This window comes from Telmatherina bonti (genome assembly GCF_933228915.1).
Source record: "Telmatherina bonti genome assembly, chromosome: 7".
Taxonomy (NCBI): Eukaryota; Metazoa; Chordata; class Actinopteri; order Atheriniformes; family Telmatherinidae; genus Telmatherina; species Telmatherina bonti.
The window spans coordinates 31,992,399-32,064,487 of NC_136625.1; the positions used below are offsets into that span (position 1 = coordinate 31,992,399).

The following is a 72,089-nucleotide window of genomic DNA, read 5'->3' on the forward strand; positions in this document are numbered from 1 at the left end:
TGTAGAAGTTGAAGGTCAATTGATGAGCGAGTTGTGAGGATCGATGTCGTCAACACGTGCGGCGTCTGGGGTTTATTTTCCCAAGGCCACGCATTGTCAGAGCATCGATGATCACAAGCATAAGCGCGGCCTAAATGATTCAGATCGATCTATGACATACACACACACGCACACGCTAAGGCCATGAGGGCTGTGGAGGGAGAGTTTCAACAGCTACACTAATAAATTTAGTACAACACACTGCAACCTCTGGCTTGCTGTAAGCAAATGGGAGTCACATTAAAAGTGCAGTGAAAACTACTGAACAAAGGCTCCGGGACGCCTGCAATAAACATCTGAATTATATACACTCACAAACACTTTATTACATGTGTGTTACATGTTCAGTTTCTTGTCAACACAAAACATCTAATCGGCCAATCAAAGGACAGCATCTCAGTGCATTTGGTCATGTAGACGTGGTGAAGACGACTTGCTGAGGTTCAAACTGAGCATCAGAATGACGAAGAAAGAGGGTTTCATTTGTGTGTACCAGCTGGGCTGGTTGGAGAGCTTCAGAAGCTGCTGCTCTACTGGGATTTTCACACAGAGAACCATCTCTAGGGTTTCCAGAGAATAGTCTGAAGAGGAGGAAACATCCAGCGAGCAGCACTTGTCTGGACCAAAACGCCTTGGTGAGGTTAGAGGTGAATGGGCAGACTGGTTGGAGATGATAGAAAGTCAAATAAGCACTGGTTACGAGAAAGGCATGAAGAACATGTTCAACCCTGAAGCAGATTGGCTACATCGTTTTGCAGATGTCAGCTTGCTGTAGATTTTGTCCTCAGAGAATGTGAGGAAACTGAATAAATGGAGGATAAATAAAGAAAAGTCTGTAAAGTAGATGAGCAGCATCTGAAAGGAAAATGTTCTTAAGAGAAAGGAAACGCGGAAAAGATCCAGCAGTGACCTGAAACAGGACCTGACAGATGTAGATGGCCCTTTAATTGATCCATCGACTTTATACCAAATTTTCAGCTGGTGGATGTTTGGGAATCATCTTGTTTATGCACCGTGTAACATTATCTGAGCAGGCACCGTCTGTTCCAGATGAAGGTAAGAGGTGGAGACCCAAACTTTCCAAATACTGTGCAGAAGTCCTGAGCCAACCCTCCTTTCACCTGCTTTGCTTCCTCGCAGCCAGACTTGTTTGTAGTGGTTGCACAAGACCAGTTTCAAAGCAACTTGTGGGTTATTCGAACATATAAATGTTGGTAAAGCTTGTGGCAAACACGCCATATTTTAAAAGTAATCCCAAATCTTATAGTAAGATTCAGCAGAAAAAGTACAGAAATGTGTTTGTTGGATTATTTCTTTCTTGTAACGAAGCTTTGTTGCTTTAATACTCATACTGCTGGAAAGAATGTTTATTTCACTTTCAAATGGAGACACATTTGCAAGGAAGATGAATATGTGGGATGAGCAGCAGAGTTGAGATGTGGGTTGTATGTGAGAAAAATTCACCACATCTTCACTGCCCGTGCCAATCAGGTCCAATCAGGTCCATTAACTCTTATTTTCTGCCACTTATGGTAAAAGAGAAGCTGCTCCTCATCGCCATGCTGCTGCCGCCTATAGCTGTTACCATGTTGGTGCAGCAACCAGCATGGCATTCCCAACCGATACATGCTCAGAGCCGACACCAGCTGATCGCTGTAGCATGGTCCAGGTCCACAGGTGCAGGGGAACCAGAGGCTTAAAGCAAGACAGTAGCAGATTAAACAGATTATTATTGGCAGCAAAGATTTGGTGAGTTTATCATGGATTCAACACACATTCTCAACTCTGCTGCTCATCCCACAAATGCATTTTCCATACAAACACGGGTCCATTTTAATGTGGAACAAACAGGTTTCCCAACAGTATGAGTATTATAGCCAAGAGGCACCACTACAGGACAGAAGTAAGTCTAACACACATTTCCTTAATTATTATGCAAAGTCTTACCATTTTATGCCAGTTTAAGCTCTTTATGTTAGTCACCAAGTTTAAGAGACAAGATATCTTTGCAACAAGCGACGGACATTTTTATGTTTTCATGACTCAACTAAGGACTAGACTGCAGGGGAAAAAAAAACAGCAACTGGCTAAATGAAAATTCATGCTTAAAATCACTTTTAGATAGAGGTCCCCAGCTTTCCATGAATCCCTGCTCCAACACACCTGGCTCAAACTTCATTGGCTGTTGGATCCATTTAAAGCAGGGGCGTCAAAGTCAAAACATACAAAAGGCCAACATTTGCCTTCAGTTACCCCGTCTCTGATCAGGCTCTCGTTTGAAAATACTTGTTTTTTCTCTGGGGACACGAGCTCACAAACATTCATCACACACTTTTTCACTAACACTCCCTTCATTGCAGGCTTATTATGCCACCTCTGATGTAGTAGCTTATAGTTGCTATGGTTACTGTCAATAGACAAGAGGTCCTGTCCTGATGGATGCACCAAACCACCACCGGAGCATTCTGGGGTTTGTAATATTGGCAGTATCTTATCAGCGGGCCAGCTATTTGGTATTGCCTCGAGGGCCAAATGTAATTATACTATGGACCAAAATTGGCCCCGCAGGCCAGAGTTTGACACCAGGTGCGTTGGAACAGGGATACTTGGAAAACCTGCGGGACGGCGGCCGTCGAGGACTTTAGGCAGTCATGTTTTAGGAGACTGCAGGTCTGGCTCTGACGAAGCAACGTGGAAAAAAAACGAACTCTGCATGTTTTCCTTGTTCAGTTTGGGTCTCGCCATCTCCTCCACCACTCCGCTGCTGCTCAGACCCCGTTACACAGCCGTAAGTTCATCCTCGCATTTATACCAGGCATTGTTCATTTCTCCGCTGCAGATCCAGTCTTTCATACATGTATAAAAAAATAACAAAGAAGAAACAAATTTATGGTGTTTTTAAAAAGAAAAAAACAAACTAAACTAACTTAGAGACACTTTATTTTTTTAATACCAGAAGAAACATATTTTGCATGCAGTTTTTTTTTTACTTGGAGACAGCATGTTACCCTTTTTAAGTGCATGATGGGGAAATTGTGCAATTTTCAGCAATTTCACCTTCATCTGAGCTGCATTTAAAGCCTTCCCCAGGTCCAACTGATGCTTCGCCTGTGACATGTTTACGAAGATTTAAGGCGATGGTCGTGTCTTGTGTGCTCTCTGCTGATTATCTTCCTCTCGCCTTCATTTGTCCAACCTGTAAGAAAAAGACGCGGCTGCTCTTTGAGTGTAGAGCAGCTCCAGAAGCATCCATTTACCCTCCAGTCTGTGAAAAGACGGCGCCATTACAGCTTTGGGAAAACTATTCATTTCTCCCCAAGAAGCATTTTGCAAAAAAGAGTTCAAATGAAATATTTCCTTTTTTGATATAAGGGGAGAAAAACATTTCAGTAAGTTCAGGACTCGGAGTTTAATAATAATAATAATAATAAAAACAAAGTTGTAAAAAATAATTAATTCTTTAATAAAAAATACATTTATAAATTCGGCAGCATGAACTTCATTTCCATCAACGCCAGGAGGAGAGAAACAATGAAAACCAACTTTACAGGAGGCATTTATAACAAACACAAATGTCTGGGGAGCAAATACATTAAAAAAAAAGAGGGAGACGGGAAGTTGGAGGAGAAACAGCAAAAGATGAATGAGAAGAAAAAAAAAGCTCCTGCTGAGACACATCTGACAAATAAAATCAACACAGAACTGAACATCACGAGAGGAAAATGTTGCTTTGGGCTGAACAGAGCGCCGCGAGCTTGACGTCGGTCTGAAAACTACAGCAGCTTGGTGTTAAGAGGAAGACGCCGCTTCTTCCTCAGTGCTTAACGTGTCTCTACGAAACATTTAATACTGGAAAGCGTTTCTCTTTGCAGTTCGATGGAAGAGAAGATGTGGATGATTTCCTGTCTGGATGGAACGCCTGCAGAATTTCTGCACGGCATCTGAAAGATGTCTTCCACAATCAGTCCAGTGCATTTCTGTGTCGGGGTACACATGTGGCGCATACAAGATCCATCTGAAGATACCATTTGGCATGAAGACCCCCCCACAACGAGACTCCTGTGGATACCGGCTGTAAGTCAAGACTACGTGGAATGCCTCTTATTTCTAGTCTTGTTTTGCCGCGATTGTGTGAAATAAAAATCTATCCTGTCCACGTTGACGGCGACAGTCCGGGGTCGTGTCCGGCCGTGAGGTTGCGCGCCCCCACCGGTGTTAGATTACCCCCCCACCCCGAAGACGCTGACCGGAACATCGCAGCTGTAGTCTTAAGTGATGAATATGGAGTAAATTTCCCGACGCTGCCGTTAAATCCTGCAGGAAACGGTGATGCAAAGGACGTCGGTGAGGCCGAAGTGCTTCGAGCAGGGGTGTCCAGAGTCCGTCCTCGGGGGCCGCTGTCCTGCAGGTTTGTCCATGTATCCCTGCTTCAACATACCTGACTCAAATGAAATGGATCTAACATCCTATGAACTTCAGCACAATGACTCATTCAGTTGAGTCAGGTGACTTTGAGCAGGGATACATTGAAAACCTGCAGGATTGTGGAGCTGAACACACCTGGCTTTATGGGAACCAGTACAGGAAGTGTGTATCTGAGCTTTAGGGATTTGTGTGTGTGTATGTTTACAGGGAAAAAGAGGGGAAATACAGTGACCTAAGAGAGGCAGTCTCATCTTCTCAAGGATTGACTTCAAAATATATTAAATCATATTTTCATATCAACACAAACGTGCATGCTTCCTTATGAAAAGCATAATAATTAAACAGCCTTTTACTGAACAACGTTGTGGGTCTTTTAAAGGACAAAATGTTCCTTAACAGCCAGATTTTCAGCAGCAGACAAACGTCAGACCCCTCCCCCTAACGATTCACATCCTATCCTGCATCATATCCGCCTCAGCAGCTGGTTACATGTGGTTTTCTTGTGCTTGGACGTGTCAGAGGTTCCATACCTAAAATATTTTCCTGTAAATGAGGATACAGCTGCCAACAGTCGACACTGACCTTTGGTGAAGTCGCTGAAAGAGTTTTTCTCTTTATAAGCTATTTTTATTCGACAAGGCGAGGAGCGTTTCAGAAAGTGCTTCTGTGTTTTTGTGCGACTCATCTCGCTTTCGCCTCTCCAGATTCGCTTTCAAACTTGCTTTTTAGTGGCCTTGACGAAAGAAAGAGGTGGAAAAAAAAGGGAAAAGGTGAGTTGATCTCGCTGCAGTTGGCCAGCGGTGTAAATTGCAGGAGTGAAGATCTGATGGAGTCTGCCGCACCCCTGTTGGGACGTGTTAGGGTGACTCATTTTCAGGCTGATCCGTCGTTTTGTCCTCGATGGCGGGGTACAATTTCTCCAAGTGCAACAATCTCATAACCTTTACATATAAGTCCAACTATGACCCAAAGTCTTGTTTTTTGTTCTTTTCTCTTCTTTTTGGGACACAGTAAAGTTTATTTACTTGTGCTGGAGTCTTCCCGGTTCGGATAAAAGTCTTCCGATCGGAAGCGAGGAGCGAAACATCACGCAGAAAGAGTCGACAGGGGAGTCGCCGCCTGATGAGGTTTTACTGAGGATGAAGCTCCAATCGAAGCTCAGCAGCTCTGGATCACTGTCACCGTCTGCAAATATAAAGAAGCTTTAGGTTAGACTGAGTAAATTATGAGGTGGAATATCGAGTTCTCCTGATTTACCTTTAACGACTTTCACATCGTCCTCCACATTTCTACTTTTGAGCTGAGATGCAGATAAAGGACTAGCAGTTTCTTTGAAATTCATTTTTGTTCATGCTTAATCTGTTTAACACTTTGCATGTTGTTGTCTCATTGTGTACTGTGGTGGAGGGGGGGGGGGGATGAAAGAGATTCACTGTGGGATTTTGTTGTTGCATTAGATAGAAGAGGGCAACAAACAAGTGGGAGGTTCCCTCATTTAACGCTGCACAAAACAAAGCAAAACAAACCCTCCCCCCCAAAAAGAAAATCTTCAGGATGGATTTGTAAATATGTCTAAAGACTCACATGTGTCTCACTTTGATCAACAAGACTAAATACAGAATATTTACAATGTAAATAAACCGTCTTCATTCATCTTCCAGGCAGTGACTGTTTGAACTGTCATTAACTCTGTAAACCAGCTTGTCTTTATGTGTAGAAATCATCCAAACAGAACCTGTTCTCTACAGGTGCTTCATGTTGCTGTAACAGTTTCTGCTTCAGGTCATTAAAGCTCCGCAGCTACCTGAAGACGGCCAGACACACCATGAGAAACCTGCTGCTTCTGATATCAGAGCAGTCCTCGTCTGCAGTTTTGCCTCACATGTAGACAGCACCAGGCAGTGACAGAATAACGTAGAGATGCACCGGTACCAATACAGGCATTCCCATGCCAGCCGAGAGATATAATCCCTCCAGCGTGTCCTGGGTCTTCCCCGGGGTCTCCTCCCAGAGGAACGTGCTTGGAAGAACTCACCAGGGAGGTCCAGGAGGCATCCTAACCAGATGCCCGAGCCACCTCAACTGGCTCCTCTTGATGCGGAGAAGCAGCGGCTCTACTCTGATCCCCTCCCGGATGACTGAACTCCTCACCCTATCTCTAAGGGAGAGCCCGGCCACCCTGCGGAGGAAACTCATTTCAGCCGCCTGTATACGAGATCTCGTTCTTTCGGTCACGATCCACAGCTCATGACCATAGGTGAGGGTAGGAACGTAGGTCGACTGGAAAATTGAGAACTTCGCCTTCTGGCTCAGCCCTTTCTTCACCACGACAGACCGGCGCAGAGTCCGCATTACTGCAGACGCCGCAACAATCCGTCTGCCAATCTCACGCTCCATCCTTCCCTCACTCGTCAACAAGACCCCGAGATATTTAAAACTACTTGAGGCAGGACCTCACTCCCGACCACTCCCGAGGGTGGATTGCCCTCTCGGCTCAACATCAAGCGTGTGTATTCGTACTTGGTACTGATAAAAGTGTACCGATACCACACTAGTCAAGTCAGCGCAGATGTGTTTGATGACATGCTCTGGACGCGTTTTAAAAGAAATAAATGCCTTGAATGTTAAAATGTGACATTTTTTGTTACACTAAAAGTAAGATCTTTGTTTCAAAACCACACATTTATAGTTGTATTTAGGTAAAATGTGCCAAATCAAAATAACTTGTAATTGTTAGATCTGTAATGTTATTATATTTGTATTGGTGATATAACTTCAGAAATGATGGGTCATTTATTACAACCTAATGAAATCTTACACAGTTATAACAGCAATAATAACCATAGTCACAGTAATGTTCACATAAACAGATTTGGTATCTGCAAAATACCGGTATCGGCAGATATTGAAATTTCAGATATCGGTATTGGAACTCCCAAAAAGTGGATCGGTGCATTCCTAGAAAAACCTCTTTCAATGATGTGGCTGTGACTTGTGACGGGAACTGCGGCTCTTTTCCAGAGATTCAGATCATTTGGATCGGCTTAACAAAGACTTGAAACTTTTGGCTCCCAACTTGTCTTGTTTTTCTATTTTAGTCAGATTTAGCTCATTGTTGAACAGTGATTAGTGTGTTTACAAAGAGCAGGGCTGTTCAATTCGGTCCCATGAGGGCCACGATTCTGCAGGTGTACAATGTGTCCCTGCTCCAACACACTTGACTCATTAAATGGATCCAAGAGACAATAAAGCTACAACTAATCATTTGAGACAGGTGTGTTGAAAAGCTGCAGGACTGCAGCCCTCATGGGACTGAACAGCTGGCATAGATTCAGAGTAATCACACTGAATATGGTCTTTCTCTAAATACAACTTTTTAAAAACCAAACTAATCCCAACCCTGGACCAAAAACCACCATGAGTCACCACCACAACCACTCATCTCCCACAGCTAATCCAGACATCATGCCTGGCTGCAGTTATACATCTAACTGCAGCAGTATTAATGCTAATGCTAATGTTTCTCCTATTTCTAAAGTATACTATTTAAAGCTGGCGTAGGTAATGTTGGGGAGCTAGCCAGATGTAAAAGCAGCGCCCTGTCTTGGCTCCTCCCCCTCTGGTTTTGTTCCTTACGTGATGCAAGGCTTTTTTATTCGCCAACGATTTCCTCTTTCTTTGCTGTTTAGCGGGAGGAGGCAAATAAACCGAGCCGGGTCGGGAAATCCTTCCTGCATTTTCTCAACCATGTTTGCCTTCTGAGTTTCTTCTTCACTACTTTGTATGGTCATCCTAACACGCTGTTTATATGCAGGGTGTGTCTTTCAGGTATGCGCTGCGGGAGGGGGAAATGGCAGCCCGCGGCCCAGAACCAAATTCTATGTGGCCCAGCTTGTGTAAAAGAAAAAGATATTCATCAAGAACCTTCAGTCATTTCTGATTAAGTAGCCTACAATCCTACAGTTGTGCAGACCATGAATGCAACACTTTGTTGCCGAGCAACATCAACCCCAGCGCGTGTTGTTGTGTTTTGAAGTTGTGAAGAGTAGCGCTAGCAAGCATGTTTCTCACTTATTTTGCCGTCACAATTTAAAGATTATAATGTGAGGAGGCGCCACATGGAGAAGTTTAGTTTGATATGACCTTTTTATGTTAAAAGTTAGGAGAAATATAGGCTCTGACTTTTCATTCCTTTATTTCTTGCTTTTGCACTCGTCATGTGGGTCTGAATTTTAAATAGAAAAACTAATACAATACTTATTTTTCAAAATTTAAATTTCTCTTTTTTTATTCATTTATTTTTTTACCGATTTATTTTCTCTTACTTTATTTACTGGCTATGATCTTTTTTTTTTTGAGAATCTGGCCCACCTGAATATCTGAGTAGCCTTGCCATAAAGCAAAACCCAGCTGTCTCCTGATGCTCTGGGCTGACATACAAAACTTGTGAAGTGCGGTTGTTCAGCCTCGGGACACCGCAGGGTAACGACAGCTCCAGGACCGGACTCTACATAATAAATATCACTGTCCCATCATACAAGTCAGGAACATAAAGTTTTAAGGCCAGAGACTTATGTAGCCCTTAGCAGATGTAGCAACCTTCCAAGGCCGAGTTAACCCCCGAATCAGATAAGAACTCAGGAAGTTCTTATCTGAGGAGGTCCATCCACACATCTCCAAAAAAGAGCTCAATGAAAGCCCTAAAAATCAGATCCATCTTAATCCGGGTAGACAGACCTCCACTTTAAACACACTGCTGGTTTTATCTTGTTCCTGGTAGGAAAAGTCTACACAGACAGACTGTGGCACCCTTTTGAAGTTGGACCCTGGTAAGAGCCTGTTGTCCATCACCCCAGGAGGTCCCTTTGTATCCACAGCACACAAAGACCAAATTCCAGAGCAGAACCTTTAAGCTCTGAATTCTAAACTATATAAAATAATGGATGTATCCTCAGCACACCTGGATAAATGGACTCTTCTTCCTTTCTAAATTAATCCAAGACTTTAACCGTTTTTCAGATGTGAAATCCACAGAAGTTAGCAAGTTAGTTAATTTCTGTGATTCCTTGGATGGAGCAATGGCGCCATCTAGCAGACACCCTCAAACAGGTTGAGATATGCATTTCAGGCCGATTAAATACACCGTGATTAACATTATATGCTGTTGTTATTAACGACTCTGACTCAAAGTAAGAACTTGTTGTGTGGAAATGATTTCTTGACCCAAATGGTCCGTGGAAAGTGAAAATCATCGTTGAAGTGTATTGAAATGTCTTGATGAAATGTCTTGTACCTGTTAACAAACCTTTCCCCCTTTTGACAGCAGCAAAACTGTTTCAAGGTTCATGCTTATAGGGATCATTCATACTTCTTCTCATCTATAAATGGATTTTATAGACATGTTTTGAGGTTGGAAAAATGTTAAGTTTAATTCCCCAAGAACTTAGTATTTTGACCAAACCTTCAGACCCCATGTCCTGACCCCTGCGCTCCCCCTGCGCTCTGATTGGATAATCTAAAGTCCGCCCCAGAGCGCCGGCAAATTTAACTCGCCCTCTTTTTTTGTCTTTTTTTCTTGTCTCTTCTTCTTCGGCTCTTACCTCTTCGTTTTCTCTTCTCTCTTATCTTCTTTTGTCTTTTTTTTCTCTCTCATTTTCTTTGTTTCTCTCTTCTTTTGTCGTCTTGTTTTGTTCTTCTCTGGTCGTACTTTTTCTCTTGTTTTGTTTTCTTTTCAGTCTCGTTTGATGTTTGCTTTAGTCGTGTTTTTGTCCGTCTGGCGTCGTGTTAGCTTTTATTAAGCTCGCTCAACTGCTTAACACCAAAAAACTCATCCAATTCTGGCTGAACAATTTTTGCTTCTGACACACCATTGAAGCTGCTCTCCTGGCCACAAAGACTGTGACCAGTAACGCACGGACGACCCGAACGTTACTGCTCCAGCTGATCCCAGGACTTTGCCGGCACCCGCGACCCGTGGATTTTAATTGGAGTTGGGTCCAACTTCAGACGTCGAACCAGGCGGTTCCAGGCGAGCTCCTGACTTCTACGGAGGTCCCCTTTGGACAAGTATCAGGACGACCACTGAATCCTTGCCCACTGGACCCCAGGTTCGGGTTCTCGACCACCAAGGCGCTGAAGTAAGGCCGATCCATTATTCCACTGTCTCCGATCCAGCTGGTGTCTTAGTAAGCAGAAGCTGCCCTTTTTAAATCCACTCCCCCGGTACCCACCGGATAGTCTACCCTGACATAGTTAGTTAACTTCATTAGACTTGCCATCTTTCCAACCTTCCAGTTGTGTAAGTTATGTAAGCTGCTTACATAACTTTACCTTTCATAATCTTATTTTACATTTATGCTGTTGGCTCGGCTCGAGCTTCCATACTCGCTCTAACTCTCTCTCTCTCCTCTTGGCTAATTCAGTATTTGATGCTTGCTGACGCTATTTCTGGTTCACATTATTACTTTCATTTGTGCCTGATGATTTTAACTGGTGTGGTTTTTAATAAAGCGTGTTATATTTTAAGAAGTCGTGGTAGCGTGATCGATCTTTAAGGAAGTGATTTGTTCCCTCTGACGAGAACTTACAGTAAGCGTATTTTGAGACTGATGGTTTTCTGTTATTAGACAAATATCATTGTCATATTACGGTATTCCCTGCCTGACCGTATAACAAATTTAGGGCTGGGTGGTGCCCCGAGATTGTCCACTTGTCTAAGGACACAGCGAATTAATAATTAAAACACCCACTGTCGCTCCGACAATGGATCCCAGGTTAACTTAATGATAATACGCTACAAGAGATAAGGAATCCTGACTTACAAGTCAGTAAAATGATCAAACTTGACCTAAAACACCATTAATCCTGCTCACACATTAACAGAATGACTGGATTATCTGCAAATCATCACCGTCAGAGTTCACTAAAAGTCCGTCTTCAGTGTCTGTGTTCAGCTCGGCTTTGGGTGACTTGGGGAAAATAAGTCAAACCATCCAGTTTGTTCCTCCAAGAAGTATTTACTTTTGTTCTTAACACACTGAAATGTGACAGTTTAACACACATAAAACTGGGTTTTAATTATTTTTAATTATAACTTAACAAGTCAAACCCAAAGCCGTCCTGTCTGCCTCTGCACAGTTTAGACAACAAACAGTTTTTCAGAACTGAATATTGTTTTTCAGTTTGTGCTCATTGTAATCCTAACTTCTTATTTTTTCCCCAACGTTGCACTGCTGCACACACAGACACACACTAGTCGCTATGTTTGTGCAACTAGAAGAGAGCGCTAATTGTTCAAACATTATAAACACTTATGAAAATAAGTCCATGCCACACATCTTTTGTTTTCCAAAGTAAGAAAACAGAGAAGTTTCTCAGTGTTGTAGCCAGAGACGAAGCTCAGCCTCATTAACACAGCAAACCAGTGTTCGCCTTGCATCATCCTGCTGCTTGTCTACGCTCTGCACATGGAGAAAAAATACAAATGTGTAGTGAGAAGATATTTAGAGAGTCTACAGCTGCTGGAAAACAAACCTAAATGGCTAAGTTTTCCAAAGACACATTTTTAAAAAAAAAGTCATTTTTAAAGTGATTTCAAGTTGATGAATTCAGTTTCTGGAAACATTTTCCAAATTTCTGTCAAAGTGACAACACTGTCACGGATTCCAGATTGAATATGTGGTATGTTTGAGAAACAGACTGAAGATTTTGCTGCTATTAAATATGAGTGTTTGTCTTTAAAAATATCTGATTGGTTGCGAGGAGGCTCAATCAATATGGAGCAAAGGAAGGAGGATATGTAGCACCTCTGTCTTGTTGTGGATCCGTAGTTATCCAACATCTGGGTGCTGGCCTTCTCCAGGTTCCAGTCGCACATCTCCAGCAGCTTCAGACACTCAGACCGGCTCCTTAGACCCAAACAGAACAACTGCTCCACCTGCAGAGACAACACATCAAACCGTCAGGAGCCGTCAGACAGACGACGGCATCTTCACAGAAGAACAGGCTTCATCTGCACGAGCTCAGCATCTTCTTCAAACACACTTCTGTTGCTTAGATGTCTGGTTTTCCTTCATCTCATACATTTCACTACCAAGGAACAGCCAAGTGTTCCCTCGTGCCCTCTGTGGTCCAAACACATTTTCCATCCTGCCTCCGAGGGTCTGACCAGAGGCAGTTAAGCGGGTGTTGATGACCGCTGCAGTCATGCCTGTACACTCTTTTTATTTGTTGCAGGCTCACCGCGACGGCAATGTTCTGATTTTTCCTGAAGGATCAACAAAGCTCTCTCCTTGGGTTTGATATGAACCTATAAAGGACAAATTGCATTCAGCAAGTTTAAATTACAGCCTCTTTGCAGTTGTATTCTGTACACAAAAGGTTATTACAGGAAACCACTGGAGGCCTGGACCGAGATGCACTGAACTTGGGGAATCTTTAAGCAGCAGCAGCAGCAGAGCGACATTTACCACTGATGGCTCTGCCTCTCAGCGTGGTGACATAAATGTCCCACTCCTGACATCCTCCTTCTGATGGACTGGAACCCAGAAACATCTTTTTACTTCACTGCTGGGCTGCATTTATGTGTGTTTGGTATTTACGGAGCAGAAAACAAAAACTAAAAAAAGGTAGTAAAAAAAAGTTAGAGGATGTCTATCAGAAACTTTTCAGAACTGTAAAAAAACTCACATTATTAATCCCCTAAAAACTCCCCTGTAAATAACGGGACAGAAATAAGATTTTAGGTCTCCGACTGGCTCGGCACAGATCTCCCAGGCTAACGCTAACCTCTAATGTGTTTGCTATCCATTTCATCGGTCCAGCCAGCATTTGCATGTCTTGCTTTGCTTTTCCTGAGATTTCAAAGCGGATGTCGCATGTCAGTGTGATCAGAAGCCATACTGCCTTGTCACTCGCTCTGAGACCCTGAATTGTAAATAAGGATACAATTATCAAACTCCAACTACAATCAGACTAAAAAAAAATCATGTCAGTCCATTTTCTAATCCTCGTAATCAGTCATGTTCAACATATCTGGCCAGTGGATGTAAAAAAAAAAAAAAAAAGGAAACAAAATATAAAAATACAGCTTTACAATCAATATAGTGACTTAATCAATATAGTGAAATCAAGTAAAAAATAATAAAAATGAATATGTGGATTAATGGCTGGAATAGGATTTGAACTGTAGTTTGTATTTTGAAAGTGGTTTTATTTATATTTTTAATTGCTGTGGATTTTAACTGTTTCTTGGTTTTAATTGTTTTCATGAACAGGAAAAGTCTGACGGTGACTGACAGCAGGTGACACGCTGAGCTTCCCTGCCACGGCATTGGCTGGCTGGACGTTAGAACCCACCGAAGACGATGCGGCGGTCAGGAGGAGCACGGAGTTTTAAGAACTGGTGGCAATGCAGGGGAGCGCATGAGTACTGATGAGGGGGTCGACCCCCCCAGCCAGAGGCCACAGGAACAGGGAAGGAGAAGTGGCAACGTGGAAGAGATCAGAATGCAGCAGCTGATGGAGAAGGACCGGGATTCAATTCAACTTTATTTGTATAGCACCACTTCACAACAATGTTGTCACAGGGCACTTTACATACACGACTCAACATACACATCATTTCTAACCAATTCATACATATTCTATAATAGAAACCAACTGATTGCATCGAGTCATGACTTTGATCCAATCCCCCATCCTGAGCATGCACACAGCGACAGTGGGAAGGAAAAAACTCCCCTTTAACAGGAAGAAAACCTCTGGCAGAACCCGGCTCAGGGAGGACAGCCATCTGTCTCGACTGGTTGGGGTGGAGAGGACAGGAAAGACAGATCAACATGTACAACTGCCCTGCAGGCTTCAGACGCAACCCTACTTTAACACGCATGGCCAATATGAATGGCTGGGAGGGAGTTCATTTATCTGAGTAAAGTATGTTGGAGTAGGAACACATCTAAATGCCTTTATACACCTACTCTGAATATTTAGTGCACATAATTTGTACGGCAATTTTTTTTTTTTTTTTTTATCAGATCAGTGTAAAGTCAATGAGAACGTTCACATCAGTGACGAAATTGCATCCAGCAATATTTTGAGCAACCGAGGTCGATTTTTTTTATTATTTGCATCCGACACAGTGGTGTAGCAGTCTGTCAAGAGGTGGATGTACTCTCAATTTTTTGTCCTTGTTTTAAAAACAGAATAAAAGTAGCTCAGAAAAACGCAGTGTCAGAAAAAAGTTACATGTAAGACTCAATTTAGTGTTACATAAAATCCATCAGTATATTTGCTCATTGTCACATAATTTCTTCTCTTCGGTTTCAGGCAGGAAGAGTTATGGAATGACTAAACCAGTACTGCCACACAGACTGGAAAGAGACAGGCTCATAGAAATATATACATATAGTTTTATATGTCTATGTTCAGGCTGAAGTTAAAGCAGCTGTTGACTACCTGCACCAGTGTAGCATCTGTAACCTTAGCTTAGCTGCTTAGCTTAGTGTAACCCACTTCAAGGTATGTACACGTCACTACTCTAGGTTCGTAGGAGCTGGGAGTAAGGTAATGAACCACTGGACACAGGTATAAGTGTGTAACTGCAAAATTTAGTTGCAAAATTATAAAATAGTTTACAACATATAATTGTGCACAATACCTTGGGCCCATGAACTAATAAAAATAAAATAAAATAAAAATAAATTGTCCTTCTTTTAGGAATGTTCCTTTTGAATTGGCTTGTCCAAATCTGTTCCTTTTTTATTTTTATCAATGCAATGTTCAAGTCAGTAGTCAGGGGAATAAGTCAAGTCAGGGGTTGTATCCAAGGTCTCTCTTGTGGTGTTAGTCAGTTGGACTAACAAAATCCTACCACCCGATCCGCTGAATGGAGTGGAGGAGATCAAAATTCGACTGGGAGGCTCGCCATCGACAATCGCTGGTCAACCTTGTAGAACACACGGACCGGATCTTCACCTTTTTTCCCGGAGGACCAAAAAAAAACCTGACCTGTATACAAAACAGGTTACAGTACAGGTTCTAGCATAAAAGTATCTGATTAGGGGTTGTACAACAGTAAATTTATCTTATCAATTTGGAAAATAACGTACAGTAGTTTACAGATAGGTAAACATAGCCATTTTCATAACAAACAGTCTTATATTGTCAAAATATATCATTTTAACAAATTACTATTTCAATGAAATTACTTGGTATGATCACATTTTACCAATGAATTCACTTATTTATAGTGATCAGCTGCTCTTTAAAGTGTCATGCTTAACTTGTAGCTTTCATGTACATCCATCTTGTTTCAATCCCTTTATACATAGGATTTTAGATTAAGAAATAAAATAAATGAAATACATTGCTTTCTAATTACCAACATAACATAAATTACAGCTTTGCTGCTTTTACCCATTTTAAATAACTTAAAATTATAATTTTCTCTCATGCTATGCATGGCTTTAACCTTCCATCACGTGCAGAGGAAGTGACGAGGCATTTCACAAAATAATAATTCTCAAAGTACTTTTTTTTTTTTTTTTAAATGATGCAGGACGAATCAGCAGTATGTTTCCAGTTAACATGTTAAATAAATGTTGGTACACGTTTTAAAACAACATAAAAAGTAAGAAATACTCTGCTGGAGCTAGCATAGTGACCACGTGTTTTTTTTGTTCACATACACAATCATGGAGAACAGGCCAGAACTAGCTTACCAAGAATGGGATTTCTACTGGAGAAGCCAGGACAGATAAAGTTCTTCCACACGGTTCTCCAACCTCTAAAACGGAATTTTAGTGAATTTACAGCATGTACTAAATCACCACTAAGTTTCACATCGAAATTAGCAGGTTTTCATACCTCATTTCCTCGTTTTCCAGCTCACATGGGAGAAACGGAAGCAGTGTTCAGTCCGTTATTAGCGATATAAAGCTAGGAGGAAAACTGTGGCATGCTACTTCCTGTTTTCACCAAAATAAAACTCGTTTTTTCAAAATAAAACTAGCATTACTTACAATGCAAAATAAACCAAAAAAAATATTAGAAAATTAATACAAATTATTAGTAAACCCATTTTTAGGTGGGTTACATCAGCTTAGCTTAACCTTAGCTGCTGGGTGACGTAGCTACATGTGAAGGGACATTTTACATAACTGTAAAAGCAGCATCACAGGGCTTCTAGGAGTGTGTATACTCAATGCTGACTGAAACAGAAGTGGCTATACTCCGTATACCCGCGTATACCCTGAACTACACCACTGATTTGACAAGCATATAATCAACCAATCAGATAAGGCATATTCTGATAGATCACCGGTCAAGAGTAAAGCAGGTGTCTCTTTTACTGCTTTCATTCAAACTGTATCATCATGGCTGACTGTCTTTATTATTTCTTCTCTGCTTCTTACAGCAATCTGCTAGCTAGTAAAGCAAATCCTTCAACTGTCCCGCGGATGTCCTAAAGTCCGTCCTGAAGCGACCGTGGTCCAGCTTCAGCTCCTGGATTAAACAATGAAACATACCAAGTTCTCCTCTCTTCTCTAGAACAGGATGAAGCCAGAACCTCGTTCTGTCTTCTCTTGCAGCAGCAGCAGCACGCTGCGGTCGTGGCTTGATGTGGAATCTACCTTACATCCAACAGTCTATACCATTCTGCACAATGACTCATTTCCTTTCACACAGAAGTTTTTCCTTTTCCCAACAATCCCTTAATAAAACATAAAAGCTTAATAATTTTATATCTTACAAGCTTTTACACACATTTTAACATGTGAGTGGATAAACATCAGCTGAAAGTTCAAGTCTGAAACTTCTGACCAGGTTTGTTGGTGTTTGCTGGTCACATTCAGCATATTTTCCCAGCAACAGCTCACAGAGTGATGCTGCAGCAGCATTTAGTCCAGTATGTAACACACAGCATCACTCATACACATGCAGCTGTCGTATGAAAAAACCTCTCAGCTTGTTCCATACTCCACAAGAAGCAAGAATTAAGTTATTGTTCTCAAGTCTGCAAGAACAAGAAAAAACGTCTTGTTCAGCAGGTCCATATATACTCCAGGAGAAGCAGGTCTGCAGCGGGGAGGGATCACTGCGAGGGGCGATGTTTGCTTTTATGTGCAATGAACCCGGTTGTTACCTCCGCCAGGTTATGTTTTCCCCGGTGTCTTTTTGCTCAAGATAACTTAAAAGGTTACGGATGGATTGTTATAAAAATTTCAAAAATTGTTGGAAATGTAAAAACGAAGAAATGATTAAATTTTGGTGGTGATCCGGATCACCGTTTGGATCCAGGAATTTTTTTTTTAAGGATTCTTTAACATTGTGCTTGGCGGAGATTTCCGCTCTCCGAGTGATTTTCTAGTTTCATATTTAACGAACTTCATCCACCGCAGGGCGGGTCGTGCACACGGCTGGGTCCGAGTCTTTTAATGCCACATGTAAAAATGTTCATACTTTTAACGTTCGTCCGTGTTAACGCCCACCTCAAATGTCCGACCAATCACGCGCAAGAAAAAAGTTCTGCCAGCCCAAAATGATGTCATTTTCTACTCGGAGCCTCAAGAACAAGAAAAAAGTTCTTGCTTCTCATGGAGGATGTAACAAGCTTAAGCAGGTGGCTGAACAGGTTCACACACACCACACTGCAACCACGATTGGTCCCATTTCTGCTGGACACACACACACACACACACACACACACACACACACACACACAAACTAATCATAACCCTGGACATTCATGGCCCTGTCCTCTGGTCATAAGCTCGAAGAGAGGTGGAACTGTTTTGGGAAAATAAAGATGGATAAATGGTTTTAAATGTGCAACAAGACCATAGACTGTATATAAAGAGATGGACGGAGTCTCCGTGACATCACCTATAGGTTTCTAAAGAGCTGAATTGAAGCTTGATGGGCGGTTCCTACCGTCTCCATGTTGGCAGCGTTATGCATGTCGTCTCGCCCGGAAAATACAAATATGGGCAAAGAGGTGGAGCTGAGAGGGGAGCCGTGAGCGTCATGGCGGATGATTGACATCGAGCGAACTCCGAGATTACTCTAGCTAAAAGCTAACCAAGCTAACCCCGAGATAACGGGAGCTAACCAGCTAACGGAGGTAAGCGGGCTAAAGTTAAGTCACGTTGTTAACCGGCTAAAAACCTCGGTTGTTCTACGTTCTTCTTACTTGAAGCCAGAGATCGTACCTGTCAATCAAAAGGACATGCCCCTAAATTTGCCGAACTTCGAGATTAAATTACTTTTAAACAGGCGAGTTAGAAAAAAATTCACTCATGAAGGTAAACCTGACCTATTAAACCTAAAATGGATTTTTTGAACCAGGCTGTAAACATGTTTATTTCTGCTGTGAAGTTGGCCTTTTTAACATGGGAGTCTATGGGGATTTGCTCTGTTTTGCAGCCCCTAGTGGATGAAGGGGGAACTGCAGTTTTATGCACTTCCGCATAGGCTTCACTTTTAACCGTCAGAGGTTGCTGCTTGAACAAGACCAAAGAAAGAAACACAAGGAGCTGAGAAATAAAGAGAGAAAAGGAGGAAGTTGACTTCTTCAACCATGAATGAAAATTTACGTCAGCAGCTGGTCAGAAGAGTTCAGAGCAGAAATAAATAAAAAAAAACATGAAAGACGTTCTCACCTTCAGATAATGCACAGCTTTCTGGACGTTCCAGTTGTGGTTCTGGAGGGCGGCCTGGCACTCCTCCAACGTCACGCCGTGAACCGCCTCCTGCACCTGAATCGCACAACAACACCGTCAGTCCACCTCAAACATCCTGCTGCAACCTTTGATTTTTCCCTTCGCTGCAGAAACATCAGACGCACGTCTTCTCATGATGAAATCATCCTCATTGATTTGACATTAATATTTTAACCACACCATCACGTGAATAGTACCAACAGTACCTGAAAGCTCCACAGAATCCTGTGCTGAGATTTAAGCATCAGTATTGATCAGCTATTGAGCCGCCGCGCTCCTTCTAACGGGCCGAGTTCTACTCAGCGTTTCATCCTACTTAAGCTTGGTGCAATTTCAACAAGGAAAGATAGAAAAATGTGCTGAAATTCAGCAGCAGCATCGCACATAGCTGCTCCTGCTCCTTGCTACATTCATGCTCACACAGATAAATATGATCTGGGGTTGAATTGCTGGGGAATCGGACCACAAGTGACACAGTTGAGCTTTAAGTGCTTCCTTTTGCACTGTCATTTCTAAACTGTCCCCTTTTTTTTTCTAACATAAAAAGTCGCAAACGTTCACAAACTGCAGCCGCTGCGTTAGAAATCTACACCTTCATTCCTGCAACATGAACACTGGGATTCTTCTGATCGCATGGAAGAAAATGTAGTTCTCTCTTATGTCTGACAAGGAAATTAAATGACGTTTATGCCCAGATGCTGCCTGTTTGAGGTCAGCGCCTTTAACTCATTTACTACATGTATCACAGCAGCAGCCGCAGGAGAGTGTGAGGTCATCTTTAAATAGCAGCTACGTCTCCTGCTGCAGGCTTCCACATCTGTTATCACCAATGTGAAGACGGATATCTTAGAAGGCGGATTATGTGTGTGTTAAAATAAGACAATGGAAACCCAATCTAAGCATCTCTGAGCGTACCATTTTGACTCTGTCGAGCGAGCTCCCTCCTCCGTCCGTCCTGGTGCAGGAAGCAGTGCCCGCCGGTGCTGTCAGTGCGTCGGAGCACACGCGAGGGAGACTAACTGATGTCTTCATCCCTGACAGAGGTCCGCTCAGACTGCTGTTATTGTTGGAGGAGAAGTTAGCCTTCAGCTCGCCCGGCTGGACCAGCCCCTGCGTCAGGGTGTGTCCCTGGACTGTCTGAGTGTTGACCACCATCGGTCTGACGGTGGCCATGTTGGTGTGGCGGACGTGTCTGTCCTCCACGTCGCCGGACGGAAGGCTTTCTGCCTCCTTAAAGAAGCGATCGAAGCGGTCGAGGTAGGGCGGCCGCTCTGGCAGCAGGTAGTAGTGGGTGTTGCTGACCTTTCGGCCGTCGCGGACGATGGGCAGGATGCAGGGGCCTTTGTTAGCGGCGTCCTTCCCCTGGGCCTGGATCACTTTGGGGGCGGCATATTTAGGATCCGAGGCAAAGCTGTGTGTGGTGGGCATGAGTTTACCCGGAGAGGTGGAGAGGTAGGAGGTGTAGGTGTGTGTGGAAGGGCAGGGTGGAAGTGACGACTGCTGGGTTGATGGGCTGACAGAGTAGAGCCTCTGCTGGGGGGAGCCCACTACCAGACCCATGGGGCTTGGAGTCCGGGATCCCGGCTGGGACAAAGGGTCTCTGGGTGGGATCTGGGGCGGACGGTCCAGGCACGTTCCTGAAGAATCCTCCGTAGCATCGGCTGGCATCGGAGAGAGCTCCCTTGACCAGCGAGCTGATGTGTAGTCGCCCTTCTTTATGGGGCGAGGGGGGATGGGGACCCGTGGGGGGATCTGAGGTTTTTCCTCGCCAGAGGAGGAGACGCTCTGCTGTTGTTCCTCCTGGGCTGAGCTTTGGGATGGCGAACACGTCCGATAAGCGCTTCCTGTTGGGACGTTCAGCCTCCTCATGCATTCTTGCTGGAGTTCTTGGAAGATCTCTGCAGACTGGGAGAAGGAGGTGGACACACCCTGACTCTGCTTGCTGGGGAGAAACAGGTTGTCTTCCAGACCTGCTCTGTCCAGACCCCTCGAGACGAGAACGTCCCCCTCCGTCTTCTGTCCACAGGAGAGACCTTCGTCTGCATTATGGACGGCACTCTGCTCCTCTTCAATCTGCTGCTCCGAACTGTTGATAGAGCTCACCTTTATGGACACAGATGATGCAGAATGAGACTCCAGACACAAAAAACTATTTACAGTCGCACCATTTTTTATCAATTCAATCATAAAAATATATTATATATGTATATAAATACACTTTTTTTATTTTTTATTTTAAGCAGCTGTAACGGGGCAACAGGAGGCTGTAAAAGTAAGTCATACTAAAAGAACAGATGTTAGAAAAACAGAAGTAACATGATCGGGTATGAAACAAACTCCTCAGACAGCCTATGAGATGTAAAGATGGGCAGAGCTTCAGCGACTTGTAAAACGTGTGGAGCAATAAAAGAATAAGGTTGCTCAACTTAAAATGACTTTAAATTCCTCTACAGTGAGCGATAATACTGAAGATGTAAAAACTGAAGAAATCTCTGTATTCCTTGGTATATTAGTACATACCCATGCATTAAAAAAGAAAAAAAAAAAAACAAGCATTTTTTTCTGCTGGAAATCACTGCATGAGCTCTGAAACACTTCCAGAAATCACTGTCTGAACACTTAACCATCCAACCCACAAATCCAGGTTACAGTTCTAGCATGCCGTGAACAGGCAACACATGAACATGCTTCAGAAATCACCATCTGACTCTGTGTAATAACATTAAAGTGGAAAATGTCTGTGGAGATCATGGATTTGTTCTCTGGGGAACTTTCTGCTTTGTTTTCAGTGCTCATTTGGAAATACTGCGTCTCTGATGGTACTGTTGTGCATTAGTGCCTGTGGAACTGGCAGATCTGGAAAGGGTTCATCAGATCTGAACGATATGTAAAGGTTAGTTAGCAATAGGGCTGTGGCGATATGTTTTTGTCCTGATTTGATTCGATTCCAATTTCTTGGGTGCCGATTCGATTTAAATTGCGATTCTCACAATTCTTCAATATTGCTGATTTTTGTAGATTAAAAACAAAATAAATGAATAAAACTTTATTTTGTTTTTCTTGAAGAAAAAAAACAACCCAGCAGCCAGACCATCATTCTGCTGGTAAAAAGAAATCAATAAAAATTTTTAATCATGGATTATTTTTATTTTATTTTATTTTTTTTAATCAAATTTTTTAACAAAAAAATTGATTTTAAAATTGTGAAGCAAAAAAATCCCGATTTTCGATTTTTTTATTTGATTTTCCCATCCCTAGTTAGCAACATATGATTCCCATCAAATGGCGTCTTTTTCAGGGAAGACCTTGCTTTTTTCAGCAAGACGATGCTAAACGCCATAATGCTTCTACTGCACAGGATGGTTTTGCAGAAAAGTTCAGATACAAGCTACAACCTTCTATATCAGACAAAACCGAAACAACTTTAGTCCCCAAAATGTCCAGCAGGTTTCCGCCTCAGTGCCAGATAGTTACTATTGTTAAAAGATGCTGCATAATGAAAACCATGGCCCTAACTGCCTTAACTTGTTTGAGACAAGTCTCTGAGTTGTACTAATATTCATAAAATAATAAAGGGCAGCTGTAGTTCAGGAGGAAGTGCAGTCGTCCTTCAACTGGAAAGTTGGGAGGTCGATTCCAGGCTTCCCCTGATTAAAATGCCGAAGTGTCCTAGGGCAAGACACTGAACCCCAAGCTGCCCTCCGATGTCCCTATCGGAGTGTGTTGTACGAGTGTGCGTGTGAATGGGTGAATGTGACAAGTAGTGTAAAGCGCTTTGAGTGGTGCATGACTAGAAAAGAGATTTACAAGTACAAGTCCATTTACCATTCTCTAAAATGAATCAACTTTTGTCTTATGTTAGCATAATTTTGGATTTGCAGATCACAGCATTTACAGATTACAAAGCGTTCCACCAGTCTAGGAGCTGGAAACGTATCTGGATGTCTTAATGGGACTGAAAATGATTTCAGTTCAACTTTTTACCTTACCTCCATGTCGTCTTCATCTTGGGCTACATCGTCGTATGCAGGGGGTGGGGGTAAAGGCCGTGCATCCCAGTCCACTACAGGTGTAGGGTGAAGGGGGCGGGGCAGAGATCTGGACGGGCTTTGAGGTGGAGTCCTGTCCAGGATGTTCTCTGCTTCCAAAGCTAGCTTGGCCAGTAAAGGGATCTGAATGTCAACCACGGGGGACGGGGTGGGAGTGGACGGGAGGAATTCCTCCCCAAAGTCAATGAGGGACACTTCACTGTTGGGGTTGTGACCTGAAGTCCTCCCACTCCCCTGTTTGGAAGCCGGCACCCAAGCAGCGGGTTTCAGCTTGAGGCCTTTGAGGGAACCCGTTTTCCTCAGCGATAATCTCTTCAGTGCTGCAGAGGTCAAGTCCTCGTCTTCATTTACTGGATCATAGCAAGGTTCTGGAGATGACAAGCACGTTCACTACCTCACAGCGTAAAGTTTTGAGAGCAAATACACTGAAGTGACTGAAAGCATTACTTCACACCACAAATACAAAACACACACTGTTCTCCAAAAAGTCTGCAGGAGTCGGGTTAGATCTACAGAGCACAGCGAGCTCACTGCACATCCGTCAGTGGGGGTGAGGAAACAGAGAAATTATGATTTTAATATAAATGAGCTGATTTATTTTGTGCAAATTTACCAACAAAAAGTCAGGAAATCAGAGGATGTGGATGACAGAGTCACTGCAAAGCCAAAGCAGAGGAGAGACGGGAAAAGAAAAAAGTGAAATGTACCTTCAAAGAGAGGAGCTAAGAGGGAACAGAGAGGGCAGGAGCAACGGGTGAGAGGCTGCTGTGAGAAACCAGACTTACTCTTGATTAACACCGCTGGTTGAGGAGGGCGGGGAGGAGGCTCCTCTGCAAAAACAAAAACCCACACCACCACCGCAGCAGGGAAACAAAGAGAGAGGAGGGAGAAAAAAGGTTGCAGCAGACGTGGTGAGATTGGAGGGAAAACAAACAAGAAAACACCAGAATGCACGCAGAAGCTTTGTTAGGCTGGAAGAAATAAAAAAACCAACAAGCTGATTGCTGTTTTTCCATAGAAAGAAATAAGAACTATGTACTTTAATGGAGAAACAATGACTTTTCCTGCACTGGCTGCCGTGACAGTTAATGGCTGTTTTGTGACTCTCACACACTTTTAGCTCGTCCTGGAAGCTGCGTGGGCCGAGCAGCGCTGAGGTCTAAACCCAGAACATCAGGAGGGTCCATGGGATTCCCGAGGTACAAACTGGAGTGAAGAGAGGAGACGGACTGTGTTACTGGAATAAGCTGGAGGACGTTAGAAACGGCACGTTAGTGCCATCTGCTGGAGGAACCCTGCGAAAACTTTTTCTCAACGAGTCCTACAGCAGAGCAGCAACTCCGGTCCTCCAGTGCCACAGTCCTGCAAATGTTAGGAGTTTCCCTGCTGCAACACACCTGATTAAAATCAAAGGCTAATTAGCAGACTTGTGCAGAGTTTGATGTGAAGCTCTGCACAAGTCTGCAGATTAGATCTGATGTGTGCCAGGACCAGAGTTGCCCACCCCTGTCCTACAGTCCGACATTCAGCCCAAAAGTCCTGGTTATCTTATTCTCAGTCTTTTATCTCTTACTTAGTAACCGAATATCCAAACTGGTTATTTTACATGCATCTTAAGTAAAATGATCACAGCTAATTTCAGCTGTAAAATCTTGTTTTAAGAACCTCCCAGCAAAAACTCATAAATAAGAGTTATCAAATCAAATCAAAGATACTTTATTCATCCCCGAGGGGAAATTCAGAATCTAGATTTAGACAAGTGAGAAGCATTAAAAAAAAAAAAGCTATTAATATCTCACATAAAGAAGAACCGCCTTGTTTGAAGTTAATTTCTCCTAAAGTAAGAAAACAATACTGAAGGAAGTATCAACAGGTTGGTTTTGAGCTTTTTCCACTGAATGAGGGATGTATAATGAATGTTTACAGCTTGTTTTATGACATTTCTCACATGTCCAAAGTCTAAATTTTTGTTCTTATAGCAGGAAATCATTATCTTTCTGCATAGACAGTTTATTTCTCTTCATTTCGGTCTGAATCTTCTTGTTCTTTACTCATACAGCAGTGTAGGAAGTCTGACTTCCATCAGCACCGTGGAGTTCTGGTACATTCGTCAACACGTCCTGAGGCTTTCAGGAGTCAAACATTGATCAACCAACGCTGCGCCTTACTCGTCGATCCTATCGGGGAAGCCCCAGCAGCGGTGAGGGTTGGAGTCTCCGTGGCCTGTGTGGATGAAGCTGTTCTTCAGCGGCCTGCTGATGTCGTGCGCCGACAACCCGGCAACCGACGTCACCACGTTCCTGGGGAACTGACCCACCTTAAGGGTGCGTTTATTTTGACCGCGCCACCAGTAGTTCTCAGCCCTGAAACATGCGGAAACGTTGACTGTAAAACAAGGAGTCGTCAGATGCTGCTGGTGATTCCTAAATCACAGAGGAGAGCGATTTTATTTCCCCGTTGTGGCCACGAATCTCTAAAAAAAAAAAGCTCCCTTAGCTGATCTTTTTAATCTGTTCAACAGCTTTTAGGTCTTTTCAGAGCGTATCCTCCCTGTCCCACCTCTTGTGATCAACTATGTCATGGTTTTTAAAATACTATATGAATTTAAAAAAATGGCCAAAAAGGGCTAAATTAGTGTCAGCAGTCAAAATGTGAGTGTTTGAACTGCACCGTGTTTGCTTTATAGTCAGGAGTGAGGATGGGAAGCAGTTATGTGAGGTAAAAAAAAAAGACCTATCAGTGAAAAACGTGCCACTCACCTCCCCTCTATGATGGTGATGACATCATTTATTTGGATGAGGAGTTTGTCAGGCTCATCAAAGTCCTGCAGAGCACACATATCTGTGGGCATAGTCTGAAACAGACACAAAACGCTTCATCAGCAAAATGCTTCTGCCTTCATTTCAGAGTATCTCCACTAGGTGAGGCTGTTGGTCCGTTTAAACAACGAGGGATCGCTTAATCATGTCAGACAAACGTCCATCTTATTAGCAGCTGAGACACAGAGGACATGAAGCCCTTGGCTCTGATGTTTCCACTCGGCTTTCTTCTACATCAATGTGACGAAAACTAATGAAATATACAAGTATGTTAGGAAGAACTTGTTGTGATGAACAGTGAAGCTGGATGTGTCAGTAATTTATCCGCGCTGTCGTCGGTCTCGCTGGCTGCAGACCAAACTGCCTCTTTGGTTTATTAAAGAAGCCTTGAACACTTCAGACTCTGGCTGCCTCCCTACCTCAAGCAGGAACTCTCGGAGTGCCACAAAGGTGGGTCTGTCATCCGGTTTCTGAGCCCAGCACTGCAGCATGACGTTGTAGATGTCCTGTGGACAGTCCTCTGGCTTAGGGAGCCGTTCACCTTCTTTATCAATTTTATGGAGAATCTACGTTTATGTACAGAGAAGACAAAGGGAAGTGGGAGAAGTCAGCTGTAAGGGTGTTTCCGGTTCATGTGCGGCGTTCTGCGGCTGTCTCTGCGGGGGTTTTTGTTTGCCCACCTGGCTACCATTAAGACCCAGCCATGGCTCCTGGCCATGTGTGAACATCTCCCAGAGCGTGACTCCAAACATCCATGTGTCTGTCGCGTGGGAGAACGTTCTGGTCTTCAGGCTTTCTGGGGCACACCTGCAGCGGGACAAACAGTACATGATGTAATCTGCTGGCATGTGGAGTTTACGTGAGGACAGAGTTTTACAGGTAAGGAAGGAAAAAGGTTTCAGTAACGTGTGCTGGAAGCTAAACTACACTAGAACATGCATGAGAACAAAAAAAAAGACTCAGAGTTATGCTAATTTGTGACATTTACACCAAGAAAAAGGCATGAATTTATCTGAACTGACAGCTCCAGCAGGTTTTTAAGGCAATTTTCTTCCTTAGACACAATAAAAAGAAAAAAAAAGGCTAAACCGTAATCCTTTAAAGTCTACCCCTACACCAGATCCAGGACCGGTTGGATTCAGGGTCCACCCACCATGCAAAGGGAACCTTGCGATGCTCTTGCATGACGTAGTGCTCATGGTTATTAGGCAGCGCCCTCATCAGGCCAAAGTCACCGATCTTCACTCTGTGAGCCGAGGCCAGCAGGATGTTCCTGAACAGGCAGAAAGGTTTTAGTAGCCGACTGAAGCAGAGCGAAGTTTCGTCTAAAAGACCAGCTTCAGCTTTGATTTGCAGGAACACAGACGAGTGCAAAGGGCTGCTACTGCTGCTTTCCTTCACATGAAGCAAACTCAGCTCAGATCAGGTGAAATACGCGCGCGCGCACGCACACACACACACACACACACAAAACAGAGCGCGTGTGAATGCATGAGATGTTTCGGTTCATTTTCCGCTTCGTCTCGACACACTTGAGAATCCGTCCTGCAGCCTCTGTGGTCAGTCCTGTCATCATCAGTCAAGTGAAGCGTTTCTAACCCTCTGATCCAGAATGCTGCGGCTCGAGGCCTCATCAAGACCAAGAAAATGTATCATGTAAGTCCAGTCTGCAGATCTCAACGCTGGCTTCCCGTCTGATTAAGAATCACTCTAAAATCCTGTTTGTTTGTTTACAAAGCACCGAATGGTTTATGGCCAAAACACGTTCAGGATCTTCAGGTACCAGATCCCTCAGGTCATCAGGGTCTAGTCTGCTTTCTGTTCCCAGGGTTGGAACTCAACATGGTTCAGTTTTTATGCTCCTCACATGTGGAACAAACTCCTAGAAACCTGCAGGTCTGCTGAACCTTTCAGCTGCTTTCAAACATCTTTCTTTTTGCAGCTGTTTCCTCACACTTACATTTTATGTCTTAAAAGATTAGTTTTTATTCTCCTCTTGGCATTTATTTCTGGTCTGGTCAATATGATATCTGGACTCTTTAAAAAAAATAAAAAATGTTACAGCTGTTTAACCTGTTCATTAAATTGTGTCATTATTGTTTTTTTTTGTGTCCAAAATAAAGAAATATCAATCAATCATTAAATATTGCGACTTCTACGAGTGAAAGAAAAGAGGGAGATGAGGTGTCACATGTCCCTCAGCCTCTTTGTTCATCCTGGATGTGCAGCTTTGATCTCTGTGCCTTTAATTACTTGACTTGAAAGCAGCAGAACTAAAGCAGATCCAAACCCGGACTACCAGACTCCGAAACAGCTTCTATCCAGAGACAGATAAACACAGAAAAAGCACGCTAATATTGACTTCTGTGCTAAATAATTTTATATATAATATTTATAGATTGGAGGGGGGGGAATTATTGTAGATTGTAGAGTTTTAGAATATCTGCTGACATCTGGGACCTGAGGCAGTGTTTCGTTCTTTGGATTTATATGCTGGAATGACAATAAACTTGAACTGAACTGAATCTCTTAAACTGGGATATATTAGCTGTTAGCAACGTGTGTGTGTGTGTGTGTGTGTGTGTGTGTCATGGCTTCCACACATAAACAGGGTTCATTTTACACGCTGGACGCCCACATTGATGCGAGGTGAGTGAAGCAGCGGTTGGTTGGATGTTGTTTCTGTGGTGTGTATGAAGTCAATCATTGACAGAGCAACAACCTCGCTTTAATACCACATTAGATTTCTGTTTAAATCATCTAGGGGGGAAACAAGCTTGTTCTGGTTTAAAAGTCTGGGACGTGCAGCTTTTACATCAGTCAGAAACAGCAGATCCAGGACAGAAAAGCCAGTTAGGGAGAGTTGTGGTGACAGACTGGGTGACGGATCTGTTTCCATTTCATCTCTTCTGTTTTTTTTTTTTATTCGTCATAATTCTCCTATTTGTAATGCTTTATTCACACTTTGCTGTAATCCTTTTAATGTTTCATATAAAGAACTTTGAATTATTTTGTACTTGAAATAAATGAACCTAAATAAATATAAAATGAAGCTGCTTTTGTCTTTATGACAGCGCTGTTACAGAACTTCTCAGGTTTCTTTTCTCTAATCCTTTCCACTCATGAGCTTCATGACAGATTTAAACCTCATGGTTTTGATTGGCTTTAAAAAAAATCTTTGTTTCTTAGAGAAAGTGCTTTTTCTTTGGATGAATGTTGTGAAGAATTTTTTTCCTTGCAAGGAGTCCTGTGATCCACTGCTGACGTTCCCTCCATCTCTCTGGAGGATGGAGAGAGATGGAGGAGATGATGGGAAGGGAGGGAAATGATAAACATTTGGTGTTTATCTGGATCTAGATTAAGATTTCTTCAATTCAGCCTCAGTGGAGACAACGTGTGCAGTTCTGGACTGTTTGTTTTATGGCCTGTTTCACTTAGGCTGAGGGCTTGCAGAGGCTTCACAGCAGGAGCTTCCAACACCTGGAATCTACTTAAGATTGCTTTTCTGCAAGTAATGAAGGATTACGGTGAATGAAGCACCTGCAGAGTTAACCGTCACATTGCATTTGAGCCTTTGAGAAAAAAAAAAGTCCTACACAGCCTCTCATTTAGACTCAAATCAAAGCTGAGGGTCTGCATGTTGAGCCGGCGTACGTTGAGCATATTTTCTGGTAAAATCTGCACAAATGCAGCAGAAATTCAGAGCTAGCTCCCTGCTAATTAATGCTAGCAGAACTAAATGTCTAATCTTAAACCAAACAGCTCCCTGCACTGACACTGTGTGACCACACTGTAGATACAGTCTAGTGTTTTTAATGTCTGGGTACAAACACAGACAAGCTGAGCTTCACCAACACCACAGATAAAAGATGTAAGGAATCCAGCCTGAGATGGTTTTACTGAGGAGGTTTGAAGAGTCAAATATTATTATTCAAAGCATTCTTGGGGTTTTTTTTTTGTTTTTTTTTTTTGTTTTTTTACACTTCTGTGGGGTTTGGACAGTAAACAGGAACAAATGGCACAAGGTGGTGAAAAAGGAGGGAAAGATAGACCCAACGCTACAGACCACCTGTTTAACCCCAGGACAGTTACTGTAGTCCGCTCATGACGGCAGGCCGGCTGGTTAACTGTGTCTGCTAACGTTTGTATTGTTGTGTGTATTGTTTGTCATGACGACGTTGTTTTTATTTGTTAGACCAAAACTCTTTTTTTTGGAGGGAAAACAAAGTAGCTCTAACCTAAAATGACTCATTTTGACCAGATTATTAGATTTATGTGAAATGTATGTGAAAGTGACAAATGTGGGAAAGTTAGGTAGACAAGCTGGAACACCCAACGCAGCCAGCCAACCATGACTCATTTTGTAATGGGCCAACTTTTTCCCAGTAACAGCGAGTGGAGGAGAAGGAGGACACTGGAAAAACTCAGCCTTAAAAAACAAGAAAAAAATATACAAAAATGAGGTACATGTTGCTGAAAATAAGATAATTTGTCTTGTCAAGACATCCCAAAACAAGTAAAAACACTTAAAACAAGAGGAATTCTCTGGCATAAAAACTAAGAATTATCTTACCTTTAAAAAAAATAAACATATGTGTACTCAATTTAAGATTTTTAATCTTACTTAGATTTCAGTTTTTGCCGTGTGACTCCAGTAAAACAACTCCTCCGTGTGAACGATGCACTGGAATGATACCTGGCAGCGAGGTCCCTGTGGATGAACCTCCTCTGCTCCAGGTACGCCATGCCACAGGCCACCTGGACCGCGTACTGACACAGAGTGTGGATCAGAACCGGACCCTGTGGACGGATACATCGCAAGCGTTCCAGCAGGGAACCCAAAGGAGCCAACTCCGTCACCTGCAGAGCGCCGACGGACAGAGGGAGGAGCAACACGGGGAGAAATAAGCGAAACAAGGAGAACATGATGCAGTAATTCTGGATCCTCGCTGTGCGTCTCCTACCATCTTCATTGGGTGAGTGAGCACCACGCCGTAGAGGCGAATGAGGTTCTGGTGGTCCAGGGAGTGCATGGCGTTCACCTCGCAGATGAAATCCTCCAGAGCGTCGGGTTGGCTGAGCACATCTGTCTTCAGACACTTCACAGCGACGTTCAGCTGTAAGAGAAGACGCATTCAAAGTCACAAAAAAACACAGCCGTGCACCTGCACCAAGCGAGCAGGCTTCCTTACCACCTTCCCTGCAGGTGTCAGCCACTCCCCCCTCTTCACCACGCCGAAGGAGCCGTCGCCGAGCTTCTCCAACAGCGTCAGGTCCTTCTCTGGGATGAGGCAGGTCAGAGCCTGCTGCTGCCCGTCGAGCGGCGTGCCAACGCTGGACTGCGTGGTCAGGACCGCCTCCCCCAGGCAAAGCGGCGGGGTGGGAGAGAGTTTACGAAACGAGGAGGCCGGTGTCCCCTGCTGAGGGAATTCTCCATCTGGACGTTTCCCACTGAAAACCTAAAAAGAAGGAGGAGAGAAGGAAAATGAAGCAGGAGGCAATAATGTGCTCGGCTTGTCGATTTATCAACTAGCAGTGATTACACGCGGAGTGGGGGGGGGGGCATCTCTTCAGTGTTTGCCGACATGAGGAGGCGTGGCTTTAAAATAGTCGCCATCTGTTAGATTAAGCGAGGCTCATAGTTTCAGTGATTGTTGACGAGATAAATGTTCCACAGAGAAAAAATAAAGACAGACCATCAATCATTTGCTGCCTAATTTACAGCCTGAAATCAGTCATTTACAGCCGAATCAACGGCTTTATGCCAACATTTATTATGACTTGTGTGTCTATCAGGTATTTATTGCGTGCAGCTCGCTGTGCTGCATCAGAGCCTGCATTCGAGCTGGACCTGCAGAGTAGAGGAGTCTAAACGGCCCTCCTACAGCGACTCGGGGTCAAATCTACATGTCTTTATCATTCAATGTTACGATTAAACACACAAATAGACTGTAATAGTTGTCTTTGAAATAAATAAACAAATAAATGTTTAATTTTAAGTTTGTTGAGCAGAGAAAAAAAAAAAAAAAAAAAGGTATTCTAATAAAAAAAAAATGTACAGCTGAATAAATATGTTGGAATGATGAGATCTTGTATCTTAAAGTAGCTTGATGCAACTCAGCATTACTGCCTCGTTTCATGGCGCAGTAACATTTATTGTGTACATTTCTGGAGCCGTTGGCGTCCAGCAGCGTTCCTGGGCTGAGGACCTCCACTTTTCCATACTGGACACCACGTTTGGCTTTACAAGAGACGTTACGCGCTAGCAACCCGATACCAACACACCGGCTATTTTTTAATGCGAACAGTCTGATTCAGCAAAAAATGTAATGGGACATTACCAGAAGAAGAGAGGAAAATAAAAATAGAAGGAGACAGCACAAGAGATGAGACAAAATTCAACATAGGACTGACTTTTACCGTCTGCAGAGAGCTCACAGTACAGGTAGGACGCAATGCGGATGACAGTCGCTGTCACAGGCGACGTGTCCTTTCCTTAGTGCTTCTTTAATGGCCAAGTGTGCAAAGAGGACTGACTAGTGGTAAATATGGGCGTAGACATTACTCTACATACAAAGCACTGCTGTGAATGGACAGATGAAGCCAAAATGAATCCAGACAAACCTTTTTTCACCTGCAAGTGGATTCAGGTGCAGCGATATCTTTGGCTTTTAAAGGCTATAGTAGGTAATCTAGGAGACATTTTTTACTCTGGGTGAAGTGGTTCCTCATCCTGATAGTAGTCTGTACATCTTGTAAACAATAAACAATAAGAAACATAGTTAGACCCCTCAGTTTACTGTAAATCTGTAAAAGCTCTGACCAATCAAAACGCTCGGACCGAATTGAAGTTGTACATTTCTTATATTTCATAAACTTCTTGTCCCGGCTCCCCTTCTCCCCCTCCAGCAGTGCATACCTGATAGCCACACCCTGCATATAAATAGTGTGTTAAGATGAAAATATAAATTACTGAAGAAGAAACTCGGGAGTGAAACATGGCTGAGAAAACGCAGGAAGGATTTCCCGACCCGGCTCGGTTTATTTGCCTCCTCCTGCTAAACAGCCGAGAAAGAGAAAATCATTGGTGGAAAAAGCTGCGAATAAAAAAAGCCTTGGATCACGGATGGAGCAAAACCAGAGGGGGAGGAGCTAAGTTAGGGCGCCACTTTCAGATCTTGCTCGCTCCCCAACATTACCTACTGCAGCTTTAAGGTGTTTCTTTTCCCAAATGGTGACCTGGCTCCCATCAAACCAATCCAGTACTGCAGTTTTAGAGCTCAGAGGGCCACTTCACACATACATTCATTTTCAATTCAGTTCAATTCAACTTTATTTATATAGCGTCAAATCACGGCAATGCCATCTCAAGACGCTTTACAGACAGGGAAAAAAAAAACATAATGAAAGCCAATTCATAACAGCCTATATAAGGAAACCAACAGACTGAGTTGAGTCCAACTCAATCTCCAATCCTGAGCAAGCACACACATCTGTTTGTCCATTTAGAGACACCATAGTAAAAACATGGCACAGATATTGCCATGTATGCATATCCACAGCAAGTAATTAAAAATGGCTCATTCTGAAAATACAAGCTACTATAGTACAACGATTAGATGCCATCAGATTCACATTATTCATGAGAAATGAAATATATATCACAGGATATTACTTTTAGACATAGCATATTTAAGGTGGGCCAAAAGACTCCCATGTCAATGCATCCTAAGATCAGCTGGAGGACACTTGAGTCAGATGCCATTTTAATTTCACAGAAGCACTGCCTTCGAGATAAACATCAAAAAGACAAGAGGTGGATCAAGATGGCTCTGGTAAGTCCTGTGGAGAAATACGGAGTAAGGCCTGTGCCAGTTGCCATGACAATATAATCAGCTATTCTTAGCCAATTCACCGCTGTAATTCTTCCACCTATCTGCAGAAAATGTGTTAAACTCTATTGCATTAAAAATATTAACTTAACAAGGTCCAGCCATAGTTACTGTGAACGTCGCAAACAGAGACATAAAAAGGCAACTTTGCTTCATTAACCTGCACGATATCCTGATAGAAGCAGTTTCCTGACTGGTGTGTGTGTGTGAGGTGTTTAGTGCAGAGTAATCTCTCACAAGTTATATTTAGGGTCCAGCTGCCAGACAGTTTTACTGAGATCGACCTAAAACTCAGGTTAAACCTTTAACTGTGCTACATTTGCTAAATAACGCGACACAACACACAAGCTCAGAGCAAACAGAAAACTTCCTCCCAGCTGCACAACTGCAGGAATGACTTGGCTACGTGGAAGTATTCATTAGGAAACACAATTAGATTAAGCAAACTGAATGTTTCTCTGTGTGTGCTTGTGACTCCTTTCCATTAAGGGAAACTTTTGTTTAGGCCTTCTGAATGACATTGTTGACTAAAATAGGAATGTAGAGGAACCGACGAATATTAAAAAAAGCACGTTTGAAAAGAAACCTTTCTGGAAGAACGAAGCAGACGTGAACTCAGCAGATACTGAGGTCTGCAGCCATGAGTGAAGGAGAAGTGTCAATGAAGCGGCGGTGCCAAAACATATTTGACTGGCTGGATATAAACAGTCGGGAGCGGCGTGCGGTTTCACATTCACACCAAACCAGACATGACATAATGCAGCAGACCTTTTATAAAAACACCACCTCCCCGTGGTCACCGTGTGGTCAGTCGGTTTCAAATAGGAGGCTCGACATTCAAGAGATTCGGACTATGGCACAGCAGCAGCGCGCGCGCACACACACACACGCACACACACACACACACACACACACACGCAGAGCAGGCCGAGGAAGCAGATTACTCTCTCTGTGGATGGTGCCAAAAGCGGAAACAGACAGATATAATTATAGATGGTAAGCACCGTCCTGTGACTTCACGCAGCCAGCAGTCTCTCTCTCACACACACACACACACACACACACACAGTACTGTCAGCTTTTTAGTACTCCTTCACCACTGCTCTTTACTTTTTTGTGTCAACATGTGCACAAAAAGCTGTGAACTCTTTCATGTTGAGCTTTTGTGAAGACGGTAAATAAGGAGCCATTTTCCAAAAGATCTGCATGATAAAAGTTAGAAACTCAAAGCTGGAAACTCTGCGTGGAATCTTTAGTTACTTCTAGGGATGCTAAGATTAGTCGTCTAGTCATGTTACGTCGAGTGATTAGTCGACAACTAATTTAACAACCAATGCAGTCTTTTATTTTTAAGCTTATTTTTTTCTCCAAACTGTCGCTGTCATTTATTTTTCATTTCAGGCGCCAACTTGATTTAATTTTGCAGCGCTATGACAACGTAGCTATGTGGGCGTCTAAATTGCTTTTATTGCTTCTGCCAAGGAGGTTATGTTTTTACCTTCGTTTATCTGTTTGTTTGTTTTTGTTCAAGATAACTGGAAAAGTTATGGACGGATTTTCATGAAACTTTTAGGAGTTGTTGGAAATGTGAAAAGGGAGAACTAATTTCATTTTGGTGGAGATCCGGATCACCGTTTGGAATTTTTTAGAACTGTGACACTTTGTGGAGGTTTGCCCTCTCTGGGTGCTTTTGTACTTATTGATTGTTATGATGAAACACACAAAAAGACTAATTGTTTTCTTTGAAATAAATTAAATAAAGAGATATCAGATGGTAAGCAGAGAAAAAAATTATAATAATAAATTAAGATTTTTTTTTTTTTTCTTTTTTAAAGGTATTCTGGGAATAAATATTTTATTTGTGTGTGTGTGCTGCTGTGCCACAATTTGAAACTCTTGAACGGCCACACAGACCACCACAGTCTACTGCAGGGACACTTAATCCCGGTCCTCGAGAGCCAGTGTCCTGCAGGTTTTTCAGGGTTCCCTGCAGGAACACACCTGACTCAGACTCAGACAAGCTCTGCACAAGTCTGCTAAATACACACTCATTTGATCCAAGTGTGTTGCAGCAGGGGCACTTGGAAAACCTGCTGGACACTGGCCCTTGAGGACCCGGATTAGGAATCCCAGGTCTACTGTGTTGTGACTTTTTATGGCGGAGAGGATGCAGAATGTCCGCCATAAAAAGGAGCAAACGGATCTCCTCCACCGTCACCGTTTGCTCCTGTCTGACACCAACGTGGGAACTCGGATGTGAGCTCTGAACTCTGTCCTCCAGCGGATCTACAAACAGGCCAGTGTAAAGGATGCATGGGAGGATGTAGGCATAATAAGGAACTTAAACAAGCACCCAAAAGAGACGTTGCATGTTTTTGTAGAACAACTGAACATTAAAACAGATGAATTCCATAAAAAGCTGCTTCATGTGGACATATTTTTTCTTTTTCTTTCATGAGAAGCCAAAATGCAGCAGAAAAGCTGCCCATCATGACACCGTGCCAACTGATGTGTGAAGCATTTCCACTCAGTCACTCTGCTTTAAAAAAGCCAACATTTATGACCACAGTCTTATCGTACAAAATTCCCATTCCAGCTGCTTATAGACAACATCTGCGCAGTGATTTTAGGTGGTGATTTGGGTGTAAAATGATGGATCACAGAGAAATCGAAGAGGCAGAACGTTTTGAATGTCGGCCATATTTCAGCGGAGACCTGATTTGCCCGAGTTGGGACCCTGGCACTGGAAAGCGTTGTGGTTTCCATGTGATCGCAGTCAAGTCTGAGCTTATCTGAATGTGTTCACCTCGTATACGTGCGGACAAATGCAACGGTGGCGACACACTGTTGAGCATACTGTGTAACATAATGAATGAGTCAGTGTGTGTGAAGGATGAGTCTGTTCATGTCCGTCACCTTGCTCATCCACGACTTGCGCTTGCACATGGCTTTCCTCCTCTTCACCACCTCCCACAGCCGCCGCTGCCCTAAAGATAGACAACACAAAGTCACAAAAGCAGTGATCTTTGGGGGGGGGGGTCACACACTCAAGGGACTGAAACAGGCTGTTTTCGCAGCTCTCAGGGTTATAACAGTTTAATAACATTAAGTTTTCTGATATGAACCTTTAAATGAGCAGCCAGCATTGAGGTGAAGTGATTGAACGTGTGGGCGAAAAGAGGAGCAGCAGACACAGGAAGGATGAAGAGCAGATATTAAAAGCCTGGAAAGGAGCAAGCAGGGAGGTGAAGAGAGATGTGAACGACTATACGAGCAGTAAAGTGGGTGTAATTAGTGTTGAGCAGCTCTGTAACAGAGCTTCCCCTCCCCACCAAAACCCTTCAGGGCTTCAGTAACTGGATTTAGAACATTACTGCTGTGATCTCCTTCACATCCGCCTGCTGCAGACAAAAGCTCTGGCACTTTAGTGTCTCCTTCTATTGAAGCCAATCAGCGGTTGTGACTTTGAAGTGATTTTAAGGTTGTTAGTTACAGAGGATTTGTTCTGGAGATACTGAGGCTGGGGGAAGTGACAGAAGAGCGTGACTGAACGCTATAGTAACTCCTCAGGACATGAATAAGGAAAAGAAAAGAATAGAAAATCCAAAAATCCATTCTAAACAATTCTAAACATAAGCCAAAATATGGAAGCGTTGTCTGAAACACGAAGGGCACATTCAGATTAGGTCTGGGCGATTCATCGGATTTTAATCTCACCTACGATCTGGGTTTTCAACGATCATGAAAATAAAAGGGTGCCATTATTTTTCTCTCTGCAGTTTCCTCTCCTGCTGTGTTCAGCTGCTAATCGAGCGTCTCTGGCGTTGCAGCGCTGTGCTGTAAACTCCTCCCACAGCCGCTTTGCTTTCATTCAGACACTGTTGCCAACTTGGCGACTTTCTCGCTAAATCTGGCGACTTTTTTTGTTAAAAGCGACAAATCTAGCGACTTTTACTGAACTTATTGGAGACTTTTCTGGTGTTTTGGTGACTGACTTGAAGGCACATATTGTTCTGCAGTTACTGTAAGGAAGGAGCAGCGGGAGCCTCTCCCGTCCTAAAGCACTCCCAGGCGGCCAGTCTCAGTCGGCTCCGCCTGCAGGTCCATGTAGAATAACTGCAGCAGGTTGTGGAAGTTCACCTAAACATGGTTTATACCATTGTCAGTGACAACTGGCTGCATTATTTTCCTATACATAGTTCGGCGAGTTAATCACTGTAATATCCCTCTGTTACGGGGCGTTACCATAGCAACATGTTAACCAGCTGGTTCAGATCAGCCGTCTTTTAACAGGGGAATAAGAGAAGCGCGCTGCAGCCTGACAGCGGTTGTTTGGCATAAAACGTACATCCAGGCAAACGTAAAATAGTTCCTATATAAGTGGTAAAAGCAGATTAAACTCGGAACCGTTAATTAGACGGTTATAATGTGTCGAGAACACCCCGACGCGCAGCGTTGTTTAAAAACACTGGATAATTGGGTTAAATAATCGAGATCTCAATTTCAGTCAAAATAATCGGGATTATAATTTTTGTCATAATCGAGCAGCCGTAATTCAGATCAGCCTTTTTTTTTATTCGAATCCGAGTCCGTTTGCTCGGAAAGTCCGCTTTGTTTGGGGAAATGTGAACGCGCCAAACAAATTCTGATTCGGACCAAAGAAGCGGACTCAGTCTGCCAACAAACTCAGGTCTCGGCCTGTTTCAATCGGACCAACTACAGAAAGCAGACTGCAAAATAAAAGTCACTTCCTGTATTTTACAAAGCATTGCATTGTGGGTAAATTTATAGCGATGGTGTTAAGAGTCTTCTGCCTCGTCTGTTGTTCATACTGCGTCCATTGTTGCAGTGTATTTCTGCAGTATACTTGCATAAGACAAAATAAAAACCTGAAACAAGGATAGTTTTGTATCCATGTTTAACTTGCAGCGGAGTTTTCTTCTTCATGTGGGTCTTGTTCTCTCTTTTGCTAAATACCAGCGCAGCGCCACCTGTGGTGGGAATGGGGATATATTACTGTAAAGGTTTGGTGCATTTGAAGAGCAGCGCGAACACGATCTTGGCCCGCATGGATACACGCCCCTACAACCGAGCAGAGTCCACAGTTGGACCGAGTCTAGCGGACTATCACGATGTGAATGCATCCTCAGTCACAGAACCAAAACTTAAAGACATCATTTTCCAGATGATGTTGTCAGCTTCTCATCATTGTGGAGGCACTTTGCTTCACTTTTCATTCCATGTTGTTTCACTTTATTAAAGTTTGTTGCATTACTTTCTATCCAACTCTATTACAGTCCCAACAAAGCCTTTCAGTCAGGCTGATGTCTGGACTTTGGATCGCTGCAACACCATGATTCTTTTCTTGTTTTTTCAAGCCATTTTGTTGTAGTCTGATATTGTAGTCTGTCCGATGGCCTCACATCTGACGCTAGAATGTTTTGTTATATAGAGGCTTTGTCCTGCGCATTATGATCAAACATCTCCATTTTGGTCCCATCTGTCCAGATGTTTTGTTTGTTCAGATATAACTGTACAACTCTGTTGTCATGTTCTTGTTCAGTCTTTTTCCGACTGTTCTGTCATGAACATTTAACATGCTAAGTGAGGCCTGTAGATTCTGAGATGAAGCTCTTGGCCTTTGCTTAAGCTTCTCTGAGCTTTGGACAGCCTGAACTTGGGCTGAACTTGGTGGGGCGTCCACTCCAGCAGCTGTTTTGAATGTTCTCTACTTGTGAATAATCTATCTTTCTGTAGAATGATGGACTCCAGATTGTTTTGAAACAGACTTATAACTTCCCTAATGGGCAGCAGCACTGGTTCCTAAAACTATTTCTGATGTCTTTCCTCCTTGGCATCATGTTAACAAGCATCTGAATTCTCCAAATAAATATCACAGAAAATGATAAAGTACATCAGATCAGCAGCCAGTAGGTTCCAAATGCCGCTTTTGGCCTCAGTTTTTATTAAAGCCGTATTGCGTAACTGAAAAATCTTAAAACTCTGCAGCCTGGGCTTGTTTGATGGCACAGCGACATCTGTTATGTAATTTTCTGGAGGCTTCGCTGCCCAGCAGCATCCTGAAGATGAGAAGCCGCTCTATCCATCTTTTTCACACATGACACTGCATGATGTTGTAGCAGAGTTTACTTTATACATGAGTATAAAGTAAACTCCGAACGTGTCACGGCTACTTCAGCAAAGAGGACATAATCATAGGAAGCAAGGAAAACAAAGAGAGAAAGTAACAGCTAAAGATTAAGAGTCAACTTTGGACTCACTTTTACTGGATGGAGAGAGTTCAGAGAAGAGACAGGACGCAAGATGTATGCTGTATTAACAATCCTTAGGGGGCCGCACAGTGCAAAAACCTGTCAAAATTTAGTTGTGGAGCTTTACATAATTGATCATAAACATTTGATTTGTGCTATTCATCTGAGCAGACCTCAATTTAAGACCTGACATGTATGAATGATTGTACAAACCCACATCCACATGCCCACTGAAACCTAGTAATCAAGGAGATGCATGAATTATATTCATAACTGCATATTTATGCCTGAAAATGAACATCAGAAATTTAATTATTTAATTTAAAAACATGTTAGGTTTATTTTTTTTTTTGGAAAACCATCTGATATTCAGTAAGGCTGTTCCAGGCTGGTCCTATCAAAAGGAAAAAAAAAACATTTAAACAACTTTTTTCAACTAGGCTACAATTGTTGGTTATAACTTGGGTCTTTTAGGATATGACATTTGCACTGTGAAATACATTCGTGTTCATATTTATTCATACTATTTCATTAAAGAAAGAAATAACAGCTGCCTGTAAATAAGATGAAATTGACTATAGTAATAAAAAATAAAAATTTTATGAAAATCATTACATTATTTTCTAATTCTGGTTCAATAGAAATATTTTTTTTAAAAAGCAAATATATAATATAAGATAATTTATTACATATTACATCACTCAAACTAATATTTTGTTGAACAATCCTTTAATGTTTCTGCTACAGCCAGGTGTTTTCTGTTCCTCTCAGTCAGACTTCTGCACCTGTTGACAGGTATTTTGTCCCACTGTTCAACAGAAAAGTGCTCTCATTTGTCCGGGACCAATTTGTTTGTTTGTTTGTTTGTTTTCTTTCTTCAACTCAATTAAATGAAAAAACAGTATCTTATACTACTAAATTATATATTTTTGCAAATTTTAATTTATTGTTCCTTTTTTAAATCTCCATTTATTTGAATGACTGTTGTAAATTCAGCCTTTTCTTTAATGAAAGGGGATGAATACATATGAACACAACTGTATTATATACAACAGTCATGTTGTACATGTCTGCTAATCAAAGAAGCGGTAGATATTTTACTCTGTAAAATGTTCATTACCGGCCTGTTATTTTCTTTAACTCTAGTTTGATGATAAACTGTAATCTCCACATTGTGGCTCTAAACCAGTTCAAATAAAATATCAAATTAGTCTCTAAAACTGGGATCCAAAACTCCGGTCCTCAAGGCCCATTGTCCTGCAGACCTCCGACGTTTCCCTGCTTCGGCACACTTGACTCAAATTAATGGCTCAATGGCAGACTGGAACTGGTCAGAGATCCATTGCAGCCAGGAAACATGCAATACCTGCAGGATAGTGGGCCTTGAGGAGCTCTGAAAGACACAGACGTTTGGTTTCACCTGGTCGACCCATGCCAATTTTCTCCAGGTCTTCATTCTTGACATAGTCGAAGTGCGACAGCCGTGTGACGTTCAGGTCATCTCGGATCCGCAGGAAGTACTGCTGCAGCTGCACCTCCATCAGCAGCTCCAGCAGCCATTCTGTCCCCTCCTCACACTGCATGCCGCTACCCAGTCTCTGGAGAACGATGCAGAGAAAAGAAAACAACGCCGAGTTTTAAATCTGTCAATAACAATTCATCTGCTTTTTTGTCAAAGCTTGTGGCAAAAATCAGCCAAATGTCACAGAGAACAAACAAACCATTCATTTCAGAGAGAAAAAGAGAGGAAGTTGAGCTCAGAGCCATTGTTTCCTCTCCACTAATTGTTAGCAGAAGTATGAAATCCAGCCTCTACATGCCCTTTAAACCTAAACTGGGAAGTAAATAAATCCATGTTTGTTTCTTTACGTAAGAATCTTTTCAACTGGTAACTGGAGTTAATTTAACTTCTTTAATATTTATTTATTTTTATTTCCTCTTTCCTCTTTTTTATTTTTTTCTTCCAATTTAACTTCTTTTTTTATCATTAATTCACAAGTTTTTATTAAAACATTATAATGTCCCTCAGAGGATTACTAAAGTATTTCTACACTGTATTTATTCCATTTTCAGGTAAATGTGAGGTTAAAATTATTCATATTTTCAAATAAAATCAAAACTTTGGAAAAATTATTGTAACTTTAATTCTGGTTGGTCCATAAAAGTCATAAAAATGTGTGTCCATTCAAACCCACACATACACACAGTGCAGTACAACAAATAAAAACAAAAGCACACATGGGTGAGGGCTGTCTTGCAAATAGCCCCGAAAAATGTGACCTGACTTGACATTTGACCTGATCAGGGACACTTTACTTCTAATTAATACCTTAAGCTGTGATGAGCAGATTAACTAAGTAATAAATTAAATATTTCAAATAAATACTAGGGCTGTGACGATATGCTTTTGTCCCGTTTCGATTTGATTTTTTGGATGCTGATTCGATTTAAATGGAGATTCTCACAATTCTTCGATATTACTTATTTTTGTAGATTAACAACAACAGAAAAAAAAAGGACAAAACTTACAAAGAGGGAAAAAAACAATGCAGAAGCCAGACCATCAATCTGCTGCGATAATGCCCAAGAATACTACTAAAAAGATCAATAAAAACATTAAAATTGCAAAAAAAATTTAAAATAATTTTTATCTGTTTGAAAAAAAAAATGTTTGACAAAAAAAAAGAAAATCGATTTTAAAATCCCGATTTTCAATTTTTAGGTTTGATTTTCCCACCCCTAATAAATCTGCTGCAGGAAAGGAAGGTTCATTTAGATTTGCTATCCAGAGTCAACACAGCGCTCCAGCAAGAACAGAAACACCAGATGATTCGTGCACATCTGAAAGCAATGAGAAGACTCCACAACAATCTCACCACAACATATTGTGTCCCTCCGGGCTTCAGACTAAATTCAGTAGAGTTCAGCAAACTTTAGTTCCTTGATCAAACTGCTGCAGTTTTCCTGTTAAGAGAAAAGCCAGCTTGTTTTGTCCCACAAATTTCCCAGCTGGAAGAGCTCCAGCCGGTCTGCCATGCACTGTTCAAGTCACCCGTCGCCCCCGTAGCGTCAGGTAGCATCGGACCCTGAGCAAATAAAAATTAAAACTTTCAAACCTATTCCTTCCAGACTGAGAAGTCCAGTGTCCAAGGCTTTGGTCTTTTAAAGTATAATGGAGCTGACTGAACCGACAACATCCACAAAATGAAACACAAAGAGAAAACAGAGACAATACAATAAAATTTAAAATCACCAAAAAAGACAGGATGAATTATTAAAGTCCAGCTGATGCTTTGTGTAACATTAAATTGAACATTTATCAACTTTTCACCCATGAATTTAGTTCATACAGACTTCATCCTCCCTCCACCACAAAAAAAAACCAACCAAAAACAACTTGAAAATGTCTCACAGATGCTGAGACAATCCGGGCACCAGTGCATTTTGGGGCTCCGCCAGTGCAGCTTAAACAGAAAGTTAGCCTGGCGTCACAATCCTGGCTCAGAGCATCAGTCTTTAATGTCAAAACACAAACCCCGGCTTAAAACCTCATCCATCACTGTCGACCTCGTGTAACCAGCTGAAACTACGACGACGTGCAGCTGGAATCCAGTTTCAATCCCGAGAGAATCTCTAGCGGAGCTCATCGTTAAATTTAGAGTAAAGACAGTAAAGGAAAAAAAAACAAAAAAACAACACCTGCTCTGTAGAGCCCTCCCAGTCTGACTGAGGAGAAGCGGTCTCTAAAACAACACAAAAGATGCCAAACACTGTTTGACAGACTTTTAAGGGTGGCGGCCCCCGACCGCGGGGGTCGCTTCACTGAGTAATAATTAGACTGTGTGAATGAGGGACTTCCTGTGCTGGCTGAGGGGAGGTTACAAGGTCCAGAGAAAAGTGTCAGCGGGGTCACAGCTTCCTCTCTGCCATTTAAACTTCCTAATGGGCTTGGTTAAAGGTCGGCGGCTATTGTTTAATGGCTTTGGCCTGAGGAGCTGAAGACCAGTCTCACACACAAACACACAGACTTTTGGGCCATAAAAATAAAGTTTCAAAACCTTTGAACAGTCCACACGCGTACCTTGCCTTTTCACTGAGCGGTCCCGTGTTAGATGCAAGATCTGACAGAGGTCAACGTACTGGGAGGGCTCAGACCCCCAATGCTTATGCCAGATGTTTGTATCCAGACAGATTCATTCCAATCCAGATCCATAAAAGGGGGTCAGCTAAGATCTTTGCAATATCCAAATATGCAGCTTTGCCTTAGTGACTGAGGGTTTTGTCTACATGTCTGTGCTGGAATTCAGGATGTGAGAACATTCTTTGATATCAGCTCCAAACCAAAAACCATGTTTGCTGTACAGAAAAGTTAAAGATATTACTGGTGAATGAATAACTCGAGGTATGGTACCTTCTGAAAAAAACAAGTGTGGATGAATGGTGGAGGGGTCCGGATAAAGCAAGTGGCGGTGCCGTCTGCGGTTCAGGACCGGATCCAGCTGCAGTTATTTGAGTCCATCTTCATAGTTTGAATTTTGCTGCATCATGGCTGACGGTTGCCCTGAGAAAGACGATCCAGCAGTGTGTTTGGCTTGTCCGCCAGCCGCAAGGCTCTGCCAAACGCTGTCCTACCATGTTTTGGTAGAGCTGCAATTTACACTCAACAGTTTAAAGTTAATGTTTGGCAGAGTGACGTTTAAAAGCAGAACTTTTTTTTCTTTCCGTTTGCTTTCAAAAGGAAAAGGTTCTCCGTCTACGGAACATGCAGAACACCTGCACGGCGCAGCTCCACGTCTGATCTGCCCTCAGTCAGCGTGTGAGTGTTATTTCTCTGGACTGTGCCAAAGACGCAAAACAGCTTCCTCCTGGGCCTCTTTCCATCATCGTGTCACATCTGGAGGCATGAGGGGTCAAAGTAAAGGTGCTGCAGCCCGTCCACTCACTGGCCACTTTATAGGTCCACTTTGCTAGTACAGAGTTGGAACCATTTTGCCTTCAAAACTTATTTTTTTGGTGTCATAGATCCAACAGGGTGTTGGAAACATTCCTCAGAGATTTTGCTCCATGTTGACATGAAGCATCAAACAGTTGCTGCACATCCATGATGAGAATCTCCCGTTCCACCACATCCCAAAGCTGCTCTGCTGGACTGAGATCTGGTGACTGTGGAGGCCGTTGGAGGACGGTGAACTCATCGTCATGGTGGAGATGATGTGAGCTTTGTGACATGATGCATCATCCTGCTGGAAGTTTCCATCAGAAGATGCTACACTGTGCTCATGAAGGGATGGACATGGTCAGCAGCAGGACTCAGGTAGGCTGTGGTGGTTAAACCATGTCACTATGATACTAAGGGATGGAAATGTGCCAAGAAAATCTCACTCACATCATGACACCTGCAGCAGCTTCAACTTGTCATACATAGCAGGATGGATCCCTGTTTCCATTGTGTTTAAACCCAGTTCGGGCTCCATCTGAAAGTTGGAGCTGAAATCTAGACTCATAACAGGCAAAGTCCAGTTCTGGTGAGTCTGTGGGAATTGCAGCCTCATTTTCCTGTTCTTAGTCGACAGGAGTGACACCTGGTGTGTTCTTCTGCTGCTGTAGACCATCTGCTTCAAGGAGGACTCTACAGGAGACCCATCCTGCATACCTCTGTTCTCTGTAAACACCTGAAGATAGTTGAGTGTGAAAATCCCAACAGATCAGAAGTTTCTGGAATAGAAACACCAACCATGCTGTGTTCAAAGTCCCTTAAACCTCCTTTTCTTCCTCATTCTGATGCTCAGTTTGAACTTCAGGAAGTCGTCCAGACCATGTCTACATGACTAAATGGATTGAGTCACTGCCTGTGATTGGTTGATTAGATATTCATAATAAACAATTAAACATAAATGGCCGGTTAGTGTTTGTGTTCAACTTCTAATTTACAAAACCAACAAAACCAACGGAGTTTGAACCCACGTTCAGAGGGAAAGAAAAGCAGGTGCAAATCCTACTTTTAGATAAAGTCAGACTCATTAAGTCTGACTTTTAGCTTTACAATCTAGTGACAAGGAAGACACGCTGTGGAAACCCGAGGTTGACACTGGGAATGCAATGTTCCAGCCATAAGGCGTGACTTCTGGCAGGACCCTGAGAAATCCAACTACAGCCACAAGACTACGACTGAGGCTATTTTTCTCCATCTTAAAGCATTTCTTTAAAAAACACAAAAAAAAACAAGTGAACAAGAAAGTACAATGCTGAGAAATTAGGGAAGGATGTAAAAGTTTAAGAGTTGTGAGGAAACAAACTTTTTCTACTGTGAGGTATAAAAAAAATCCAATAAGTGCTTTTTAGACATCTTAAAAACTGTCTTTGCACTCATTGCAGACCATGCTGTAGTTTCGTTTTTCCTTCATCATAGTAGGCCTACTGTGTGCCTTGCAAATGGGGACCAATAGAAAGGCTTGCTTTGCTTCCTTCACCTTGGGGAAAACTTGTCAGAACGTCCACGCCTGGGAAGACTGGCGACTGTCTTCAATGTTTTCCACCGGTCCTCCAAATCATTTGGAAGTTGTCTCATAGGAGTCTTTAAAGTGAACTATTTTGTGCATTTCAGGCTAATTTATTTTTATTTCTGAGACCAGAAGGGCTGGGATTGATCGAGTTATTGTCACAAATGGCTTTATTTACTTCAGACCGACCCTCTCCGTAGGCTGTCAGATCAGCCTGTGGGCAAAACGATGCATTTTTCGTCGCCATGGAAACCGAACGGGGAGCGTGCTGGAACTCAAACTCAAATTCAAACATGCATTTAGGTGATAAAAAACAGTGTCGTTCACATGTCTGATGAGGATTCAACACTGTAACACTGTAGAAAGCTCAGAAAACTTGAAATACCATAATAGCACCCCTTTAAGATCATTTCTGATGTCTTTCCTCCTTGGCATTGTATCAACACACCCAATAATCCAGGTAAACGACAGCTTCCAATTTTTGATGACTGGTTAATAAAGTGTTTGATCAGCACTAGCTGGCTGCTTAGTTGTGAGGGTGCACTTGCTTTTTACAGTTTCCGTCAACGTAATACGTCGTGTTGATCCTCCGAGGCGACATCAACGTTAAGACCCGATAAGCCAGAGCAGATGATGTTTATTTAGTTCTCAGAAGAAAAAAAAGAAACATTATTTTTCACGTTTAAATAAAGAAAAACAACATGATGTCCCTGCTTAAAAATATTTCTGGCCTGAACTCATTCCTCATGGTGGTGGAGGCTGTCAAACACACACACACACACACACACACACACACACACACACACACACACACACTCTTGAACTCACACAAATCTTGGACAAAATCCATGTCCTGCATCAGATCTGTTCTGCTCCAACATCCTGCTGCTGCTGCAACAACAACAACTCTCCCAGAGGAGAGCCTCAGTCCAGCTGGAGAGTCACACACTTTCTCCCTTTCACACACACGCGCACACACACACCCAGACGTCTTGCTGGATTCCACCATACCATAATCATGATTCATGTTTTCTGATTAAACCACATGATCCTAGCTATAGTCACAACCATCCATGCTGCGTTAGCAGCGAATGAAATCCCGTTTGGAGCGGGGAGATAATCCAGACTTACTCGATACACATGGAAGTGTGCCAGGAAGGGGAAGGTCTTTTTTAGCTTGTCAAAGCGACGCATGTTGAATCCCCTCTTCTGGGTGAATGTTAGTGCAGGTTTAAATGGCTGCAGGCGGCGGCCGCTTATCTTCTGAACCATTACCAAAGATCCAGTTTGTTGCAGGTCTCTGGGGGAGCTCTAAGAAGCAGGCGCACTTTCCGGATCCACACCGTCGGCTCTGAAGCAGAGAAGGGGAAGGAAAACTTCCTGCAAGTCCGCACACTAATGTGCCACATTCCATGGTGGGGCAATCCTCCTGTAAGCCCCTTTTACAGCTTCAGCTCCATCAAGAAGTCAAAGAGGCATTCATGCAGCACTTCAGACTGTAAAAGGTTCCCTCAAGGTCCCCTGTGAGATGTGTTGAAGAGAAAATAAAGGCTCATGAAGGATTTTTCTGGCAGTAAAAGCCTCCTGTCCAGTCCAGCATGTCGCCTTCTCAGACAGCGATGAGCAAGTGATCTAAACTTGCAGAACTTCACAAATAAGTCACTCCTCCTTCCTCTCTTCCTTTCACTGCCCCTCTCCCTCTCTCTCTTTGACTCTGCTTTGCGCGTGCAGCTACTGTCTGTTTGCTTTTCCATCCCTCCATCGAGCATGGGACTAAAAATAGGAGCGACTTCTCTCTGATTCGAGCTGCTCAGCATGGGGGCCGAGTTTAATCGGCTTCGGTTTCACATCTTAGGATGCGACGAAGTGTGTGTGTTTGGGTGGTTTGAGAACAGCCGCTGTGTGTTTTACAGGTAGCTTTTTACTGTCACTCCTCCATTTCCCTCCAACTTTTCTTTCCCACCTCCTCCTGGAGCTCGTCTCGGCGTACCCCCTCCCTCCTCCGCCTGCGTGCCGAGCAATGGTCGGTGCAGTGCAGAGGACAGAGGCTTCATGGTATTCAGCCCGGAGGAGCATTTGATCCGGGGCCAAGGGGTCACATTCAGCTGCAGGACGGGGAGCTTGCTTCCTGTGATGGAAGCTCCCAGACACATATGCGTACACACGCGCACACACACACATAAACACAGCAGCAGCCCACCGCTTCTCCTCAGTTCTGCTTGGATTTTCATTGTTGTCACGGAGACAGTTGTTCTGAGCACTTGTGACACTGTTTGTTTGTTTACGTCAGGATATATGTGAGATTCTTCACTATTAAACAACTCTTAATGCTGCACGAAGGAACTTCTAAACGATAAAAAGCAACCATCTCAACGCTTTCCGCCCCAGTGACGTAAACTCCTCGTTTTTTCACTTAATTAATCCTTTCTCTTTCACTCTGCTCCAATCCCTCCCTTCCTTCCTGAGTCTGACCAAACCGTTGCATTTTCTTCTTTATTTGGTGCTGCTCTTTTATTTCCTACCCATAATCCCTCAAAAATGTTATCTCCCTTCCGCCACGCTGCTGCCTGTAAACAAACCTTTACCAGCTGCTTTAAGACCCTCGTACCAGCAAGCACAATCTCACTTTGTGGGCAGAAGAGTTTTACGCCTTTCCTTTTTTAGTTTCACAGGCTGCTTCTCATAGAGTTGTTTTTTTTTTTGTTTTTTCCTTTTTTTGGAAAATTTATTCATCGATCTAGTGATTGTTTTATTTGACTTGCTCTCTTTCCTCTTTATCTTATTGATTGGGAAGTTTTATGTTTGCTAGAATAAGCAAGATGAGCAAATGATGGAGTTACAGAAAGGCGGAAAGAGGGAACAGAGTGGCAGCTTCTGTCATGAAGTGGTTTAAATCAAAGACTGGACAGCAGATGAAGTTCTGTGGCTTTGTTTTAGAGTTTATGCCTTTGTTTTCTGCATCTGTATTTACCACAGTTATGCTTCTTTATGGAGCAAAAAAGGCCTAAACGTATTTGGGAGAGTTAGTGTTATATGTGTTATATGCTTAATAGTGAATATTTGTCTTTATTGAACACTTATTTTCTAATTAAAATTCTATTAAAATGTATTATTTTCACAGTTTTAGTAAATTATTTGTACCTAAAGCAGTTTATGAAACTGGGGTCTCAATCTAGTTTGAACTAAAACCATGTAGTTGTGTTTATCTACAACCACAAGGTGGCGCTTATTTACCAATCCGTTGCCATGAAAAAACAACAGAAGAATGATTCACTACGACTACACACTGATACAAAGCAAGGCCGGCTCTGGGAATGCATACATGAGGGGGCAGGCAGAAATGTGAACGGGGCATCATGCATGCATGCTTCAGCTGTTTTTGTTGTTATTGTTTAAAAGCGTGAAGAAATGGATTTGCACTTTGTCAGGCCTCGAACCAAAGACCTGTCCAGCTTGGGTGTCCCACCAGAAACTAAAGTTCCTGCTGGTATAGCTCTTAAGGTCACTGAGGCATGCAAACCACCTGACCACAATAAGGTGGCAATCCCTCAGGGGGGGGAGACGACGGAATATAAAAATTATATATACATTAAATTAAGGAAAACAATTAAACAAAGGTCTCATTAGAATGCCAAATAACAAACTAAAATATTAAACTAAGCTGAAATAGCTTAGTCACAAACAAAAACAGGCCCAAGCATCAAACTCCAGACCATAATATGGTGGCAATCCCTCAAACAACTAGAAAAGCACTTGGAGAGCGCAAACCTCCGCCAAGCACAATGTTAAAAACATTCCTGGATCCAAACGTTGATCCAGATCACCACCAAAATTATATCAGTTCTTTCTTTTCACATTTCCAACAACTCCTGAAAATTTTATGAAAATCTGTCCATAACCTTTGGAGTTTTCTTGAACACAAACAGACAAAGCCGGGTAAAACATAACCTCCTTGGCGGAGGGAACAACCAGGTTTGTTGCACATAAAAGCAGACATCGCTGCCCGCAGTGAGCGCTGCAGACATGCTTCTGGTAGAAGATGAACGGACCTGACGAAAAAGAATTTTTCTCTTGTTCTTGCTTCTCATAGAGTATTTAACTGCAGAACAATATGTGCCTTCAAGTCAGTCGCCAAAACACCAGAAAAGTCTCTAATAACTCCAGTAAAAGTCGCTAGATTTGTAGCTAGTCGCTTTTAACAAAAAAGTTGCCACGTTGGCAAGAGTGGCAGAATAAAACCAAAGCGTCTGCGGGAGGAGTTTACAGCACAGCCTTGCAATGCCATCAATGCTCGATTAGCAGCTGAAGACAGTAGGAGAGTAAACTGCAAGAGAAAAATAATTACACCCTTTCATTTTTATGATTGTTAAAAACCCTGATCTTAATTGACATTCATTTTAATTTTTTAACCAATTTTACAGAGCTTCACTCCCTCACTTCCTTAAAGTTTTACCGCTGCAGCAGTTTAAGCGGGAGAGAAATCTGAAAGCCAACAATCAGGCTACTTGTCAACTTGTTTGCACACTTAACACTGATTGGTTGTTCACTAGAAAGATGGGGTCCTGCAATGTAATGCTGAACAACCGGCACGCAGCTCGATGCAGAGAGGACAGAGAGTTTAGATATAGATAGTTTATGCATTTTTGGCAGATTTGTTTTGAGGGGGCAAAGTATTTATATGCCCCCTCTTGTCCCTGCCTAAAGCCGGCACCGATACAAAGTGAGATGCAGTGCTGATAGAGTCATCAATCCGTATTCTGCCGCTTATCCAGGGTTGGGTTGTGGGGGCAGCAGCGCAAGCAGGGAAGCCAAGACTTCCCTCGCTCCAGCAACATTTTCCAACTCTACTGAGGGGATCCCAAGGCGTTCCCAGGCCAGCCGAGAGATATAATCCCTCCAGTGTGTCCTGGGTGTCCCCCGGGATCTCCTCCCAGAGGGACGTGCCTGGAACACCTCACCAGGGAGACGTCCAGGAGGCATCCTAACCAGAGCCACCTCAACTGGCTCCTCTCGATGCAGAGGAGCAGCGGCTCTACTCTGAGCCCCTCCCGGATGACCAAGATCCTCACCCTATCTCTAAGGGAGAGCCCGGCCACCCTGCGGAGGAAACTCATTTCAGCCACCTGATGTCGTTCTTTCTAATACAGTAAAACTATAATAAACCTGCAGAACAAAGAACAACCAGCAAAAGCTAAGAAACAAGAAAATAAAAAAAAATTAGACTCAGTGCAACCTCCAACAGGTCAAAATTCCACTATTATGTAAGTTTATAATAGTAATTTTAATCAAAATTCTCATCCCTAATCAAATTAGCGCTACTAAAGTTAGCAGGATTTCACACTTAGATAACCGCATCCGTCTTGCATCCTGTCTCTTCTCTGAGTTTTCTCTCGTCGGTAAAAGTCAGTTTGGACTCTTGTATTCTCTCTTGCATCACTTTCTCTTTGTTTATTTTCTTCTTTTCCCGCTGATAGTGTTCTCTTTGGGTTTTTTTTGCTGAATCAACCACGGTGCACATTGATAGGAGGAGGGGCCGGGCTCGAGGCTGGTAGTGCAGGAGCTCAGCCCCGAGATGCTGCAAGGCAGCAAAGGCTCCAGGACTGTGAATAATGAGCGTCAATGTGCCATAAGCATATAGTTTGAAGTTGGAAATGTGTGTAGTCTTGCTTTAATTAGTTTTCAGGCAGTCCAGATAGAAAAATACCTAAACTAAAAAAAGATATCAGAACACAGAGTACTATGTTTGGTAAGTTTATTTATTTTGGCATTCTGCCCTTATACGAGTATATATGGCGTCCGTATTTAGACGACAGCCTGGTAAACAACGTGGGACGATACAAAGCAAGAGGTGCTTTTGGATCACAACAATTTCACATAACTTGATAAAGTGCTTCTTTTCCTCACTCTAACTTCTGAGCAGGTATTGTAGCAGCAGGAGAAGAACTACATGACCGGAGATAAAACAGCAGAAAACACACCACCAAGTGTTGCTCATATAAATCCCAGTTAATGATACTAGCCTCAACTTCAATAAAACCTAAAGGAAGTGAGCCACACTGTAGCTCAAGAATCAGTAAGTCTATAGCTGACAGAGAGGAACTTTGATGTGGTTTTATGGTGAAAAAAAAAACACTGAACAAGCATTATGTGGTGAAAATGAAACCTTAAATCTCCAGTTCTCCAGTGAGCTCAGAGGTCCACATACATCATTATGAGCTCCTAAAACTGCTGGATTCCAGAGAATTACAGCTTCCACCACAATCTGAGACCTAAATGTTTTTATTTTTTCTTTCTTTTTTTTTGCAAAAAGGATTGATTTGCGTTGGAAAAACCTATAGAAACAAGTTTTGCTTAGTTTTTTTTTTTTTTCCTGAGTGTACAGATCTATTAACATAGTGTTACAGCATTCATGTCAAACATTATCAGTAGTATTTGAAACAGGCTCAAAGCTGTCCACAGATTTAGTCTGGAAAGGCTATTTTATGAATTAATATGCTGAAGATCGCTGCTGAAAACCTCAGATGGTTAGCGGCTGTGATTTGAGTAAAAGTGGTCTTCCTGCTGTGACAAATAAGTAACTCATGTTGGCTTTGGAACAGTTATGTAACTCACATGACCGAGAAACAGATGACAAAGGATAGCCCACATTCCTTTAAAAAAAAGAAAGAAAGAGATCAGCAGTGAAAAAAGAAGTCTGTAACTGATTATTTACCTAAAGCAGGAGAGAATCTGAAGCTGGAATCTGCTGTGAAACCCAATCACGGCCAAGCTAAAAGGAAAATCCAGCAGAAAAGCTGAGCAGTTCTCACTGGAGTAAGTTCATGTTTTTATATCAAGTATCAACCGCAACAAAGCTGTGGTAATTATATTTCCCTTAACATACCTGCTGGAAAAGAAAAGAAAGAAATTGAAAGAGTCGAGCATGTGAAGTGGAATTAGGAGCTGAATAAGTGAAGCGTAAGTCGAGAATCAGATGTCAGAGTTCAACTAATGGTTGGTTGGCTTAAATCTGGGGAAGGAATGTGTCACATTGCCCATCAGCTGCCTTCTCAATAAGGAGATTAGAGCAAAATAATTACAGTCAGTCAGTCAGTCAGTCAGTCTGCATGCAGCTCTGATCAAACACCACAAGGGGGCAGCAGATCTCATGATGGGGGGCGTTGCTGATCCAGGGTCCCAATAACTCAGTTTACGACTCTCAAGTCATTAAATGTTTCTTTATGCTTTCTGAAACTATTTAACTTTCAGCCAGCAAGTTACGTTCAAAGTTGTCAGTAAATATGTGTTTACTTATTGTACATTAATAGCTCACTTTTAGTCCTGGATGATCATGATGAGAATTATTGAGAAAAACCTGAAAACAGCCGGTTGTCTTGTGACCTGAAGACCGGCGGTTTGAGTCCAACTCCCTGACACTGCAACTCCGAGGGGGCACAAGTATTCACTAAAGGCCGGTTATAAGCCCGAAAGCCTGAATAAAAATGCAGAGGGTTGCATCAGGAAGGGCGCCAGGCGTAAAACGTGCCAACGTAGAACTGTGTGAATAGGGCTTCTTGGCTTTTGGAAGCTGATGAGTCGCCGTGGCGACCGCTTCAGACAGAAAAGCCATAAGGAAAATAACTAATAACTTATTGAAAATCAACCTGCCTGAGTCACCTCCACCTCTTTGTCTGAGCTTTTGACACAAACACACACACACACACACACACACACACACACGCACACACAGCAAGTCTGTTATCTCACTACGGTTTCACAATTTCATCATTTCAGTACTGTTACTATACTATAAACTGTCATCTCGAATATTTGTTTTTAAAAAAAAATCATTTCATTATAAAATTCAAAAGCAACAGACAAAAAAATGCAAAGACAATATTTTATTGTCTTTTCCTTGGAAACTTCTAATGATTTATGGTCTGAGTCTAATTTTACCGTAAAATACACATAATTGTTCCTGTAAATACCATATAAAAATATTTGGCATCTTGGCAGCGTCATGCGCGTCGTCTCGCCCGTAAAACACAAATATGGGCAAAGAGGTAGAACAGAGAGGGGGGCTGTGAGCGTCATGGTGGATGATTGACATTGAGGGAACTCTCAGGGCCTGTAGCTAAAAGCTTATCGAGCTAACTCGGAGATAACAGGTGCTAACCAGCTAATGGAGGTAAGTGGGCTAAAGCTAAGTCACGTTGTTAACCGGCTAAGAACCGCGGTTGTTCTACGTTCTTCTTACTTGAAGCGGGAGATCGGGTACCTGTCAATCAAAAGGACACACCCCTAAATATGCAGAATTTCGAGATTAAATTACTTTTACACGGGCGAGTTAGAAAAAAATTCCTTCCCTCCACAGTTGTCATGAAGGTAAACCTGACCTATTAAACCTAAAATGGATTTTTGAACCAGGCTGTAAACATGTTTATTTCTGCTGTGAAGTTGGTCTTTTTAACATGGGAGTCTATGGGGATTTGCTCTGTTTTGCAGCCCCTAGAGGATGAGGGGGGAACTGCAGTTTTTTGCACTTCCGCATAGGCTTCACTTTTAACCGCCGGAGGCTCCATCCACCTTTCATATACGGTCTATGGTGAAAACACACATGGCGAGGAGGTGTTTCTGCACTGCGAGGGAATAACACAGTATTTGCAAGCAGAGAATCACCCTCAAAAGAGCTAATCAGTTCACCATGGACACGTGTGTAGCTGAAGACATTAGCATAAAGGTCAACCAGATGACAGAAATATATCTCAAACAAACATGCTGATGAATACGGACAAAAATATCTAAGTGTAAAAAAACTCAAAAGTAATCTGGTCAGATAAAGGCAACGCAACAGGAGGACAAACTGAGGATGTACCAGGTTGACAGGGGTGAGAGATGATATCATCACCATTTCTGGAAAGATCCTAAAATCCTGATAGAAAACATCTAAGGATTGATTACGCTTTGATGAAGTCTTTTCTTATAGTGAGAGGCAGAAAGAAAGTTTTCACAGGTCACAGGGTTACTTGGCAAAATGCCCCAGATGGGTAAAGTTTCTTCAACATCATATAAAAGTTCAATAATTTGCATTTTCACAAACCGAATAAAGGTTTTACAAATCAGAAACAGCTTTAATAAATCCAGATGCTGTCCATGATATTTCAGTTCAGGTTTGAAGAGTCTAAATATTGCAGTTCTTTTTTTCTGGACTTGGTCAAATGTTCTCTAAATGCCAAGAAAGCATAAAAAAATTAGACCAAATAGCCTTTTCACAAACCGTAAAAAGGTGTCATGAATCAGAAACAGTTTTAATGAATCTACATGTTGTGTGGTCTACACATCAGGAGCTGGTCTAATGTGGACTCGGCTTCTAAGAATGGAGTAAAATCAGCCTCTACACGTGTGTAATATTTACATGTGCGGACGACATTTTAGAGTGTGGAACTGGAAAAAAGCACGAGAAAGTTTTCCATGCATGAAGAATCAGAGGTTCACTAACTGCCTTTTACCGCTGCTGCATATGTGGAGAGCGTTTCTACACATTTGAGCCGGGAAGTCGGTACAAAGCAGGCAGGAAAAGGAGCTTCCTGGTCATGCATGATTTCAAGTAAGAGTTCTCCGTTGGCTTTTTACTGCAACCTATTGGCCAAAAAACTATTACAAAACTAATCGTGCTAATTAAAGCCCAAATTACACAAAAATAACTTATTGAGGTCAAATCATTTGCACAGTCCTCAGTCCCCCCGCCCCCATCAGCTTTAAAATCCCATCTGCTTCCCCAGTTCAAGGCCTGCGTTTTGTCTCCGTGCTGCAACAAACACATTACGCGTCTTTCTGTAATATGAAGCTCACTGTACACAGCCAGGCATGCAAAGGCATGAGCTCCCATCCGAGGGATTCACGCTGACGTACGATGCCGGGGAATTAAGCGAGCTTAAAGGCTGCTGGCGTATTTCTTAAAATAAATTGCAACCTCCCTGTGACGAAGCATCGATCTGGTGGTTTGGTGCGAGGTGCCGGGGTAGCGTGAAGGAGAAGCAGAGCGAGCAATATTAATCCCTCGTACAACTGTGCAAGTAAAGTCGCCACGCACACGTGCACGGAGAGGATATTTCTGACAGAAGCCTGCATGACCAGACAGACCGAGATGCGTCACTCCTGATCTCACAGATAGTAACCATCTGCCAAAGCCTGGCTTTTCCGCTCTCCTTAAATCCCTTCGCCGTCCGTGGCACCTCATCATTCCAAGTCAGGAGAGGAGAGGCCAGATGATGAGGTAGGCGCTCACGTGGAGAGGAACCCTCAGCGGGAACCCAACCTCGGCTGCTTCCAGGCCGAGGCGGCGACGCATGTGGACCCTTCTTCTGGAAACAGGTTGTTTCCATAGTCTAGCCTGATAATGCTCTGACACAAAACAACCTCCCCCCTGAACTCACCCTGGAAATGCATCCATGCAGAGCAATCCTTTCCTTGATCCCCCCTACAGCTGGTAAAGAGGGGAGAGGAGGGGGTCAATGAAAAATAACAACCATCGTAACTTCTTGTCCAGTGCGAATAATTTCACACTGGAAGAATGAGGAATGCTCCACAACGGAATGATAGAAGAGGTTCGGACACTTTCCCATGTTCCTTCTTCGCCGCGCCTCGCTGCATCTACCCTGAATTCCTTCTCCTTCAGCTGACGGAGTGGAGCTGGTTGTGTGTACGGACGGGGCGGCCGCTGTATTCAGCACGGACTGCAGCTGCTGATCTGAACGGGACAGCTGCAGCACATGCAGACCCCAAACACACGGCCAGCATTCACATGGAAACTAAAACACACACACCTGCATCCACATTCAGGCTGGGACGATATGCTTTTGTCATGATTTGATTCCGATTTTTTTTGGATGCCGATTCGATTTAAATTGCGATTCTCACAATTTTTGCGATATTGCTGATTTTTGTGGATTAGTAACAAAAAAATGTACAAAACATTTTTTTTTTGGTCATTTTTCTTGATTTCAATCAGGAAAAAAACATTACAGCAGCTAGAGCATCATTCTGCTGCTATAATGCCCAAGAAGACAAGTAAAAAGATTAATAAAAACAATAAAAATTTAATCATGGATTACTTTTACTTAATTAATTTTTTTTTTTTAAACAAATAAATCGATTTAAAATTGTCAGGCAAAAAATCCTGATATTCAATTTTCCCAACCCTAATATTCATCCATCCTTTATCTGTGGAGGGTTAGCAGGGTTGTGGAGGGATGGTGTCAGTGGGGCAGTGTGTGAAATACAAGCAGCAAATTAAATTATTTAGCCTGAATAAAACTGTGAAATTCACCTGACAAGCTGCAGCTTAGTTTTGTGTCTTTGTCATGTGGACTGAAAAATCTTTTTTTAATTCCTGGTTTTTCTGAATTTATTCTTTTATTTTTACTAATTTATTTATTTTGTTTAATTTATGTTGTTCTTGTTCTTTGCTGGAATTTCTTTGTTTCATTTTTACTTTCTGTTTTTCTTTGTTTTACTTTCTAAAACCAGATCTACCCAAATGTTGGGATGTTTAGAACAGATGGCCAAACTGGGCCAAACTGGGCTATAATGGCCATCTAAAAATAAATACCTTTATGTTTATGCTGCTTCTCTGTATCATAGTTATCAGAAATAACATCTACATTTTGTAGATATTATCTACATTTAGCTGTTATCAACATTTTCTGATGTGGGAGCTTCCGCTGCATCATTCCAAGGAGATAATAAACATGTTTATCCTTTTTCTTTAGGCAAGCCTGAAAGTTTTTGTTCATTTATGTCCATCTTCATTTATTCTTCACCAGTAACACGTATATTGAAATTTACACCTCTTAACAAATTCCTTGTGTGATGCCAAAAGTATTCAAACAGCCTTTGTTGTTGCAGAGATACTCATGTCAAGCAGCTGCCTAACAAAAACACAAATAAATTCACAACAGCCAATGAGGAAAATACATCCACTTGCACTTTGTCATGTAAAAATACAAAGAAATATTCTAAATTACATCTAATTATTATGTAATTATAATTTTGTTATAAATTTGCCAGGAGCCACTCGCCTGGAAATTATTTAAATGTTAAATAATGACTCTTAATTTATCCACCGAAACACAAATGTGTCTTTTGCAAATACAAGAAAATCCGAAATATAAATATTTTCTGGAGAATCTCTTGAAGAAGCCAGAAAGTCAAACCAAACTCAACTAAATTTCTTTACATGCTTCGAGCCATGAGACACAAAACACAGACATACCTGCAGGAGGTGGACATCCCCCCCATCTATATCAAAACCAGCAAACTAATAGAGAATCTGCTTCAAAAAGCCGCGTATGGCGGCGCGTGGTTGTAGCGGAATAACTGGCTTCATCCAGTCCGGCCTGTCAGCATGTCGCCGGGTCTGCAGGACGGCGCGGGGGTTTGCGGAAGGAGTGGGAGGGTATAAGATGTCATACTTTGCCTGTCACTACAGTCATTCTGCAGCACCTCATCGATGATCTCATGGTTCTGCATTCAGCAGCTCAACACACACACACGCACGCACACACACACACACACACACACACACACACACACACACACACACACACACACACACACACAGACAGACAGACAGAGTCAGCCGTGTATGAGAAGTGCTGAGTACGGTGTGTGTGTGTGTGTGTGTGTGCGGTGGCTGAATGGGAAGTCGCTGACATACGAGTGTAAAACAGCTCGTACTGTGTGGCACATTAATCACATTCCAACAAGCCTTTTCAGCAGCAGATGTGTGAATGAACACATCAGGTGTTACTGGGGGAAAAAAAAAAAACCAGCTGAAGTTCAGAGGAATAAACCTACAGATGATAAACCATCATCTAAATCTGCTGTGATGAAAACCCATCTGTAAAACACCTCAATGATCGGAAGCCGTTTGCACCTCCTGCTTCCTGGTGGATGCAACTTCAACATGATTTAAGTAGCGGAAGTAACTTGTACTCTATGTTACCTGCTTCATTCTAGTATTACTACAGGGTTTCAGTAGCGGGTGGAACAGTACATCAGTCTACATTAATTCAATGATCCAACAGCTTCAAAAAGGTGAGGTGTGTGTCTGATCAGACCGTACTACTTTGGTTATTATAACTAGTTAGTCTGAGACTCTAAACAGCAGTAAAGTTTACACTTAATACTTACTTAATGTCTATAAAACAGAATTTTCTTCAGTTTTCTTTCACAAGAAGTAAACATCTTATAGCTGAATATGCAGAACAAAAACTCTTGTTTTTCACTTAAATGTCAGACTGAGCTCAGAGAGAAACAGATTTGTGATATTTTAGTTGCTTTCTGTGATTTGACAGAAATGCAAGTAATTGTGTGATATTGTCTTCTTCCAAACATCTCCTATTTGTTCCTGTTCTGGATCGTAGTATCCAGAATTTGGCCCGGATACAGATCTAACTTTGGTTTCTTATAAAACCTGTGAGGAGCTTCTGTATTTTTTTTTTTTTATCCAAGTGTCCTGTGAAGTGAAAATGTCCCGATCTCCACGACTACCACAGCCAATGAGGAAAATACATCCACATAGGCTGCACTTTATCATGAAATCATTCAAAGAAATATTAAAAATGATATCTAACTATTAGAAATGTATACCGCTGTTTTACATTTGTGAAGAAGAGTTTGTCAAATCACAAAAAGCAACTAAAGTATCACAAACCTGTGTTTCTTTCTGAGCTCTGTCAGATGTTTAACCCTTTATCAGGCATGTGACTATTATTGATCACTTTGTTTTCTTTTATATTCCGCATGAAACAAAATTTAAAAGAAAAAAATGTAACAACAGAATGTAGGTCTTGGTTCGTACCAGAAGGACAATTTTAGGTTAAAATTTCTAATTTAAAGGTATTTCATTGAGTGACCCATTAAGGGTTAAGTAAAAAACAAGAGTGGTTTTTTGGTTGTTTTTTTTTTTAAAAATATTGAGTTTTAAAATGTTCATATTTCTGTATTTTTTTAGTCCAAGCACCCTGACCAGTTATTGTAAAGTTACATGCAAATATACTAAAAATGACCCAATCTCACAATGACAAAGAATCCTTCAAAAACCTGCTGGATCCACATGGTGATCTGGATCACTACCAAAACGTAAAGGAGTCCAGGTTAGTTCAAGAATCTCAGAAAAAGATATGATTAAAAATGCATTTAGTAGTTTTTGCTTAAATTTGCGAACAAACTAAACTAAAATATTCCTTGGTAGAGGTAATAACAGTCCATTCAGGCTCGACTGCAAACCCATCAAAATATTCACTGAAGAAATCAATAAAACCAAAGAGTAACGTATCAGTAAACCCATCGACGCCGACTAAAGTCTTCTTTCTTCACTTGTGATGTCACACACAGCATATTTGCAAAGATAATTATAATCATAATAATAAAATGATTGTTTGTGGAGTGACAAACCATGAATCATCCTCAGTTAAAATCTCTCTTAGCTGCACAAAGCTGAGTAAGACTACTGTACCAGTGTATAAACAAAGGAACCGCAGAGGTCTACCTCTTCATCATCGCTGGGCAGGCGCTGGTAGTCAGACTCGGACGTCTCCTGCAGTCTCTGGTACTCTGCCGTCTCCCCCATGGTGGGGCTGCAGCACCTGGCCGGTACCTGCCCAGGGCTACGTGTCCTCTAACACCTCAAATAGCAAGCGCTCCAGTCAGCAAGCAAACCCAGGCACTCAGCCAGCCAGTCAGCTCGCTTCCAGGTCCATGCTGCTATCAGGAAGACAAGTACAGTACAGTATACACAGGATTATTTCAGATGGCTTGACATGTTGACATTACTTCACTGCGTCGGACATCACCACCTTCATCGTCTCCGTTTATGTCGAGTCAGTGTTTGCTGAAAACAGCCGGATGAGGAGTCCATTATTTCCCACATTTCCAGGCGCCGCTCGCTGCGGTGAGAGAAAACCTGAGGCGAGCTGCAGACACAAAGCTGCAGCGTGAACGCCGTCGCTTCTTATCGTCAGGCAAGAGTTGCTTCCTCTTCAGCAGAAACGCACAAGACCGTCCACAGTTTGCCTTTTAGTCCTGATGAAGCATCTGCAGCCAGAAAGTGATGAGTCTAAATGAAATCCCAGGCTAGGGGGAACTCCCTCAGTGGTTTCCCAGAGCGGCTGCAGTCACAGGAAGCGTCGGGGCCGATGCAGGCAAGGTGTGGCGAGGAGGGCCAGAGATCCAGCTGAGTGTTCCTGTCATCTCGTCAACGTCCGCCTGGCTCTGCGCCGCTCGTCTCTGACTGCCGTTCATCCTGCCTCGGTGCTGACGCATGCTCTTCACATCCAGCGCTGCCTGCCCCCTCCCTCCCTCTCTCATTACTATTCTCCGCCACAGGCATCCCTCCTGCCAGCTCACCTCCTCTTACTCAACGCCAGGAGAGAAGCATCACAGCAGCGAGGGAGGCATCTCCTGCATCTTCCAGGAGAGGGCTGTCATTTCAAACCTTTCATTTTAGTTCATCTGTGCCTGTTTTCAGCTTCTGTCAAGTCGGACTGGTTCAGATCTGGGGGGGGGGGGGGGGGGGGGGGGAGAGATTTTTGACACGGCTTTGTGCTAAACGGTCTCCATGATTGCTCGGTCGATGCCTAATCCCTCACTGTTATTGTTTTGCCCTCCTCTCCTCCTTTCATTCCCTCATTCCCTCTAACCCGCTTTCCACACCCGTCCACTTCATTCCCCCCTCCATCTCAATCCCAGCTCAATGATTTGGCAAGTGGTCGGCTCCTCTATTACCGTGGCAACATCAACCAATCCCACCTACTCCGCGCTCGGGAGTCTCTTCGGTCACGGCGTTCCAGTCAGCTGCCGTCCTGACGGAGGCAGCCAATGACGGCCAACGGGGGAGGGAGGGGAGGGGGGAGGAGACATGGGAGTGAGAGGCGGGGGAGTCCTAATGAGGAGAGTTAATCTTCCCTCAGAGGGAGAAAAACATGGCCGTGCTGCTTTGTGTGTGTGTGTGTGTGTGTGTGTGCGCATTAAAAAAAAGAAGCACCAATCCACTACAGGGAGGGAATCCAGGCCATCTGGATCTTTGCTGAGTGGACATCTGGATGGAGGGTAAAATAGCATAAAAGGACAATGTGTGTGTGTGTTAGATGATGTGTGTGTGTGTGTGTGTGTCGGTGCCTTCTTGTCTTTGACAAAGTTTTACTGTGACTATTACAGATCAAACACTGAAGAGTAAATCTTAACGACCGTGCTGAGTCACATGATCGTTTCCCCTCCTCCGTCCACATTTTCATCCTTCCCTCCTTTCATCCGAACCACTTGCCCTCCTTTGTCTTCATCATCTCCTTCCACTCGTCTCGCTCTCTCCGAGTCCACGTCGTGTTGATGTCCTGAGGCGAGTGGTTTGCAGTCCACTGAACAACCCCTGTGTTTCAGCAAGGCCGCCGTCCCGCTGCTAAACACAGAAACGAGCGCGCAGCGCCGAGCCAACATGTCACCAAACATGATTCCTATGAAGTAGAAGAGAAATTCTTTGCATCTAGAGGAGATGCAACAACAGAGAGAATATTTATGCAAGCAGCTTTACTGCTTCCTCGTCGTCTTTCAGCTGAATCCTAAATCAATGCTAGTTATTGATCTCAGAGCATCCAGGAATCATTAACGAACGACTTCTACTGTTAAAAGCCTCGTTTTAAAGCTTTCACCTGATTGGTCTACTCCTGTTTCTGTTTATATTTGATAAAGAAATAAATTTGTCATGTCGATGTGGATTTATACCCGCGTGGCGTGTGTACGGTGGGTTACGGCATCACCGCCGTATGTGCCTTTAATTTCTGTGAGGGCCGGGGCCCCCACCTCTTTCAGTTTGATGTGCGGCCCTGCTGGCAGCGTTGCTACACAGAACTACTCCCTTGTGATTTAACAGTAGGTAATTATGTGTTTACAGGTTTCTGGAGCTTGTTGCTGAATCTGAGTGATAACTGCAACGCGACGACGTCACCATACACTCACATTTCACCAGCGACGGTCCCAGATGCTACGCCAGTCTACATCCAGCTAGAGGGAAATCATGATAGCTAAACTTCACACTTAACACTCAAAATTCATCCTTGTTTGGTTTTAAATATCTGTGAAGGCTCCATTTTAGGATCACTGTTAAAATCCACAGAAACCATTGACAAATTAAGTAAATTTAAATCCTGGCTGATGTCAAAGTTTCTGAATTAAAATTAGACTGAAGTCATTTAATTTGGACAATCCATCCATTTGACTCTGACTCCATAATGACTTTTCACTTAAGCAGATCAGGGCAGTTTTCCAACTAAGTCTTGGAGAAATTCATCATGCTCTTATCAGCTTTCGATGGATTGTTGTAATGTATACTGGTTTGGATAAGTCATGCCTGTGTCATTTACAGGTTGTTCAGGACGCTGCAGCTCGTTTCACTGGTATGAAAAAAAGGAATGGACACATGACTACAGTCTTCACTGGTTTCCTGTCCATTTCTGAATTGATTTTAAGATTTGGCTGCTTATTTTTTTTATTGATTAAATGGACTGATTCCATGTTGTGTAGACAGATCCAGATCATGATAAACACAGCATGAAAGGAGGATCTGGTCCCTCAGGCTGAATTCAGAGGTATGGTGTGACTCTATCATGTTCGGTTTTCTTGCTCTTCTTGCTTGTGGAAAACAACATATCCTTTCAACATTAAGCTCCAAATTTAGGATTCATAGAAAACCTCCTACTCATCTGTTCAAGCTGATTTCTACAGAGGGTCACCTTCCTCTTAGGCAGGCTAGATCACCATGGCAACATGCTGAATACATCATTTTCCTCAGAGTGGTCAAATTAAATTGTCAATGAAAAATAATTGTTTCACCAACTCCTTTCCAGATGACTGACTGATGAAAAGTAGAATAATAAAAATAAATACTGGACTAAAACAAATGTCAATAAATGAATAAATAAATATAAATGAATAAAAAGAAATTAAATGAATAAAAGGAAATTAAATTAAAAAATATTGTATTCTGACTAATTACAAAATCTATTAGATATAAATTAAATAAAATTGAACTAAAACAAAATGAGACACAAAATAAAATAAAATAAAATAAAGCTTTTTCTGTTAAGCTGTCAACAGGAATTGAGAGCGTATCTTAATAATTAGGCATTATGGCCATTTTCCTGAGCCATTGCTTTTGTCCCTTCATGGCAGCCATATTGTCAGGAGTTTTTTGTTCCTCGCTATTCTCAAACAACCAACAAAGGCTCATGGATGAAATATCAGGCAAAAAAAAAAAAAAGTATTATTAACAGTTCCTGGAGGATATTAAGCCATTTCATCTTAAAGCACAAACAGTGGAACAATCCATCTTTATACTTAAAAGGACATGTATTAAAGCCAACTGTGTACACGCACACCTCTGATATTATCCTCTACCATCATTTTCATTAAAATACAACTAAAGGTCTTTACACACCAGGACCTAAGTGACGAAACCACACAAAATTATAAATAATTCAGAGTTTCAGAGAGAATTAACAATGTTTTTGTCTATACACACCAGGTGTGATGTGAAATTCTGAATAAATTATGAAAATTACAAAACAAGCTCGCGTGGTGGATTCCACATCGAGCCATGACAACAAGCGTGCTGATGCTGCAAAAGAAAAGACAGAAAGAGCAAACTGGGTTGATCTTCTGGAAAAGAGAGAAGAACTTGGGGAGTTTCATTGTCCAGAAGCTAAAGCTGGACCACGACCAATTAAGGACGGACTTTTTTTGAGGATCTACTTTAGCGGCTGGCTGCTTGTTGTAAGAAGCAGAGAAGAAATAATAAAGGATTCTCTGCAATGATGATGTAACGTTTGACTGAAATAGCAGTGAAAATGTTAGCAAGGAGGATCACAAAGTTCCCCGTGAGAGGAATTTATAGTTTAACGCTATCCGTGCCACTAATAAACCTTGTGAAGGCATTTAGCCACATTTGCAGAGGCATATCTTAATATTACTGCATCAAAGTATAAACGTGTACTACAGCGACACTGCAGAGAAGATGAGCACTGGGGGAACAACTGTAAAACAGAAGAGACACGCCGGCCAGCTGAGGTCATGATGGTTTTATAGGAGTTCGCAGCTGACTTTAATATATACTCCATTCCAGACTCTGCAGCGATTAGATCACATTTAAAGTTAAAGCTGGACCGTTTACAAATAATCATTGTACTCCCACCATATTTTCAATCTCATATGAATATAAAAAAGCATAGAAGGGAAAAAAAAAAAAGAGGATGCAGACAAATGTGATGATCTGTAAATCTTGTCTTTATCTGCTCCCGATAAGGAACAGTTCCATTTCTTTCCATTTTTGACTACATTTGCTGAACTTTTCTCCAGAAACCTGGAAAACACCTTGAAAAATGAAAATCCTGGGGCATCAGCCTTTGACCCAACAAACTCTACTTGTCTCGTGTCAGGGGACGTTCGAGCAGAGCCTGTTAAAACATGTAAAACGCCTTCTCTGTCCTCCTGATGGAGAGCGCAGCAGACAGGCTGTGGGTGTAATGATGCATTGCTCCCCGCCCAGGTATCACATGATGTCTAAAAATCCTACCTTTTAGACAGTTTAAAGTCTTTAAAAGGACCAGGACTTCTGGGGCCCCCACCCCTGAATCTGTACGAGCGCTGGTGGGTAGACGACGGGCTCTGGGGGCAGCAATAAGCATTTACACAGCAGCTGGAGGAAATCCCTGTTGTCTCTGACTGATGCGGGGCTCAGGTGGTGGAAATATAATCAGAACTGGTATCTCACACACAAACAGAAACATCGCAAGAAAAAAGAAAAAATTCAATCAGTTCCCAGTTAAATAAAGCCACAAAACATAAATCTGGCATCTTGTAATGTTGGTTTTCCTTTGAGATTACAAGGTTTAATTACATAAAATTTTAAATGTAGAGATAAATGTAATAATTAAAAACATTGTTTGAAAGCAGGTTGTTATTAAGACTTCCTTGTTTTTTCAAAAACAAACAAAAAGCAAAAAAAAATTAAAATATGCTAATCCAAACCATCTACTAATTTATTTTAATTTAATTTAAATTAATTTTTATTTAATAATTATTTGACTAATTGATACAGTAAAATATTCAAATTGTTAGAAATTGATGAAAATAAATTAAATATATTATAAATGATTTTATATCTGAATAGATTAAAACTTTGCATTTAGGCCTTTAAAATGTTGAAAACTTGTTGCAGAAGCATTTTTTATTCTGGTGGGACTCGTTTCAAAGTAATTTTTTCAACTCAGTCACTTTCTTGTACAGGCGTTACTCGGGTTAAAGTGGTTCTTCACTAATGCTGGGCGGACACTGTGCGATTTTATAAATCTGACTGTCGGGGAAATGCTCCCACTGCACGACCGGGTTTGTCCCTCGTACTCTATCTGACCCTACGACATGTGTACTCATACTGTACGACTGCTGTCAGCCACGATTATTGACAACCACAACGACTTGTCGGCATCAGTCGGTGTGTGACGGCACGACGTGCTCGAGTGTGAAAAATGAAAAACAAATGTTCCTAGTTCCTATGACAACCACAGCGTGCCTGACAACAAGATGGCGAGCAGGCTGCAAGTTGTTGCAGTTGTGTGCGCTGTCTTGTGCGCTGAAACGAAAAACAAAAGAAAACCTCGTGTTCTCTCCATAGGTCTACTAATCTCTCTTCTAGCAGCTGTGTCCACCGCACACGTCTGAAGTTGGGGTTGCCCGCCATTGTTTAAAGCTCCACCGGTGTCTTCTGCGCAGGTGCGAACGTAGAATCGTGTCGTAACACCACTCACACTGTACGAGCGCCGGCGAAAATTTCTGACATGCAAGTTTGATCGGAAGGTCGCAGCATCATCGTTAGAACGTAGCAGCAATTAATCCTTCCTCGGGAGTGTTCTCACACTGTACGGCTCCCGACCGGACATCCCGACGCTACGATGTTTCCACGATGACGCAGCGTGGTCTGCGACAACAAAATCGTGGTGAAATCCCCTCAAAATCGCACAGTGTTCGCCCGGCATTACATAGATTCAACTTTACAACACACATTAAATAAATTTAAATTAAAAAAAAAAAAAAGCAAGTTTTAAAGTCACGAGGTTCGAGATAGGCTCTTACGACGCGTGACCTGGAAGCTGGGATAACGCCTCAGAGCGTGTATATTTATTTTATTTCATTTGAAATGTTTATTTAAATTGCCTATACCGTTTTTCCACTAATATACGTCTATTTAGATAGTTATTTAGTGATTAAAGGGTATTTAGGAGGTATTTAAGAGTAAAAATCCAAATTACGCAGAATTTTGGGTTACACCGCGGCGTAGGAACAGAACTTGTTCATAAACAGAGAACCGCCTGTACACGTTTTAGCTTGTTGCTGTTTTGTTTTTGTTTTGTTTTTTTTATTAAACTTTTTTACAACAGACATAATCAATATGCATAAAAATAATTGGTTGCAAAAATATGGGAAAAAAAGTGTGTTATTTATTTAATTTGATTTCTTTTTCTTGAGTATGAAATAAATAATTTTAAACAATAACCATAAATTAACAAATAAAAAAATTTTTAAAAAAGGAGTGAAAAACTGATTAGTTGGAGTTTTTGAGGTTTCATGGATGTTCAGTACAAATTTCCACCATGTCTAATAAAACGCAAAGTTGGTGAAGATGTTTTAATCTACAGGTCTCATCTTGTAAAAAGAAAATAAAGTAATTTTATGGTAATTATTACATTGACATTCAGAATGTCAAAAGGTCAACATTCTTGTTTCTTTGTTGTTGTTTCTTTGTTTCAGTGTAACTTTAGGTCGGGAATTCCACCTTTCAGCTTGGGAACTGAAATAACAAATGCAATGGTAAAGCAGAAGAACACCCAGCTGGGGAGATTACGGTATACTGGTGTCAGACTGGGGAAAATTTCTGTCAAGATGGACAGAAATAGTTTTACTTTTACACAATATCTCTCTCAGTAATTCTTCTGTTTTTAATGTTGCTTTTGCACCTTGCTGTTATTCTTTTACACATGTTTTGCTGTAAAGAACTGTCAGTTGTCTTCTACATGAAACATGCTACACAAATAAACATGCCTTACCTTCTGCATATAAAACATGAATAGAGTAGTTGCTCTGTCATGTTTGAATGTGAATAATAAATGACTTCATATCCAGCCATCATAAAGAGACCGACGTCTTACTAACCTGTTTCTGCAGAGACGTCTCGTGTTGTCAGACTCCATATTCTTCTTACAGGTTATGATAAAACACCCAACCCAACATCGGGTCAGAGACTAAATCTTCTCATTCAGGCTGCGCTAAGCGTAAAAACCAGCAAACACGTTAACAGATGATTCACAACTTAAGACTGAGCGGTGACTCTGGAGCAGCTGTGCTGAGGTCAGCGTTCCTGGGAAAACCGTTGACACAATAATAATGTCATGAGCGAGTCAGGAAGCTGATTAAGCTGTGGGTTGGGTGTGGGCTGGGCATAGGCTAGGTGCAGCCCACTCAATATCTCTGTTTTGACTGTATTTTCACTATTACCGTCAACAGGACAGAACTGGAGTGAAACCTGGCTGCTTCTCCATATGCACCATTAAAAAGTAAACCTCTTTTCTGTCCCTAAACGCTTATCCCAATTCCAGCAGCTTTAAAACCTTGATAAGATTATAGAGCAAACGGGATGTTGCTGCTACCTTTGGAAAAGGCTGCAGAAACACCCCCAGTCCCAGTATCTTAAAGGGAAAGTTTATGCAGGGCAGTGTTCAGTTAGACTGACAATCACATTTGCTGCAGATACTTCAACCAGAGATCAATGAGCTGATCAGACTTTAGATCCAAAAGCTGAGAAAAGCCTGTAATCATCTGATAATGTCAGCAACACGAGCAGCAGGTGAGTTTTAGGACTAAAGTCAGTGATGCTGATCGCTGATTCAGGATTAATGATTACTGAGCATAATGAGCCAAGCGGAGCCGTAAGGATTCCACCAGACGGCGACATGCTGTTACAAACTCTAGCTTCAATTTCATTACGGTTTTTCACAAAATAAAAGCAGGTTTCGATTTGCATGTGTTTCCATTGAACAGTGTTTAGCACATAAACCTCAGTTCTAAGATTCAAGATTTTACAAAAATTGTGGCTTATGCAAGGTAGCCACGTAGCATTATTTTGGGGTTTTCTACTTGCTGTAGAATTTGCTATGGCTTTTCTAAGCTTTTCTCCCTTGTTTTAATCTAAAAAATCTTGCTGAAAATTTGCTGTTGTTTGTTCCATACTGTGCCGTCTTTACTGGAAAAGAACTGCTCATGACCCTACACATCACGTCCAGGGTCACATAAATAAAAAGTCTTTCCATTACACTTTTGCTATACGTTTCCATATCAAAATGTCTGGAAAAACTACCGGATGAGAGTGTAAAAACCTTTTAGCGATATTTAAGACTTCTTTCTGAACGTAGGTGTTATGAGAATGCAGCTTCTGAGGAGGGTTTTCCAAAGCATTTGCGCAAAATCTAAACAATGCAATAAAAACTCAGCCTAATGGAAACACCTACATTTAAAAAACTCTTGAATAATCGCTAAAAAAGTTTTTGCACTTTCATGAGGTGGTTTTTCAGAGCTTTCAATATAGAGGTATTTCGCTTAGCTACGGAAAGTTCGGAGTTCGTTCGATGTCAATCATCCACCATGACACTCACAGCCCCCCTCTCTGCTCTACATCTTTTCCCATATTTGAATTTTCCGGGCGAGACTACGACCATCGAGCGTCAATGGGTGACGTCACGGAGACCCCGTCCATCTTTTTATATACAGTCTATGGTTAAAACCCACTTCATCTGACAAAAGCTGAAAGTTACAACCTCCAGATGTGTCACAAGTTGGTGGTTTGATCTACCACCAACCTCCATGCTTCAAGGACAGGACTGATCAGAATGATACTGTCAAATATAATGCAACAGACAGGATGAGGTGAGTCCAGCTCAGGGGAAACCTGGCGATGGAAAAAAAACAAACAAATGCACAATGAAAGGAATGAAAAAAAACAACAGTGCTGAGAAAGTCCAGTAGAATCCAAGTTTTCCTTCAGCCTTCCAGCGATATGACACTGGACTCGGCAGATATGATGAGAAAAACGTAACCAGGTGAGCAAATCATACTGAATCACCAGAAGCTGCTTGTATTGTACATTTAGTTTTACTGTGGAGACACGGCTTGTCTACACGACCTTAACTGATTTATAGAGACCAGTCAGATGAGTCGACAGATCTGGTCTGAAGAAAAGTCTTGAGAACAGAAACAGATTTTATATGATGAAAGTGATACACTTTAAATCTTGTAATCTGAACCTGGATTCAAACTAAATGATATATATAAATCAAATGGTCCTGACGAAATGTCTGTTTTTCAAATCAGGAAACCGTCAAACATCGAAAAACTGCAGCAGGTAAGAGGTAAGCTAGTCCTGAATAAACACGTTTCCAGGCTTCACAGGCAATTTTCCTGTCATCATGTATTATTTTTCCTCTTAGTGATTCAAGATGCAACAGAACCAATTCATGTTTTCCTTTTCACTCCGTGCCTTTTGGAAGGACATTTTAGATTCTTAATATTAACCTGAGGAATGGAAACATACACAACATCTGGTAAAATCCCCTGCAGTGCCTATTTTTAGCAAGCTGGCTAATGCTAGTGAACAGATTGAAGGTGTTTGTGGTCATTTTGGCAGAAATCATTCATGTATTTGATGCCATTTTCTGGTACCGCAAACACCAGCTTAAAGGTACAGAGTGTAAGAGTTGCTGACATCTAGTGGCAAAGATAGGCATAAAAAATTACTTCAAATGCCGAGCACAGTGGTAAATAGTCAGTGGTCATCAGTGGCCAAAATTCTTCCAGACATAAACATGTTTTCATCTGATTAGATTAGATTAAACCTCATTAATCCAATTGGCCAGGGTCCTTCAGGGAAATGAAGAGTTCCAGTAACAGTACAGACACCCGACTGAGCTACAATAAAACAAAAATATAAAATATATAAAAGTTATTTTAATAAAATGAAAGATACACTTAAGAATACACACAGAAAATGTTATTATACCAGTGTATTGCATTCTACTGCATTTGGAAATGGATCCAGTGGCCTCGACTGCAGCTATGACTGCACTACATGTAACTACTACACAACTGTGTGATCCCTTTAAGGCATTGCTCATCCTGAACGGTGCTCCAACGCCTATCAAACAAATCCAGTAGCGCAGTTTTAAAGCTCAGACAGTTCTCATTTAACACAGTCATTTGTCCATTCAGAAACACATTAGTAAAAGCGGTGGTACAAA

At 42.2% G+C, this 72,089-nt stretch overlaps 1 protein-coding gene across 5 annotated transcripts; it reads right to left on the reverse strand.

The window, feature by feature from the left end:
- Window positions 1-3,402: 3,402 nt before the first annotated feature.
- Window positions 3,403-48,315, reverse strand: LOC306758604 (activated CDC42 kinase 1-like). Of its 5 annotated transcripts, none has more exons than XM_079243935.1 (18): window positions 47,848-48,315; window positions 41,637-41,814; window positions 36,861-36,931; window positions 31,248-31,511; window positions 31,017-31,169; window positions 30,749-30,912; window positions 27,206-27,325; window positions 26,733-26,859; window positions 26,472-26,618; window positions 25,993-26,087; window positions 25,402-25,596; window positions 24,348-24,439; window positions 24,019-24,063; window positions 23,174-23,601; window positions 20,100-21,287; window positions 19,125-19,220; window positions 12,270-12,400; window positions 3,403-5,649 (listed from the first exon to the last, which is right to left on the reverse strand). In XM_079243935.1, the coding sequence occupies exons 1-18, from the start codon at window positions 47,986-47,988 to the stop codon at window positions 5,643-5,645; spliced, it is 3,642 nt and encodes a 1,213-aa protein (XP_079100061.1). In that variant the 5' UTR covers window positions 47,989-48,315; the 3' UTR covers window positions 3,403-5,642. The 5 variants fall into 5 exon arrangements, with proteins under 5 accessions (XP_079100061.1, XP_079100059.1, XP_079100060.1 ...); XM_079243933.1 differs by having other exon boundaries at window positions 23,941-24,063; XM_079243934.1 differs by having other exon boundaries at window positions 31,245-31,511.
- Between the last annotated feature and the right edge of the window lie 23,774 nt (window positions 48,316-72,089).

Coding starts and splice junctions, on each gene's coding strand:
- LOC306758604 (XM_079243932.1), bottom strand. CDS start 47,988: ATGGTTCAGAAGATAAGCGGCCGCCGCCTGCAGCCATTTAAACCTGCA. Junction 26,860..27,205: donor CGCAAGGTTCCCTTTGCATG/GTGGGTGGACCC, acceptor GTCCCGCTGCAG/GTGTGCCCCAGAAAGCCTGA. Junction 25,597..25,992: donor ATCACCATCATAGAGGGGAG/GTGAGTGGCACG, acceptor CGCATGTTTCAG/GGCTGAGAACTACTGGTGGC.